The 71,861-nt window shown below is 37.3% G+C and overlaps 4 protein-coding genes across 11 annotated transcripts in view; 2 read left to right on the forward strand and 2 right to left on the reverse strand.

Moving 5' to 3' along the window:
- Positions 1–733: 733 nt before the first annotated feature.
- Positions 734–16,074, reverse strand: MZT1 (mitotic spindle organizing protein 1). The gene is made up of 3 exons (XM_019652148.1): positions 15,904–16,074; positions 5,791–5,936; positions 734–2,502 (listed from the first exon to the last, which is right to left on the reverse strand). Exons 1-3 carry the CDS (start codon positions 15,983–15,985, stop codon positions 2,479–2,481), a joined length of 252 nt encoding a protein of 83 aa, XP_019507693.1. The 5' UTR covers positions 15,986–16,074; the 3' UTR covers positions 734–2,478.
- A 239-nt stretch (positions 16,075–16,313) lies between these two features.
- BORA (BORA aurora kinase A activator) lies at positions 16,314–41,263 on the forward strand. 2 transcript variants are annotated; one of them, XM_019652146.1, is made up of 12 exons: positions 16,314–16,400; positions 17,320–17,487; positions 19,716–19,822; positions 23,155–23,200; positions 26,492–26,573; positions 30,321–30,386; positions 30,937–30,993; positions 31,428–31,654; positions 32,256–32,388; positions 34,836–35,443; positions 40,122–40,253; positions 41,178–41,263. In XM_019652146.1, the coding sequence occupies exons 2-12, from the start codon at positions 17,335–17,337 to the stop codon at positions 41,223–41,225; spliced, it is 1,659 nt and encodes a 552-aa protein (XP_019507691.1). In that variant the 5' UTR covers positions 16,314–16,400; positions 17,320–17,334; the 3' UTR covers positions 41,226–41,263. The 2 variants fall into 2 exon arrangements, with proteins under 2 accessions (XP_019507691.1, XP_019507692.1); XM_019652147.1 differs by lacking the exon at positions 16,314–16,400 and adding an exon at positions 16,415–16,634.
- A 2,042-nt stretch (positions 41,264–43,305) lies between these two features.
- Positions 43,306–71,133, reverse strand: DIS3 (DIS3 exosome endoribonuclease and 3'-5' exoribonuclease). 2 transcript variants are annotated; one of them, XR_002125126.1, is made up of 22 exons: positions 70,781–71,133; positions 70,032–70,189; positions 67,821–68,014; positions 66,762–66,835; positions 60,596–60,763; positions 59,686–59,850; positions 58,160–58,273; positions 57,894–58,031; positions 57,175–57,321; positions 56,685–56,801; positions 56,325–56,426; positions 55,273–55,337; positions 55,096–55,180; positions 53,043–53,170; positions 50,453–50,539; positions 48,066–48,222; positions 46,606–46,820; positions 46,331–46,499; positions 46,045–46,203; positions 45,227–45,349; positions 44,401–44,564; positions 43,306–43,391 (listed from the first exon to the last, which is right to left on the reverse strand). XR_002125126.1 is itself a non-coding variant. In XM_019652145.1 (21 exons), the coding sequence occupies exons 1-21, from the start codon at positions 71,006–71,008 to the stop codon at positions 44,481–44,483; spliced, it is 2,877 nt and encodes a 958-aa protein (XP_019507690.1). In that variant the 5' UTR covers positions 71,009–71,133; the 3' UTR covers positions 44,227–44,480. The 2 variants fall into 2 exon arrangements, 1 of the variants encoding a protein (XP_019507690.1); XM_019652145.1 differs by lacking the exon at positions 43,306–43,391 and having other exon boundaries at positions 44,227–44,564.
- A 156-nt stretch (positions 71,134–71,289) lies between these two features.
- Positions 71,290–71,861, forward strand: part of PIBF1 (progesterone immunomodulatory binding factor 1) — a 203,085-nt gene continuing 202,513 nt past the window's right edge. For 4 of the 6 annotated variants that reach the window (XR_002125127.1, XR_002125130.1, XM_019652149.1 and 1 more), the window contains exon 1: positions 71,290–71,671. The gene's annotated coding sequence lies outside the window, so the exon portion shown is untranslated. The remainder of the gene's footprint in view (positions 71,672–71,861) is intronic. The other 2 variants (XR_002125128.1, XR_002125129.1) reach the window with 2 other exon arrangements.

Below are 71,861 nucleotides of genomic sequence, written 5' to 3' on the forward strand. Positions count from 1 at the left end.
AGATGCAATGTGATTTCACTTATATGTGGAATCTAAAGAACAAAATAAACAAACATAACAGAAACAAACTCAGTGAACATTTAGTTGGTTGCCAGACGGGAGGGGGTTGGGAATGGGTAAAAGGGAATTAAAAAGTTCGACTTGGTTGTTACAAAGTAGTCATGGGGATGTAAGGTATAGCATAAGGAATCTAGTCAATAATATTGTAAACACTATGTGTGGTGTCAGATGGATAAGATTTATTGGGGTGACAGATGGGAAACGGGTTGGGGGGCAGGGTAAAAAAGGTGAAGGGATTAAGCACAAATTAGTAGTTAGAAAATAGTCACAGGGATGTAAAGCATAGGGAATATAGTCAGTAACATGGTAATAACTGTATAGTGCCAGGTGGGTGCTAGTCAGGGGGAATCACTTCTTAAATTATATAAATGTATAACCACTATGCTGTATATCTGAAATTAATATAAAATAATACTGAATGTGAATTGTTGAAAAATTATAAAGCGGGTAAACTTTCAGGTATAAAACAAATAAGTCATGGGGATGTAACATACTGCAAGGGGAATATGGTTGATAACCTGTGACAGTATTGTAGTGTTAGATGGTTGCTGGACTTATGGTGATCACTTCTTTAGATAAACAAATGTTGAATAACTATTGTGTATACCTGAAACTAATATAATATTGTATGTTAGCTATATTTCAATAAAAATCTAAAAAAAAAAAAAGGAAATGCCAATAACCACCAACATGGTTTTATTTGTCGCTGATAACATGCACAACACTGCAATTATATCATTACTTTGTTTGGTTTCCTTAAATATTACTTAATATGCATTAAAAATATATGTTTACATTTAAGAAGTGTAACATATTAAAAGAAGTCCTCTGTAAACATACCTCCTTCTCAATATATTTTCCTGCTTTCATACATAAATAACTTAATCTACCAAGTCATAATAAAACTATTAACTCTTAAGGCCTAAAAGTATATACAATTTTGGAGCTTGACAAGTGTTCTCTTTGATTTTATAAATAACAACATGTAGTATTTGTAGCATTTATCCAATAAATGACTTATTATCACAAGTTCTTAATGTCTCCCAACCAGTTCTCTCAATAGGTCTTCCAGTGCACCTGGTAAATAAAGATGCATGCATTTAAAATGTTAAAATGGTCAAAAGACTGTATTTTTAAAACAGTACAGTAGGTTGCCATTTAAATATTACTAAGCCTCACTAAAATCACTTGTTTGTCTGAAGAACAAAAAAATGCTGCTAAAGAGTAAATACTTGTATTATCATTTAAATGGAAGGTAGCAAAGTCTAAATAAAACCAGATTAAATTTGTATTAGTCTTGGGAAAAATATTCCATTGAGTTTCTCTTACAAAAACAGAATCAATACTATCCTAAATTTTCTAAAATTTATTTTGAACAAAACTTTGGTAAAAATGGTCTTAGAAAGACATTACGGAACATCTGATTATTTAGTTTTTGTTTAATGACTGGAAATCTTTATTCCTTCAGAAAACAGTAACTTATTTGTTAAATGAGATCTCCCATTTAGTGATTAGCCATTAGTTATCTATTTAGTTACTAGATAACCACTCAAGATATAGTAGGTAAGCACTCAAATTATTTTTATGTAATAAAAATAAAGAAATTTATTTTTTTTGCGTGTTGAAAATGCTTCATTATGCATTATTTTTAGGCCATCATTTTCAGAGTATAAAGCCAAAAGAAAACCATTCTCAATTAATTCTCATTAAATTTAAATGATTCAAATGATAAATAATACTAAGCTAAGGACCAAAGTTTCTAAAAGTTTTATTTTTTAATCAATACAAGACTGATCTGGTTCATATTAACTGCCAGACAAACTTTGTTTAAAAAACTAAATATTCTTTGTTAAAGGGCAAATTACAACAAATGCTTTTTGTGTCTTTAAAAACAAACAAAAAAACTACATTCTGATATACATAATGAACCTAAATCAAAATTCAGAACTGGTGGCTGAAATACTGTCAGCTTTCAGCCCAATACAATATAAATCCAGTTACTTTGCATTAACAATTCAAAATTAAGGTTTATAATGAAAATGTCAACAAGTCAGAGCTACATTACTACTGATAGGTTCCACTATGCTTCATCCAGGCAACAGCAGATGTGCACATCTGACAGACTGCTTAGAAAATTAAAGCTATCAGAGTTATAAATAAGGAATACATAAATATGAGCATTTCAATGCCAAAGCATTAGAACTGTTTTAAAAAGATGTGACGTAAACACATCTGATAGTTCTCTCTGTAAGCCACTTTTCATTGATTTATAAAGCTATGGTTCTAGAATTCTTTAAAAAGGAAAAGTGTTTCTTCTACACTGCTGCATGCAGTAATTTCTTTGTACATTCTTGACTACAATGCGGTCTTCAAATCCTCTTGCAGAGCTTGACATCTCATCAGGATCTCACCAGAAAGTCAGCTTGTCATATTTTCAGCCGCCTAGAACAAGAAAGTAAGATTCATTATAATCAAACCATGGAAAAAGAGACACCATAGAAATAAATTTGTCAATAACACACTGATTAATAACTCCTCCTTCCCCACATGTGCTAAACCACTTTTATCAGGATAATGCAGTGCTTTTTACTTTCTGTAGGACATTAAACTACCCTTTGAACTGACTGGTAGGCTAACAGTAAAAAACTGTTATTTAATTTTAAATAATAGTGTAAGAATATACTGCTACTTGAAAAATTAACCTACAGAGGACCTTATCAAGTCAGTCTTTATTTATTAGCCTGTTTCTGCATGTTTCATTATAGTGTGAAAACGGAATTAAGATGGAAAAATACCTTTCTGTTATGTTATAAACTGGACAAAAAAGGGCAAAAGAATAACAAACACATGGCTAATCCTACTTCACCTATACCACTAACGATTACACTTCCCCTGATTATTCTAATTAACATTTCTTCTTTGTTAGAAACTTTTTGGGATTTCCTCCTACCTAGTTTTAATGAGATAATGGTAAGCTGGTTTTAGATTAAAGAAGAAATGCATTTTAAGAGTCTTTATGCATGAGGCTTACCCTTCCATTCAGATGGGCAATAATTTCTGATTTTTGTTCCACTTAATTATTGGTTTTGCCTTCATGTAAGACTATAATTCACTGGATGTGAGATAGTATACGCAAAACTGAAAAAGTCATGTTATTTAGGAAGTTCTGAATCTCTTATCCTAACAGCTTAAATTTTAGTTTGTCTATGAAAATGCTAGGGCAAAATGCTTCTCTGTCAGTCTCTCTTCCACATTCTTTTCAGCTCGGCTATTTCGTCAGGTTCCTTTACAGCACTCAAACTGCAATGCCATACAAAAATCTCTACCTGGAAGCAACCTAATATCCATTTACAGTAAAAAGGATAACTAAGTTATAGTATATTTGTACAATGAAACATAATTATTACAGTGAAAAGGAATATATTACAGCTACACACAACATAAATGAACCTCACAAACATAATGTTAAATGAAACCCAGTAAAAAAAACTGTGCTATAAGATTCCATTTATATCAAGTTCAAAAATTTTACAAAATTAAACTGCAGTGTTTAGAGATCCATGCTTAGTTAAGAAAGCATACCATAAAATCAGAACAGTAGTTCCAGGAGGGGTAAGCAGGAAGAAGTCAGCGATGCGGGGAGCATAAGGGGGCTTCTAGGGTGCTGGCAGTGAGCTGTATGGACATTCTCCTTATAATAAATGTTTGCTCTGTAAATGTTTTATTTACCTTTTTGTGTTATTTTTAATAATCATAAAGTTTTAAAAAGCACAAAACCAACAACCCAAATCACTGGAACTTACTGGAGATGGGTTAGCTACATGTTTTATATAACTCTATTTCCTCAAGAAATAAAGGCTAGAGAGAAGCCACTTAGTCCTCAGAAGTTTTAAGCAGGACTGACTTGAAGTTTTGGTATTTACGGTAAGTTAGTGCTACATAAACATGAAAATAAAATCACCCGAGATTTTAAATCAGGCTGTGTGCAAGCAAGAAAGGAAACAATTCCTGTTCCCAGTCTCAGCAATTACAAGGGGCTGAGTTTAAATCTTACAAAAAGGTGGTCCTCTGGGCCCATGCTGATAGCACAGCCCAAATGTCCTCAGCAGTTCCCTGGTCTCTGAGCCAGAGTCATTCTACCCCTACCCTCATTTTTTTTTCTTTTTGGTTTTGTTTTGAATTTGTACAAGAGCTAATCTGAGCCAAACTGACAGCATATGCTGGAGAGCAAGATCTCACAAGCTCCCAAATCTTCCCCTTTTCTTAAATGAGAAATTCATGTTGACAGCCAGGGAGTTCTTTCCTGTCTGTGGACCCCGCGAAGTCTGACAGCCCCCCTTCATTTTGTACCGTACAGGTACCTCAGTCCAAGCTGGCAGTGTTTTGGGCTGGGGTGGTTGGCTGCATCTGTAAGTCACACACCTAACTAATCTCTTCCCCAGCCACACATCTGGCCTTCTGTCCAGTGTGCTATCTGGGTAGGCTGAGAGTTTTCCAAAGCAAGTGCTGGTTTCTTTCTGCTCACCAGCTCCTTACTCAATCTCATTCCTCTTACATTTTACTAGAAGCAGCAAGGAGAAATCAGGCTGCACTATCAACACTTGGAAATAGCCTTAGCTAACTATCTAAGTACGTCGCTTCCAAGTTTTATTTTCCTTCCAAACAGTGTGACACAATTCAGCCAAGTGCTCCGTCACTTTAGAGCAAGGCTGGCCTTTCATTCAGTGTCCAGTGACATGCTCATTTCCATCTGACACTTCACTCCAAGTACCTTTAACGTCCATATTTCTAGCAAGATTCTATTCATAACATGTATCCTCCAAGATGGCTGAATCTTTCTCTATAGCTCTCCTCTGTCTGAGCCCTCACCAGAATCGCCTTTAATGCCCATAGTTCTACCAACAGTCTCTGTAAGACATCTAGGCTTTTTCTATCAAATGCATTAAAACCTCCCAATCTCTATTAATTGCCCAATTCCAAAGCCACTGCTGTATTTGTATTTCTTACAGCAGCACTCCACTTCCCAGCAGTAAATCGGGATATTTCTAAGGCTGCCATAACAAGTATCATAAACTGGATGGCTTAGAACAGAAATCTATTCTCGCACAGTTCTGGAGGCGGAAGTCCAAAATGAAGGTGTCAGCAGGGCCAGCCGCTCTCTCAAGGCTCAGGCAGAGGATCCTTGCTGGCTTCCTCCTCGCTTCTGGTGGCTGCTGACACCCTTGGCCTTCTTTGGCTTACAGATGCCATCACTCCCACCTCTGCCTCTTTCATCGCCTGGCACGCTCCCCTGTGCCTGTGTCTTCACATGGTACTCTCTCTATGTGTCTAAATTTCCTTTGTCTTATAAAGACATCAGTCATTAAACCCATTATGATCTCATCTTAATTTGATTACACCTGTAGGTACACTATTTCCAAATAAGGTCATATTTACAGGTTAACAGGCTTGAGCATATCTTATTTGGGGCAGACACAATTTTACCTACCATACAAGGAAAATTCTAAACACAGCTGGAGACTTCTGGGCAAAACACAACACAGCCCACGACAGTAGCAATTTTTGTGATCTGATTATATGCTACTAGGCTCCTGGTCTTCAGATTTTCTTCTGATGATGATAAAAGCTACTTTAATCATGTTTAGGGTCTTTCACATAAGGTCATCAATAATCATTATGTAGAATGAACTAGCATCTTTATTTAGAATGAACTAACACCCAAATCTCTACCTTTAGTGCTTCACTGGCCTTGCGAAGTTCCTTAATAACCGATGATAAAGCTTCTGGGTTAATTCCTTGTTCACAAAGCCGTACACAAATAGACAGAGTCTCCATATCTAAGCCAGTATTCAAAATCCTTGAAATCTCAAGCAGAACTGAAAAAAGAGAAAATTTTTTAAAAAATCTTGCATTTCAAAATATTCACACAATACTTTTGTTTTTAATTCACATAACACTGCAAATACCAAAGAACTAGCACAGCATCTTTATATTTGGAAAGAGGCATGTAATGTCTTACCCTTACTTAAGCTCTAGAAACTTCAAAAAAACTTGTAATCTTTCTCCACACAACTGCTTTGTACATCTTAGTTTTTTGTTCTACCACTCATTTAATATCTATCTAAAATTTATATATCACAATCAGGATTTTTCTGAACATTTTCCCACTTTTTAGTATTCTTTTACAACATAATTTAGTCAGTCACATAATATTCCATTTCATTGAAACACCATATATTACCTAACCACTTTTAAGAGTTTTTAAGAGTTCGGTGGATCTCATGTTTCCCCATTAAAATAATACTGTGATAAGCATCTGCATATACTAATTTTATTTTATTAGAATAAATCCCTAGAAGTGGAACTGCTCAGTCAGTAATATACATGTTTAAGGCTTTAAAAATATTTAAAAACTTACAATTTGACAGAGTAATCATGTTTGTTGACTAATAATAAAAATGAAAGCTTATATTTTACTTCATTTTTACACTACTTCATTTTATTATAGTTTATAAAAGTTATCTTTCACATGACAAGCACTAGCATTGAGAATTACAGGATATAAATACATTGGCTACATTAAACTTTGTTATATGGCAGCTGTTTCCCAGTGTGTTTAGAATTGCTTAAGTCATTGGTCAACGTGTTATCTGCTTTTCCTGTATCATTTTTCCCTTGGCATTATGCTTATAAAGCTACCCCCCATGCAAGGATTATGTAATTATTCAACAGCATTCTCTTTCAGCGTTTGAAAGTTAATTTCCCTCCCTTCATAAATATTTAACTGCCTGCAGGTTGGGTGGAAAACAGAATCTCTAACTTTTCCTTCCAAAAATAAGTCAGTTACCCAACGCTTTTTACTGAATGATTTATCCTTTTACCACTCTATTCAGATGCCACCTTTATCACGAAGTAACTTCTCATATACCTATGGATTTGTTGCATGTGTATCTTGAGCCAGAGACACAATTTTAATTATATTAAATTTCTTTTGCACGTAGTGGGTTAAAAATACCTTTGTTACTTTTATTATCAAAAGCCCTTTCATTCTCTCCATGAACATAAAAATATTGATCAATTTCAAAAACAAATTCTATTTGAGTTCTGATTTGAATTGCATAAAAACTACGTATTATTTTGGGATAAATCGACAAGTTAACAATATTAAGTCATCCATTAATATAAGTCCTCCCAAAAACTTTTATAGTATTCATGATGTTCATAAGATGGGACTTTCCCAATTTTTCATATCTGACATTCATTTTCATCTCCAGAAGTTCAATTTGAGTCTTTTACAAAATATATACCTTCCATGCCTCTGCTTAACTTTTGAACATATTGGGTACAATTCTAGTCTTTGTCAGCTAATTCTTAACAACTGTGGCAATTTTGGGTCTGTTTCAGCTGACTTGAATTTTTCTCATCATGAGTCGCACTTCCTGCTTTGCCTACCTAATAATTTTTGATTGGATGCAAGACACTGTGAATTTTATTTTGTTGGGTGCTGGGTAGTTCTCTATTTTTTACATATTCTTGAGCTTTGTAACGAGGTACAGTTATCTGCAAACAGTTCGATCCTTTTGGGTCTTTTAAGATTTATAAGTCAGGAGTAGAACCCTGTTTAAGATAGGGCTAATTATTCCCCATCACTGAGGTAAGAACCTTCTAAGTACTCTACTGAATATCTCACGAATTAGGAAGTTTTCCATTCTGGTTAGTAGATACAGACACTATTCTCAGTCCTCTGCGAGCATGGTTCCCTCTAATCCTTTCAGATGGTTCTTTCCCCAGCTTTTTGGATACTTTCCTCGCACACATGGTGCTATTCAATGCTCTGCTGAATATTTGAGGGAGGCCATTCTGCAGACCTCCAGAATTCCAAGTGTAGCTTTCCTCTCAGGTACTCTTGTCCTGAAACCTGCTATGGTCTCTTCTGGACTCTAAGCTCCTTTTGCTCAATTCAGGGTGTCCACTGGGTGCTGTCTGGGTTCCTCCCCTCCTCCCACTGCACTGTGGTCTGGAAACTCTGAAGGCAGTAAGCTGGGACAACCACCTGGCTCACTTCATTTGCTTCCTTTCTCTCAGGGATCGCTGTCCTTTGCTGTCTGATGTAGTGTCTTGAAAATCATTGTTCTGCACATTTTGCCTGAGTTTTGTTGGTTGTTTCAGGTAGGAGAGTTAACCCAGTCTCTGTCATTTTATCTTAGCTAGAAGGTGACAGCCCTCTCCATTTTCATTTCTTCAGTTCTGATACTCCAACATGCTTCTGATACTCCAACTTTGCTCAGCAGTTTGAATGTAGGCTGTTATTCATGCTCTCTGCTGAATTTATTCCAATAACGCTAAGATTTCTAATTTCCCACCATAATCACTTATCTTGTTTCATAGCTAATTGTTTATTTATAACCACTTCTTATTTTGTTTCTACCTTTATCTATTTGAGGCTCTATTCTTTTCTTAAGCCATTTCTGAGGTTTCTGTTTCAAGTACAAGCAAGCAGCAAAAGCAGTGATTTAAGAGTGTGTTCTCCAGAGCTCAACCTAGGTTGAAATTTACTTTCATTACTTAGTAGGCAAGGTAACCTCTCTGCGCTTTTATTTCAGCATTCTGTAAAATGGGGAAAATCACAGTACTTGTAACATTGATGTGAGGATTAAAGGAGAGAGTTAGAACCGTGTTTAGCATACGGTAGCGCTCATAGAGTTAGCTATCACTTCTGCTATTTTTTTCATTTTTCATGTTAGTTGTTTATGTTTTTCATCTACCTTAGGTACTTTGTGACTTAGGCTGAAAGCTCATCTTCCATTTGAGATTTTTCTTGGATGACCTGGATTGGCGATGTGTTCTTAGATGGGTAGTATCACACTGGTCTTAATTCTCTCGATCAGGTTTTGTAGAAGCATCCTGGCTCCAGACACACAAGACACATGGTCGGTGTTTCTCAATTCCTTGCCGTGGCAGATGGCACATTTCTGGCCCCAGCTCCACTCAGACAGGGTGGCATGCTTCTGTCAGGTTCCACTCCCAGGTCCCTGCTATGATTTCGATCTGCTCCTTTCTTTGGGGAGAACCTCTTTTCTTTCTAATCAATGGAGGTTTCCCTTTCCTGTTTTTAAACATGGATATGCTGATAATTGTATTTTAATATTACTTCTTGTTATTCTTATACATTTAGAGCAGAAAGTTTCAGTCAGTGCTCAATTATCATCGATTTTGATAGTGAATCATCAATTTCTTTAATTTTTAGTTTTGGTTGTTTTCATAAAGGGATTCTACCACATTCTTGCATATTCTAACTGATTAGTGCTGATACTCTAAAAAATCACTTATTTTTATTTTGTAGTCAGCCACCTTAACAAATTCTACTGAAGCTTGTGACAGTTTTCAGTTGATTCTCTTGTGCTTTCTAGTCATTTCACCTACAAATAACTGTTTTGTGTCCTTTTCGATTGTCTTTTTATTTTCTTATCTTGCTCTATTTCCTAAACTTTTCAGATAAATGGTTTTTTAAAAAAGCAGTGAAAGCAGGTACAGTAAAACCTTGGATTGCGAGTAACTTGTTCTGCAAGACGAGCCAACATTTCTAATAAATTTTAACTTAATAAATGAGCGATGTCTTGCAATACAAGTAGTACATGACGCCAAACATCACACGATCACAACTGAGCCAATGGTGCTTCTCTCTCTCTCGCTGTGCAATTGTGGGTGATCATCTCCCCTGCTTGGAGGTTATGGAGGCGATCTTGTAGAGGAGGAGAAAAAGGTGAAGGAATCCCTCACTTCAAATGAGATTAGGGAGATGTGTAAAATGTGGGAAACAGTGCAAAATTTTGCAGAAAAGCACCATCCGAATAAGGCTGTAGCAGTGTGAGCGATGAATCTGTTTAACGACAATGCAATGTCACATTTCCGTGAAATCCTCAAAAGGAGGCAAAAGCAAGTGTCATTGGATAGGTTCCTTGTTAAAGTTGCACGAAAAGAAAAAGGTTCCATTGAGCCAACAGATAGCAGTGATTCCGTTAGTGACAGTGACAGTCGTCCAACACAATAACCCTCCTCTCTCGGCTCCCTCACACCAGCCACGACGGTTTTCAAAGGTAAGTGCAGGTTAATTTGTTTATTTTTCTTTATATTTTGTATTTTCTTTATTAATTTGTATTACAGTATTGTAATGATTTTTATATGAATATTTTTGGGTTGTGGAACAAATCATCTGCGTTTCCATTATTTCTTATGGGGAAATCCGCTTTGATATACAAGTGCTTTGGATTACAAGCATGATTCCAGAACAAATTATGCTCACAAACCAAGGTTTTAGTATATTTCTAATTTTATTTAGAATGAATTAACATTAATATTAAAGGTCATATTGGTTTCATATAGCTATCCTTTAGCATGTTAAAAATATACTGTTTTCTTTTGCTAAGACTTTAAAATCAGGAAAAAATGTTGACATCATCTTATCAGTACCTTTTCATCAACCACTCAAATGACCAGGTAGCTTTTCTTCTTTGACTTAGTGAGGTAGCATATGATATTGACAAACCATATCCACAGCTGAACAACACAGAGCTTGGGAAATCCCTCCTTTTACAGGGAGTGGTTGGCAAGCCTGCTCTTGATCTGGAGGTAGATGCTACCTCATCTCTCACTGCTACTCACTGTAAGCACAACCCTGAGAGACAGCAGGAGGAAGAGCAGCCAGCGTTTTGTATTCTCGGCAAACAGACCAAGAATGTATAGGTACGCTCAGGGCTCAAAGAAGACTGTGTCTCCCAACAGTGACACCGCGTGACTTCTGAAGCTAGGTTAAAAAATGTAATACAGCTTCTCTCTTGCGACACTCGACCTTGGAACCCAGCCTCCAAGTAAGGAAACCCACATGTTCCAGTCCCTAATGAGAAGCCAGCTAGTAGTCTGCATCGATTAATAGTTATGTGAGTGAGGAAGCTTTGAGATGACTCCAGACTCAGCACTAACTGCAATGCATGAGATACACTCAGTGCAACTACCTAGAAAAGCCTGGTCAACACCCAGAACTATGAGAGATAAGTAATTTTTGTTGTTTTATACCACAAGTTTGGGGCGGTTTGTTACGCAGCAACAGATAACCAGAACACATATTTCTGACCCTATTCCAACTCTCTAACATCATCATCGTCGTCATCATTAACAGTTCCTGACAAATTCTCCTCTCCAGTTTTTTCTTCATGGTAGACCATTATCTATAAATGCTATTCTTATTCCTAACTTCATGTCTTTATTCATGGTTTTTCTCCTCTGCCTTTTCTCTTCCCTCCATATAATTCCACCTCAGTATTTGTATTCCTTTAAGTTTTCTTTTACAATTCACACTGATCATTACTTTCTAACTTTACCAACTGTCTGTAATCAATAAGTATTTCTGTAGTGTCTACTGTGTATCTATATGTACGAGGCCTGACAATTAAGTTCACAAACTTGCCAATAGGTGCTTACACTGGCAGCGCTGTACAAACAGCTCAGTAAGGTTTCATAACCTTGGTACATCAGTGTCTCACAGCTGTGTTCATGTCAACGTGTGGCGGTGTCTTGCTGAGTAGCGTTCATTATTGTTGTTGCGTGTTTTGTGTGCTGTGGTAAGAAGGTCTGAGCCTGAATTAGAGTAATGAACTTTAAATTTCTTGTTAAACTTGGCAAGAGTGGAAGTGAAATCAGGGACATGTTAGTCCAAGTTTATGGGGACTATGCCATGAAGAAAACAGTAGTGTACATACAAATGGATTAAACATTTTTCTGAGGGAAGAGAACGCATCACTAATGAAGAGAGGTCAGGGCGGCCAGTAACGAGCAAAACTGATGAAAACATTGTAAAAATTCGTCAAATTGTGTGTCAAAATTGTCAGTTGGCTGTGAGAAGCATAGCAGACTAAGTAAACATTGGTAGAAAAACAGTTAGGAAAATCTTAACTGAAAATCTTGGCATGAGAAAGGTGTGTACAAAAATGGTCCTGAAGAAGCTCACTGAAGAACAAAAGCAAAGTTGTTGAAATTTGCCAAGACCTTTTGGAGAGGCAAGACGATGTTTTGGGCTTTGTTATCACTGGTGATGAAACATGGGTGTACCAACCTGACCCTGAAACAAACTGTCAAAGTGCACAGTGGAAGTCAGCCAATTTTTCACAACCAAAAAACTTCCATCAGTCCAAATCAAGAGTCAAAATGATTGTTGCTAGCCTTTTATGAATATCAGAGGGATTAAAATTATGAATTTGTACCAACTGGATAAACAGAAAACCAAGTTTACTATTTGGAAGTGCCGAAAAGGCTGCATGAAAAAGTTATATGAAAACGACCTGAACTTTCTCCAACAATTCATGGCTCTTGCATCACGACAATGCACCAGCTTACACGGCACTGTCTGTGAGGGAGTTTTTAGCCAGTAAACAAATAACTGTATTGGAACACCCTCCCTACTCACCTGATCTGGCTCCCAATGACTACTTCTTTTACCCAAAGATAAAGGAAATATTAAAAGAAAGACATTTTGATGACATTCAGAACATCAAGGGTAATTTGACGACAGCTCTGATGGCCATTCCAGAAAGAGTTCCAAAATTGCCTTGAAAGGTGGACTAGGTGCTGGCATCAGTGCATAGCTTCCCAAGGGGAGTACTTCGAAGGTGAACGTAGTGATATTCAGCAATGAGGTATGTAGCACTTTTTCTAGGATGAGTTCATGAACTTAATTGTCAGAGCTTACATGAGATAAGGGAGACACAAAAAGTCCTAGTCAAGATTTTAGAACTTTAGGGAGCTATCAGAAGGTGTAAAACAGGACTGTGACAAGATCAGACTTTCATTTTTAAAAGACATTTGTTGCATAATATGGGGTGGAACTTGGATGGGGATAAGAGAACACATGGAGAGAGTCTAGCTAAGTTATTGAAAGACTGGTGGATGGCATTGACAGGAGAGGTTACGACAAGTAATCAAAACTGAGATCAGTGAAGGACTGAGAGGGCTTAGTGAAGAATAGGAGTGAGGGAAGGTGAGAGAAAGCAAGACTGACTCCCATGCTTCTTTCTCACAAAAGTAACTATATTGATGGTGGTAGCATGGACTATACGTTTGTTTCAAACACTACCTTACACGCTGTGGAGTCTCTTAATTTCTTTTGCTAGCTAACCACCTGATATATATTGTAGTGTTACACTGAAGCCTCTAGTAAGGAAGAGGTACATTTTTACCCTAATTATCAAAAATGTAATTACTGGTAGTAAAAAGTTAGAACATAAGGAAAATTCTAGAATGTAAAAAAATAAGACTTAATGCACGAAGCTATTGATAAAGTATCTGAAATTTCAAAACATTGAAAAGCAAAAGAGACAACTGAATACATTGGAGACAGAGAGAGGTAGTTGAAGGGGCCTGACATTTTAAAAAGGGAATGTAGGAAGAGAATGTTGAAGATCTAAGACAGAGAGAGTAGATGATCTTATGCGATAGACCTTATACTAAATCAGGGCTAGGATCAATTAGGTTCTTTTCAGACTGGTATGTGCAGATAAATAACAAAGTCCACTGCTTCCTCCCGTCTGAAGTGTCTACTAAAATCCTTTCATTTCACAACAATATTACAAATATTTATAGCTGAGTTCTAGAATTCTTGCAAACCACTAACATTCATTAAAAGATTAAATCACTGTTAGCTGACTAATACAGATAGGAGGGAGGTAATAAAAGGATAAAGAGAAATACTCTAATCTTGAAGGAAGGTAGTCAGGATCAAAAATCTCTAAACATTAGTTCGACTCTCATGTACAGATTAAATACAAAGGAAACTCATCATTAGAATTACAACTAATAATGATGTTTCAGTAGTGAGCCAAGCCCCTTGGGCATGCTAAAGTTTTATTTCTGGGAATGAGGGCGGAGGAAGGTGGGATAATGAAATGATTGCATTTAGGACTTTTTCAGTTCAGTGTATGGTCAATTATTTACACGCAAGTATCACTATGTTTCCCTTTGCACCTCAACCATTACAGACCACGTGGAAAATATTTCAACGTTTTTCACTGACAGCAATAATTCAACTTCACATTTTACTGTGACTGACTGTGTTGGATGGACCCAATTATGGCACAAGAGCAGGGATTTTATCTAAGTTTAGAGTTCTAATGGACAAGACAGTATCTGTCACACTTAACAAATGTTAATCCATTGCCAACCTGGGTCTTTCTTTTTACCTTCTGGTTTATGGACAAACCATATGTAAAGGAGCAGTGTGCTCTAATCCACACCTTCTCTCCTCCAATTTAAAAAAAAAAAAAGTCTTTTTTTACTTTTTCATGTTCTTACACTCTCTGTAATCTTCATTTTACACAAAGGTCTCCTAGTAAAAATCTTGATGCAACCATTACAAACTATCAGTTCTCATGTCTACATCAATAGTTCCACCGCAGATAAAATGGATGTGTTCTATTCAAATGGGATCCTGTGGCCATATGACTAAGGAACCTATGCACAGATAATACAGCTGTAATACATCAAGGATGGGATAATAGGCCGAATCTGGTGTTAAGAACAAAATTCTATTTTTCAGAAAAATTAAAGGGAGATACTTGGTAAATAAAAAACGAGCTGCAAAGGCTCTAATAATAAAAGTAATTCTTTGAAAAGGAAAGCTGCAGCTAGTTCAGAAAAAGCCAGAAGTCTTGTCGGAAGTCCCATTAGGGAGATGTATTAGCGAAGGAGGCAGATGCAGCATGAAGGCTGACACTGCTTAGTGAGAATTTCAGAGGGTATGTTTTCAGAGAGATAGAGGCCGGTGTGGGTATCCTCTGGAAAACGCAGAAACCAGCGTTTAACATCCATCAAACTCTCTTATATAGATGGATGCGAAGAATAAAATGGAGACCAAAAAAAAGGAGTTTGCAAGGGGGATGACATCTTATATTACACACAAAAAATACAGTATCTTTTAATGATCACCTTCGACATACCTTTACCTGGTTATCTTATTTAAATACGGTATAACCTTAGGCGGTAACCTCATTTTACAGGGAAAAAGAAGCAGGCTCAAAGACGTTTAAGAGTAGCGTGTCCAAGCTCACCACCAGAGGTCTAAAGCGGGGAACGCGCATCAGAGGGGAGAGAGAGGTTTAACTCCCAAGACACTTATTTCGTCTTCTACAGCTTGTGTGCGCTTCAACTTGCATGCCTCGGGGCGCGAAAACAGATTAGTATACCCAGGGCGCCGGGACACCCGCTCCAAGTCGAAAGGGGCAATTCTGATGAAGGGGCGACTTGTTCATTACCGAATATTTTAGAAGCGCCTACTAGAGTGTCAAGGACAAAAAAGGAGCAATGGCCAAACAGGGCCACTGTCCGCACGGGGCTTACAGTCTTGAGGGCGGTACAGTCTGGCGCCCCGCTCTGGACTTAAGAGGAATGGGCGTCCCGCACTGGACCACCGCGCGGGGTCGAAAACGGAAGGGGCTCCGTGGGGAGGGCGCGGCGCACGAGGCTGGCTTCCAAGCGAAGGATGGGAGGACGCGGCACGGGAGAGGGGCGTGGCGGCTGGGAGGGAGCGTGGGATGCGCGCCCGTGGTGGGCCGCGCGCCGCCGGGCTGACGTGGGGGTCGGAACGCCGTGCACGCGACAAACTACGCAGAAGCGAAGAGACAACTCTCCAAGGATGAGGCCACCAGCCCTGTGGCCCTGGCGGATCCCCGGGAAGGCTCTCCAAAGATGCCGTTCGGGGCAGGAAGTGGACCGAAAGCCCTCCTGGGCTCGCCTCCGTCTGGGAGCCTTGGCTCTGGGAAACGGAAGCAAGATAAAAGGGGCGAAACGGGCACTCACCGTCCATGGTCTCTCTCACCGCATTCAGATTCGTCGCCGCTGCCGCCGCCGCCGCCGCCCCTGAACCGCTACTACTCGCCATGGCGGAGGCCGAGAGAGGCGGGAGAAGGGCCTGACCCGGAACTGGAGCGCCTTCCTTTCTCCTGGGCAATCACACCGCGCGTCCCCTGCTCACGCCGGGCAGGCTCCGCCCCTCGCGCTCGTCGCCAGCGTGAGGCTGCGTTGATTTGAATTTGGAGCTTCGTTACTCAGCGCGGAATGTGAAGCGTGGAGTTGCCATTCGAATTTACTAGGCCGCCTCGATGCGATTGGCTGGTTCGCGAACAGCGGTGCGACGCGATTGGCCAATTGTCCACAAGCCCCGTGCCCTGGTTGGCCTAATACAGCGCGGAAGCGGGGAGTTAAAGAGTCTGCCTGTCGTGGGAGCTGTCCTGGCCTCTCCGGAGCGCCCTGGAGTCGTCTTTGGGTGGCTTCCTTTTTTTTTTGCACACTACTAGGTATGTTCTTTGTAGTTCCTGGCTTTTTCTCCTTCTCAAATTGGAAAGCTCACTTTTCCCGGTCCCGGACCCGCCTGCTGGCTCGCCCCATGGTGAATGGGAGCAGCCAGAGAGCGTGTCCCGAAGAGAGGGACACCAAGAATGAGTGATCGAGCAAGGTGGGGGTGACACCAACGTGAATGTCCTCCACTGCTCTTCACCCAAGGAATCCAGCTGCACTTCAGTCTTCCAAGAGTGTGTTCTTCTTTTTCTCTAATTGTAACCTGCTTTGACTTGGAGCAATGCAGTACCGCCTTCTACCTTGGGGGTTTTAGCAAAAGGAGGATGTTTGAGAGGCAACCAAAGGCCGTTTATTTCCTATCCTTAATCAGTAATACTTCTTTGACGGGGGCAAATTTGCAAGAAAGGCACTTGTGCACAAGCTTCCTCTTCTCTTACTTGTTCATCTCTTGCTTGCTGTAAATAATTGTTGTTTAGTAACCGTAGCTTGATAGGGAATTGCTGGGATATCCAAAGGATGTTTAAAGTGTTTAGAGACTTGACATAATGAATTAAAAACTGCAGGTATAAGTCCTGGAGTTGAAAGGAATTTTGATCCGATTGTAACATATAGTTGCCTCGAAAGTGGACCTGAACTCATTTCCATTTGGTTGACTGTTTATAAGCCACTTCTCTGAGCTTGTTAATTCTGCAGGATGATATCACTGATACCCTGCCTCTCTAGCTTTCAAGGTTGTTTCAAAGATCACTTGAGAAAATGTATGTGATGCTTTTTTGTGAACTATATAAAAAAAAATTCCAAAAGCATTAGGTTTTGAGTTAATTTTTGTGAAATGTCTCTTGAAATCATTTTACTTGTCAAAATGAATGTCTATGGAGCTTTGTAGTTTTATTGTATATACTTCTGATTTCTTTTTAGTTTTTGCTCTGTGCTATGGGAGATGTCAGAGAACCAAAAATGCAAATAACACCGGAAACTCCAGGAAGGATCCCTGTTTTAAATCCTTTTGAAAGTCCTGGTGATTATTCTAATCTCCATGAACAAACTCTCTCCAGTCCTTCTGTTTTTAAATCAACAAAATTACCAGTAAGTTATTCTTACTAGTGTTTGCAAATGATTTTAAATATAAATGTCTTTCTTTACAAGGTAAGGGGGAAATTTATCATGGAGAATATATACCTGGAATGTGCTTTTTTAATTGTAATGTTCATTATAATATAGTTGTTAGGCTAAAAGTAAGTTACCTAGAAGATTTTTTTAGTTAGCAATTCTCTTTTTTTTTTATGGATAACATATTAGCTTCCTGCAATTGTGGGTGTAGCTAGACACTATAGTTGATGATATATCTACTACTACCATGTTAGAGAAGAAGCTATGTCATCTAATTATCTTTTTTCTTTTATTCAGCAAATATTTAAATGCTGCTGTGTGTCAGTGCTAGGCATAGAGGTTACACCATGAACAAGTTAGGGTCATCAGACACAAACTCAAGGAACTTATACTCTAATGCAGGGGTCAGCAAACTTTTTCTGTCGAGAGCCAGATGGTAAATATTTCAGACTTTGCTGGTCATCTAGTTGCTGTTACAACTAATCGCCTCTGTCTTGTATCACAAAAGGAGCTATAGGCAATATGTAAACAAATAAACATGGCTGTGTTCCAATAAAGCTTTATTCATGGGCACTGAAACTTGAATTTCATGTAATTTTCACATCATGAAATGCTTATATTCTTTGAGGTTTCTATCAACCATTCATGGCTTGCAGATTGTATAAAAAAAAGTCAACCTCTACTCTAATGAGATAGACACAACAAAAGAAGTTGATGTGTGCTATGTATGACTATAGTTAAGAACAAGGGTGATATACAAGGGAAAGTGCTCTTTAAGAGATTAGCGAAGGCTTCATCACTTGGCATATTTTAACTGTTATTGGCTACACTGGAGAATTTTTGAAGTCTGATCTTTTAATCTAATAAGTATCTAGAAAACTGCCAAAACTGGGTTGCTGTTTATGTTATATGAGATGTAATCTCAAAATATGGTGAATGTTCAAAAAAAAATTTATTACAGTAAAAGACACATTGCCATTAATCCCCCTCAAAATACTCCCCCTTTGCTTCGAACATACTTACCCCATCATTCTTGTCACTTTCTGAAGCAGTTCTGGAAGTCCTCTTTTGTGAGTGTCTTTAGTTGTGCTGTCGTGGCTGCCTCGATGTCCTGAATTGATTCAAAACGTTTCTTTCATGTTTGACTTTGGGGAAGAGCGAGAAGTTGCACGGTGCCAGATCCGGTGAATAAGGTGGATGAGGACACACCGTGTAATGTTTTTATTTGACAGAAATTGCCTTACCAGAAGCGATGTGTGACACAGAGCATTGTCATAATGGAGGATAAAGTCAAGACACTCAGGAAAGAGGACTTCCAGAACTGCTTCAGGAAGTGGCAAGAACGATGGGATAAGTGTGTTAGAAGTGAGGTGGAGTATTTTGAGGGGGGGTTGATGGCTGTGTGTCTTTTACTGTGATAAATGTTTTAAATTTAAACATTCACCTTATTTTTTTATCACACTTCATACTTTCATATCGACTTCAAGCAGGTATGCAGTAGAGGAAAGTCTTGCAGTTATACAGTTTATATTGAGTCATTAACCTGACCTCATTTTTAACTGAATCATACTAAATCTTATCTGTTAGTCTTAATAATGGAATGACTGCAACTTAATCTTCAAAGCCAGAATGTATGGCATCTCAGGTTTTTAATCCTGAATTGATCAAAAATATATTCTGAATTACAGCTGAGGATTTGCATAAGAGTTTGGTTTAGTTGGACAATTGAGTACAGAAAGGCAGCACTGGTTACCATTTGTAATTATTTTAAGGATCAACCATTTTGTGAGTTTTTGTAGGCACTTCTGTAGTCAGGACTTTAATTTTAGTTCATTATTATTGAAAGTAAAGACTTTTGGTAACTAAGAGATTTTTATTTTAATTTGGGCATATTGCATCACTAATGAGTGTTAATTGTAGAATTTCTATACTGTTTAATACCCTTACTGTGATTTTCCTATTATGCAATTTTAAAAATCACCCAGAGGGGAGATTTGGATATTTTAAAATCAAGTCAGTTGATTTAGTGTGATTTGATTACCATTTGCCATTTAATCTAGTGGTAAAGTCAAATTAAAAATATGAGCTGTAAGATATTTTTATATTAATAACCATTCACTTTATTTTTGAAGTTGACATTGGTTAGCATTTTGATGAACTATTTTAGTTTGCTTTTACTCATAAGCTCACTTTCTTTTGTTAAGACTCCAGGGAAATTTAGATGGTCTATTGATCAACTAGCTGTAATAAATCCTGTAGAAATAGACCCGGAAGACATTCATCGTCAAGCTTTATACTTAAGCCATTCTCGGTAAGTTTTCCTTTCTTTGCCCCGAAGCGTGATGACATACTCTCACATGAAGAGAGATAGGAAATTCCGAAGTTGAATATTTTTATATGTAAAAACATCAGGGAGGAAAAATTATGATGCAGATTTGTCTTATCTAAATGAGTGAGGTCAAAGGACCTGAAAGATTCCCCTGCTAACAGTTCCAAGTCTGGGTAGGAGTCCTTTTCTTTTAGAGATGATCTGTTTCCCCTACTTATGGGACAACTCTGCCTCCTCAGCATTTGGAAGAGGGAAGGGCATTTTGAGATTTGTACCTTTCTACATGATTATGGCTTCTGCCATTGAAATTTTTTTTTTTTTAAGATTTTTATTGAGGAATTGGGGGAGGGGAACAGACAAGTTGCTGTCCTTTTGTTCCTCAGTTTAGTTGTGGAGGACAGCGCTTCACTGGCCCATGTCTGTATTATTGTGCTCTTCCCGGCTGAGGTAAATCGGTCACCAGCCATTGGACAGCCGCTAACGGCAGCCCAGCTCCAGGTCGAGCTGTTGTTCACCATCTTAGCTGTAGAGGGCGCAGCGTCATTGGCCCGCATGTGGGATCCGAACTGGGGCCCTGCTGCTCAGAGCTGACGTCCCAAGCCAGCTCTTAACCAATGCTCGCCACTCGGCCGGCCCTGCCATTGAATTTTGTTTTTTTCTTTTTCGGTGGTAATGGGGAAAAGCAAAATGCTGTTTCATTGTACATTTAGGCAAACCTAAAAATCCCCTTACTAAGTTAAGACACATTGAATGGAAGGGTATCCATTAGCAACAGAGGGAGCTTTTATAGACTTCATCCAACTTTGACATAGGACACCTGGGAATCTGAATTACGTTGTCTTGAATTCTGCCTAGTTATAGTGCAGCCTTAACTGCTTTGTTGATGTGTTGTGTAGGTTTCCAAGCACTAGGGTGCCTCTGACTTGTGCTGCTTAATGATGCCTCGTGTAGTGAGAACATTCACTTCCTTGGTGGAACAGACCTAGTTTTGTATTACAAATTGCAATGATCTGTAATTACAAATTACAGATAACAGTTTTCATTAATAGTTTGAGGGACTCTTTTGTTGATGTCCGTTTTATAGTCTGACTTTCTTTATATCTGGAAAAATTGAATACTGGTATGACCAGCTTTTCATTTTTGGACATATGTTGTCAGTCCAAAATAAAGGGTAACCCTTTTCCCTTTAACTTTAGAATTCAGTCACACAAAGATGTACACATGTTGAGATGCTTTTGCAAATATTTGTCTGGCTTTTCTACTCCTCCTCTTGGCTCAGTAACTTGATGGCCATTCACTCATAATTAATTAACGTCTATCCAAAGTGTTGTAGAAAGGGAATAGAATGAGGATGAGCATAAAAGGGTTTTATTGTAAATCTAAATAATGCCTTTGAAAGAGAAGGTGGAAAGAATATCTAAAAGCAAATGAGTCACAAATGAGACAAATGTTTTATTTCACACAAACTTTATTTTGCCTCTACTCTTCAGTATATTCAACCATGGACACCTGTTACCTACCAAGTCAGGAGATAATTACTGAGCACTGAGGCACTATGACGAACACTGAAGAAGTATAGGATATTATTCCTTCCCTCTAGAGTCGACAACACTATTAACCAAAGTTGTGATACATTTCTGTACTTATTAATAAATGATCTGTTGTCCAAGTGGGTTTATGAATCTTGGCGTCTATCAGTAGATAGATTTGTAATATAGGCAAGGAGGAGAGAGTGGGAAAAAACCCTAAATTTAACTTAATTTACTAATGTAATGCAATGAATAGTTACAGCTTCTACCAAGGATAGTGAGTATACAGGTTGATTCATTATTAGCAACAAGCAATGGCTTTCAGTGTCTCTTCCCATCTAACCCAAGTTCCCTATTTCAGTGCTTCCCACCATTTTCAGGCCATGCTACACATAAAAAATAACTGCAAGGCATACCAATGTAAGCAAAAGATCTGTCCATACAGAAGGTGAACAGTCCTGAAACCCCTCTCCCCTCCAAGGATCTGTTCAGGGCATACCGGTACCCTGTATGCATCATGCCAGTGTCGGTGATATACTCGTCAGGATACTGTACCCTATATGCCTTCTTAGAACCTTCCATGATCTGGCCCTACAGTATTTAGCCAAACTGATTTTCACTGCTTCCAGCAGTTACCTGAATATCTCAAGTTCGTAAAGTCCCTCTGATGAAGCAGCAAAAGGGTTTTGAATGAGGTAATGCTAGATCAGAGACTACTATATTAATACTATATGCTATTAATATTATGCATTGCCATTTTTACCTGGTTATGTCCATGATGCAATAAACAGAACTGAGTTATCCTCAAAATGGCTGTTGTTCAAGCTGAGATATGGGGATTATCATTGTAGTCTTTCTCACAATTCCCTTATTTGAAAAACACACTTGATTTTAGTTTCTGAAATGTGTACATTATTATGTAAGCTTTTTTAAGCCACAAACAGATACACATACATATATGCGAAGAAATTTTGAGAATAAAAAAGTGTCTTACCAATTTATTAATGGAGAGCATATATTCTTTCCTGGAACAGATTAAAGAAGTGGTCTTACAAGGCTAACTGCTGAGTCCTTAGCAAGTATATGCCTTGTGCTTGAGACCCAACATTTTATATTATTGAGTTGTTAGAGAAGTCATGACCCATTTTTGCAATGAAAAACAGAAAAAATACGTCATAACTTTTCCGACAACCCAATAAATCTCATAGCTGGCAAATTTGTGTTATTGTAATTGCATATTGTATCAAAGTGAAAAAAATATTTGAACAAAATTTTATATTGTTAGTGTTTTATTTCATAATTAATAATTTTGCTTATTTATTTAGCTGTCTAAGGATGATAGTTTCTTTTCTCTTTTGGAATAAGTTGATTCTAAAATTACAACTATGATAAACTTGTTATAATTGAAGAAAATGAATTTGGACAATTTTTAAGTTTCTGTGGAATGAAATACTTTTAATTTGTTGTGATTAAAGGATAACGTTTATCCAAATTACTTTCTTTATGTTGTTAATAGTAATTTTTAAATTATATCAGTGTAAGCCTTTGAAAAGAAAATATTACTCCCTTTAAAGTAAATGGAAAAGAGGGAGTTAAGACTAACAGCACAATGCTGAATATCTAAATACTATCATTAACTGTGATAAGATTCCAATTTTTCTTTTAAAATGAGCTTAACATTTGCCAGTTTTCAACAGAAAGAAATTATTTCTTTGAAAGGTTATTTTCCATGTTCAATCAGCTGAAGTAATGGCCTGGTTATTTTTCTTCTTTATCTTTGTATAGAATAGATAAAGATGTGGAAGACAAAAGACAAAAAGCCATTGAAGAGGTAACTTAAAACTGTTACTGATCATTAAACCAGTTAAGCGTCAATTCCGCAGGCATGTCACCTCTTTTAGGATGACTTCCTTCAAATCCTTTGCTGTCCTGGCTCCTCACCAGCTTGCCTGTCCCCCGATGTATGAGCGCCCCTCTGTGCTCCCAGAGGACCAATGCCTTTCAGCTATTTCAGCGCCTCTCATAGTACTTACATACTATTGTAATGATCTATTTAGTGCTTTTCTCCCCTAGACTGAATTCTTTTTTGACTAAATTGTGCTTCCTGCATCCTTTCATTCTCAGGGCCTAGCACAGTTTGTCTTCCTTATATTTTCAGAATATCAATTAGCACAAACTCTGTTTCAAGTTGGAGTTTATATAAAGGAAGTTGAATATTTTCGGAACTTGGAAATCCAAATTGGCATTGGTAATGGGTTTTTTGTTGTTGTTAAAACTTTGGAATTTTAAGACATTGTATTTCATGTAATAACATGTTTTACTAATACAGAGAAAAGGTATATCACACATACAGAGTTTTTAAAAAAATAAAAATAGTGAACTAAGTTTTTCACTTTTGCTTCTTTGTTTGCTAAACTCTTCTTAGAGCTCAAGTAAGGGTTATCTACCTAGTTATCTCCTGAGAAAGTCTTTATGTCATGACAACATTTCTTATTTTTTCTTTTTCCTTCACTAGCCCCCACTACCCGCCTGTATTCCTTAGCTATACTTGTCTCTTCTGCATCCCAAAAGACTTCAGCTATGTCGTGGTGAGAGATCAGGTGATACCTCTGGCCCCTTCACCTATTTTTCTAGTGTCGGTGTTGTTACCTTGTATTTCAGATATAGCCTATTTCTTCAAAAATAGTTTTACGTAAAAATGTGCTTTACTCTAAACATTATCTACTTCTTAGTCTACCTAGTAATTCCAAATTTTCATTCTGGTCCAATCACTTGATTCCCCACCCCAAGTTGAATATTCTCCGATTCTTTCCCATTTCCTAACATTTCAGAAAACATGCTTTCTTTTTAGAACCCTCAACATTAAATGGATGTTCAGAAGACAACTTAAGAAAATGAAGTCAGTGAATAGTAGAGTCAATGTATCAGAAACAAATTAAATTTTTTCATATACATATATATGTATATGTGTGTGTGTATATATGTATATGTGTGTGTGTATATATATCTAAAAATAAAATAAATACACATAGCAAAAAAAAGTTCAAATTGCAAAAAATAAAATCAAATGAAACGAGGAGCCTCTTGTTCACCCATCTCACTTCCTTAAAGTAACTCCTGCAACATTTTATACTTCTGGATTAATTTTATGTATGTCATACCTTGTGTCCTTTAAATATTTTACCCAAACAGGATCATCATTCTCATACTGTTTTGCATCTTGCTTTTTTGCTTCATAATTTTTCTTAGATATTTTTTTATTATCAGCACATACGAGTACCAAATGTATCATAACCTAACCCAGCCCCTACTGATAGATGTTTAGGTTGTGTTTGGTGTTTTTCTATCACAAAAAAATGCTGCAGTGAACACACTTGAATGTATATCTCTGTGTAATTGAATTGTCTTGCTAAGTCAGAGGCTTTGTGTTTTCAGTTTTGGTAAATTTTACCATCTTACCCCCACCAAAAAAAAGTTTGTACCAATTTTTACCCTTAGCTACATTATGATACTTACTGTTTTCTCATAGCTGCACTATTGGTTATTAACAAACTTAATTTGTGCCACTTTTATTACCTAAAAATTTTTTTTTGTAATTAAAGTTTATTGGGATGACAGTGGTTAGTCAAGTTACATAGATTTCAGGTGTACACCATCTACATATCACATTGTGTGTTCATCCAGAGTCAGTTTTTCTTCCATCCCCATATATTTTTTATCCTTTTACCCTTATCTACCACCCCTCCTTCCCTCTTATCCTCTGGTAGCCATTAAACTATTGTCTGTGTCTATGAATTTGTGTTTCTTTATTTGTTTGTCTTGTTCCTTTGTTGTTTTGTTTTATATCCCACGTATGAGTGAAATCGTATGGTTCTCAACTTTTTCTGTCTGATTTATTTCGCTTAGCATAATAATCTCAAGATCCATCCATGTCGCAAATGGCACTGTTTCATCTTTTCTTATGGCTGAGTAGTATTCCATTGTGTATATTTACCACAACTTTATCCAATCATGTATCGAAGGACACTTTGATTGTTTAACTTGTTATTTGGATTTGTATGTCTTTCATTTTGAGTGAACTTGTGCATAGCTTCATAAGTATATGGGTACTTTATATTTCTTTTTTTCTGGGAATTATCTATATCATAATCTCTACCACCCCTCCCTTTTACATCTTTTCTTCATGCATTCATAGGTAGTTTAGTCAAGGAAATTAGTTCTTTGTTATGTTATAGCAAAATACAAAGGAAATGTTATGAATTGCCTCAAAACCATAGAGATGGAAGGGAAGAATACTATTTTAGGCTTAATTTCATATCTATAGGGAAGAGGATAGACATGTAACCAAATACTCTATCTCCATTTGAATATACTGGCCAGTGGTGTGCTGGTAAATCTTTAACAGTTGGCCCTCTGGTTGTGGGAAGAGTATGAGTCTTAGTGATTGCTGCTATCCATGATGTAAATATTCCAACTACGGCCAATTTCAGGGTACTAACATAGTTATCACTAAATAGGAAGAGAAGTGTGGTGGAACACCATTATATGGAGGTATTCTCCCATACAGATACAAAAGATGTACTTTACCTCAGGAGCATGTTATTAGCAAGTGATGATTTTGAGTATTCATTACCTTTATTTTTAATATAATTTATTTAATTGTAACTTAATATAATTTTACTTTTAGTATTGGCTTTGCACAAAATTTTTGAAAATTTAATAGAGCTTGAGACCCAGTACAAGCCAGTTCCAGCACACCATTGATACTGGCTTACTGTCTCCATTTATTCCTTGCTTTTTCATGCTCCCTTTTGTCACCCCCCCCCAAAAAAAATAGTTGGGGATAAATTAAAAGAATTTTCTTTATGATTAATGCCCTTAGTTTAATATGCAAGTTTCAAATTTAAGTGGTTGATTTGCAGCATTAAGATTTCTCTTTATATAGATTTTAAATTTCTTCCATTTTACCTTTGGTCATTTGTGCCTTTAAAGTATTAAAATGTTTAAATATAACTACAAAGTCAATATGTAATGTGTTTGGTGGTTATTTAAAAATAACGTAAGTACCCGTTCATATTTTGGGGGGAATTGATGCCTAATTGTGTGACTTTAATTTTCCTAGTTTTTCACTAAGGATGTCATCGTACCCTCTCCTTGGACTGATCATGAAGGGAAACAGCTTTCAGAGTATCATTCCAGTAAATGTGAGTGTACTGAAAATCATCTGATTAAAAGTGGTAAAACTAAAAAAATCGGTGAATGTAAAGCAACATATAGTGAACTGTCAGTTTATAAAAAGTGCTTTGGTAAGGAACTTACTGTAAATTAAATTTCTAGGTACCAAAGGAGTTAACTATTTAAGGGTTAGGATTCAAAATTTGACTAAAATGTACTGAATTCGGTTTTTTGCCCATTCTATTCTGATTTTAGCTTTTTCTTCATGGCCATTGTGAATATCATTTATCGTGATGGTTACAAAGGATCCATAGATGCAGAAATTGTTAGGATTGAACATAGAGCTGAGTTGTTAGTGATTTTGAAGGTTAACTTTTTAAATGAAATCCTTAAATTGCTTTGCTTTTGTTGCTTTTTAAGTTCTGTTTTCTTTTCTTTTTTAAATTGCTTTGCTTTTTGATAATTTGCTGAGTTCTTATAAAGGTAGAGGAAGGATGGACACTTGGCCTCTAGGACAGTGTAATACAACTGATTATCTGCAAAACTAATAAGGAAATTAAGGGCAAGCCAGTGATCTTTTCAGGGGTTTTTCTACCTCCAGGAAGTTGGTTCTTACATTTGCTCTCACTGTCCTTTGGGTTGTGAGCAGTGTTCAAATATTACTTGTATATATGCATCCCTCATTTCAGTGAAATTACCCACTCTTCTGTGTAGCATACACTAATTATGCTTGCAGCATAAGAGAGTATTTGTTCCATTCTTTATCAAAAACACAATAGTAGGGAAATGGATTGAGTACTTTCCATGGCCAGAAGACTGCTAAGTACTTTTAGTAATTCCTTTCAATAGCTCATATATGAGGTAGGTGCTATTATTATTGGACCATTTCATAGGTGAGAAAACATAGTTTTAGAAAGGTTAGAGCACTTGCTCAGTATTACAGAGATGATAAAAGTGGTAGAACCTGGATTCAAAGCTAGGCATTCTAAGTTCAATTCTGTATTCTCAGCCCTCACAACCTGAAGGTAGCTGCAACAGTGGATGGAGGACCTGGATTGTAGACCTGCTACTATAAACCGGAAAGGGTGACATAATCAAATTATTTAACCTCTTTAGACTTCAATTTTTTATTTATAAATTAAAGCAGTTGAACTACATGGCTGCCTATTAATGACACTTGCAGCTCTAAAATTCTATATCCAACACAACATTTTCATAGACACTGCTTTTTTCCCCAAAATCCTTTAATTTTTGATTTTTGGACAGATGAACTAACCTTTTTAATGTAATCCTTTTTATAAAATAATTTCATATACTAAGTATCCAGTTTTGGTTACAGTGATACAGGATCAGGAAGATGCTAAAATTAAGACAGGTTCTTTTTTTTTTTTTTTTTTTTTAAGATTTTATTAGGGAATTGGAAAAGGGGAACATTGTGTTTTTCCAGGACCCATCAGCTCCAAATCAAACGTGTTGTCCTTCAATCTTAGTTGTGGAGGGCGCAAGCTCAGCTCCAAGTCCAGTTGCCGCTTTCAATCTAGTTGCAGGAGTCCATCTGACAACCTTGTACAGATGAGCCATCCGGCCACCTGTTGGCAGCTCAGCAGCAGCTCAGTTTGGGCGCAGCTCACTGGCCCGTGTGGGAATCAAACCAGTGACCCAGTTGCTCAGAGCTCACGCTTTGCAGCTGGCCCCAAAGACAGGTTCTTTGGTGTGCTAATCCAGCCCATGATGACAGAGAGCAGCACTTAATAGGGTGGGCTCCAGGGCTGTGCTGTCCAATAAGATGTGAGGAGACAGTTCTCCATGGTCTTGAATTTCAGCACATCAAGTGAGGAGTGGTGCTGAGTGGTTTTTTTCCCAAACTGTCTTTTCAAGGATGTTTGTATTGTGAACATCCTTGGAAGACAGAGAGAGTGTGTTCCTGCAGAGCAGAGTTTAGGTTTTGTGTTTTCCTCTGGAGCAGGTTTGCTTGCAGCCTCCTACAAAGAATGGGATTTCCTAAGCTCAGGGTTCCTCAACTGTGATGAAAACCCACTGTGTGTGCCTCATCCACCTGTGCTGTTTCATGTCACCTCCTTGGGTCTTAGGGGGAAAGGAAACTGATGTGAGCATGAACCTCCTGCTGCCTGCTGTGCTGGGAATTGTGAAGTCTTTTGTCTTTGACCCAGAAGCCCAGTGTCTTCAACCAGCATCCGTGGGATGTTGACACGCTAAATTGTCAGCTTGCAAGTAGGGTAAAATCTCAGACTTTTCACAGGTCTTACATATGGTAGCCACTAGCGAAACGTGGCCTTTTAAAATTAAATAAATTAAAATTAAAAATTGAGATTCCTAGTCCCACTATTCACATTTCACGTTTAAGGTGTTTGGACTCCAGTCTAAAGACCAAGGACATGAGGGTTTTCCGCCAGGGGTGGGGGTGAGGGTGCCTTGATTACATTTGCCTCATAGTAGGTCACCCTGCCTACAGCAAAGAAGGCGTTTGATTCTCGAATTTTATTTCTTTACGCATTCTGATAGTATTTAATAGGAGACTAACTCATTCACCCACCCCACCCACTTTCCATTCACCCGTTTACTTATTTAAGTTTATTAGATTACTGGTCTTTATTCTGTTATTTTAAGTTTTCTAGGTTTTTGGGTGTCCTTGCTTTTTCCTTCCTTTTATTTTGCTTATATTAGTAATTTTTGTTATTGTATGTTTTAGTTTTTTATCTAGTGATTTTCAAGTTATGAAGCTTAATATTTAGTCATTAACTTTCTGTTTTTTAAAGAATTCTTTGTAACCATATTTTTGACCCCTGTTGTGAAAAAAACTGAGCATGGTTTTATTTATCAAATTTTAGATTTTGTCAAGATGATTTGGTATTTTAATTCAAACAATTTATGTAAACCCATTTTGCAAAAATGTTAAGCGACAGGATTTGATTAAGGGCATTGAGTATGGCTAACATACATCTTCACCTTTTAAGGTTGACAGCATGGAGAGCAACCATGCTTTCCTTAAAAAGGATTACTTGGTGCCTCCTAATTTGCTTTACAGCAGTAATCCTTCAAGTTTTATCTTTGCGCTCCCTCAAAATTAAAAATAAATAAATAAATGTAACAGAAATATGGCAAATTATACACTTAGATATGCAGACATTTATTTTTTAAATGTAAAATAAAAGTTTCCACAGAAATAGTCTCAGAGATAGAGAGGAAAAACTGATGGTGGCTAGTAGGGAGGGGGTGGATATGAGGGAGAAGGGGAAGGAATTAGATAGCATAAATAGGTAACTATTGCCACAGGGATATGAAAGACAGTTTGGGGAATATAATTAATAATGTTGTAAATATTTTGTAGGGTGTCAGATGGTCACATGTCTTGTTAGGGAGACCACTTCATGGATGGGGTAGAGGCTTGATCGCTGCACTGTACACCTGAAGCTGATGTTGTATAATATTGTATGACAACTATAATTGAATATATATATATAGTCATGAGATATGGAGTATAGTGTGGGAGTGGAGTCAATGGATTTGTAATAGATATGTATGATATCAGGGGCGGGGGGAGTGGGGTGGTGGATTCGGGGAGGGGGGTTGTCACTTTGAGGGGTAAAAAGTATAACTATTGCACTGTGCTGTACACCTGAAACTAATTTTTTTTAAATTTAAAAATAAAATAAAAAGTTTCCACTTTCTTCATTTTCTTACTCTGGAAAAAGTAACCCTAAAGTAAATTAAAAATATAAAATGTGAGTTTTTTTTCACGTAAAATGTTTTTACAGGTATTAACATAAATAATGAATCTCTTATTGGAAGACAGCCGACCAGTGATTCTGAGAAAAGCAATGGTGAGTATGAATACAATCTGAAAAGAAGTATGTTCCACTGTAAGCTACATTTAAGTTTAAATTCAGTTCATGTGGTAACACTTTAGAATTGAAATTGTTTACTTTTTATGAATGCGTTCGTCATATGAGAGCTGACTTTTAAAAACCATTAGACTAAATACATCCAGCCATGTTTTAGAAATAGCAATATTGTGTTGTTTTCTTATTCAGAGCATGGGAATTGATTTCTGGTTTTGGAAAGCATATTTTTTTAAATTTGTTAATATTGGGAAATCAATCCCCAGATATGGACTGGCTTATTTTTTTGATTCAGGTGCCAGCAAAACAATCATGAGTTCACTTTAACCATTGACAGGTTTACATCAGTGCTAGAAAATGTGGGAAACATCTTATATAGGAGAATGGCTTGTTATGTAAGAGATGCACAAATGAAACAGTTCGGTCAGCGGAACACCACGGGGCGATGGTTGATTGGGAAGCACATGCTACATGGGATGTGCTCGGATTGATTTATCCATGTTTGTATTTTTTTTTATCTGCTTGTTTCTAGCTGCTTGTCAGACTTTGCTGTCTCTTCCTGTGGATTTTAATTTAGAAAATATATTAGGTGAGTATTGTATTTATTTAAGTCTTCAATAACTTAAAAGATTTTGTTTTGATGGCTTTTTGTAAGTGTGTGGCAATGCCTTTTTCTAAAAAAGGGAAACCATCCTGAAATTTCTACTTTTTTTTTTTTTTTCAATCTGGCTTGAATTAGTCTTTTTATCATAATGAACTTTACTTTAGACATAAACTACTTATAGACACATCTTATACTAATAATGGAGCATATACTATTAGTGTATACTAATAATGGAGCACTGAAAAAGAAGAAATAATTCCATATTTCAAACATCACATACACCATTAAGCTTTGCCCTCTATTTCAAAACAATTCAAACATATAGTACATGGTGGTTTTTTAAAATATCAGGTAACTGAAGTATAATTGTTCTTCAAAATAACTAGCTTTGCCTTTTATTCTGTTAACATTAAATATAGGTGACTATTTTAGAGCTGATGAATTTGCAGATCAGTCTCCTGGCAACCTCAGTTCTTCATCCCTCAGAAGAAAACTATTTTTAGATGGCAGCGGAAGTATCTCTGAGTCCTTACCTCCATCGTCTCCCAGAAGTCCTCGCAGTGGTGCTCAAGCATCACTTGAGGTTTTCTGTTCGATAGATTTATCTCCTGTACAGTGTAGGAGCCCAGTGCAGACACCAAGTTCGGTAAGAAGTGTATTAGAAGTGGCTGGTTAGTTTGCTGTATATATACCTGGACCTTGATGCTCATACTGCACTCAAGAGAAATAGTCGCTTTTTGGGTTTTATATCTCATGAGGATTAGATTAGTTCACATTTTGTCATTTGTCAGGAATATTTTGGGTCAGACTTTTCAGTTTTGCATTTAGAGGTAAATGGGATAACCAAATTTGTCATGTGTCTCAAGGAATTTCAATATATTTACTGAATTACAATGTAAGATTTTCACTGTAACACAATTGGATTGACATTAATGGAGTAATTATTTAACAGTTTTTCATAAACAGCTGCTTAGTATAAAATACAATGGTTTGTTTAAATCCAGTGCATTTATATTTTATTTTGACTGACATATTCTCTTTCAAAGCTTTTGTAATAATCTTAGTTGTCCTTGTTACAAGATGCCTTGACTTTCGGCATCTTTCTTTTGGGGGAATGACCAGAGTTTATATGATCTACTTTATAAATGTGTTTTGAAGATGAAGATAAATAGCATATGGTATAATGAGTTGAGGAAGGAACCATATAGTTTTATTTATTTATCTTTATTTATTTATTTTTATCATAGGGGCAGTTTTCTTCCAGCCCTATTCAGGGTAGTGCAAAAAAATACAGTTTGGGAAGTATAAACAGTCCTTCACCTATTTCTTCACCCACTTTCTCACCAATTGCATTTAAAATAGGAAAGACACCACTCTCAGGTATGTCTCATAATAAAATACCTAAATTTAAATTTTTATATCATGAATATTTGATATTAAAGAGGCTCTTTTTAGCTTGTTCTAACTGTAGAGCTCTAAATGACCATTAACCTTTTAAAATTTAGAAACTTTGGGTTCTTTGTTTTTTACAAGAGGAGCAATTTACCTTCATAAACTGAGATTCTTGGCAAAGTTCTACTCTAGTGTTAAATACAGGTAATTTGATATCAAATTTTTTTATAAAGGGAATCAAAGATATCAGTTTTAGAGGTAAGTTGGTTTTGGTATGCTTTGTTTTTGCTTCTGACCTGTAGATCCACACTTTGGTTTTGGATATTCAAATTTTGAAAAGATATATTTGTTTGAGTAAGGTTTTTAAAGCAAATAGAGCATGTGGTATTTCTCTTTGCAGTATGTCAGTTTCTCTGAAAAAAATTATAGCACTTTTTAAAAATTATTCACAAAAAAAACCCTATTCATAGTAAATAAAATTGGAAGACTGAAACAGTATTTTTTGTTAGTTTTTCATGTGTGTATTTATCTCCATATACATAGATACACACACACACACACACACACACACACACACACACACACACACACACACAGAGTTTTATATCCTTTTTTTCACAAAGCATTTTATTATGAGTATTTTCATAGGTCATTCAAGTCTTTTATTATTGTCTGAAACCATGATTTTGAATTACTGTATATTATTCCATTTCATGGATGTATCATTTGTTTTCAACCATTGATAAATATTTAAATTATTTCTAACTTTTTAAATCACATACCTAATGATTATCCTTGTATATACATTGTGTTATACATATTTATATCTTTGGTTAAATTCTCAGAAGTAGATTTATTTGGTCAAAAGGGGTGAATGTATTTAAGGCTTGATGAAATTTGTCAAATTTTCTTCATAAAAGGTTGTACCAATTGAAATTTTCATCAATAGTATATAAGAAAGTCAGTTTCTCCCCATACAGAAACACTGGTTTTATCACTCCTTTTGAAATTTGTTAATTTGGTACATTACAGAAAGGTCTCTTACTGTTTTAATTTTTGTATCTTTGATTATTATGACGTTCAATTCTTTCTAAATTTTTATTAGTCATTTATGTTGGGGTGGGAGGTTATTCAGACTTGAGCATTTTTGTTAAACAAATGGTCTCTTATTGCTTTAACTTCCATATTTTTTATACTTCTGTGACTTAACACTTCATGTGTTTATTTACCATTGGGAAGATTGTTTCTGCTTTTACCCAGCTTTTTAAAACTTTTTTTAAGCCAATGATATTACAAAAACTATTACATTTTAAAGCATTTTTATCATTTTAATTATCATTGTTAAGCTCTTTATTATTGCAAATATTTTAGTTTTTTGTTTGCATTTTAATGTTGCTTATAGTATTTTGCATAAACACATAGATTTTTATATACAGAAGTTCCCCTTATCCACAGAAATACGTTCCAGAACCTCCAGTGGATACCTGAAACTATGCATAGTACTGAACCCTATCTATACTGTGTTTTTTCTTATACATACATACTGTGATAAAGTGTAATTTATAAATTAGGCACAGTAAGAGAATAACAATAATTACATAATAAAATAGAGCAATTATACCAATAGACATCAATAAAAGCTAGGTGAATGTGGTGACTCTCTCTCGTAACTGATCTGATACCTGAGCCAGCTGCGAAGTGGCTAACAGGTGGGCAGCATATACAGTGTAGAGATGCTGGGCAACGGGACCATCTTTGTCCCGGGTGTGATGGAGCGGGATAGCATGAGATTTCATCAGGCTGCTCAGAACGGCGAGAAATTTAAAACTTACTGTTTATTTCTGGAATTTCCCATTTAATGTTTTTGGACTGTAATTGACCTGCAGGTAACTGAAACCACAGAAAATGAAAGCAAAGATAAGGGGGACTACTGTATTTCATTTCTCCGGTACAGCTATTAATTTGTAGCTGTCAGCTCATTTACTCATTCTTTGTATTCAAATATTATTATAGTAGCAATATGCTTGTGAGGAACTAATTCTCAGCAAGTATTTTAATTTAAAAAAGGGAAAGTGGGGCCGGCCAAGTGGCTCAGTTAGGTAAGAGCTTGCTCAAGAGCTTGAGCTCTGAGCAACAGCGGCTCGATTCCCAGCCCGAGCTGAGCAGCCACTGAGCTGGCAACAGGTAGCAGGATGGCTCAGCTTAAAAAAAAAAAAGGGAAAGTGCCAGGGGAATGATTTTTTAAGAGCCTCATTTTACTTACTGAGACACATTCATTTGTGCTATTGCTTTTAACTCCAAAGTTTTACTTGAGTAAAGAGCACAACTATTAATAGAAACCCATTTTTTTTCTGGCATGAAACATGATTACCATTTCGTAAGGCTTTTCCATTTTTGTGTTCTTATGATGTAATTTTTCCCTCCCAATCTTTTAGAACAAAGGAGGTTTACTTTGCACTCTCCTGATGCTTCGTCTGGAATACATTCTAATGGAATTTCTAATCAGTGTATCAGGAGTCCTTATATAGATGGCTGCTCACCAATTAAAAATTGGTCTCCTATGAGACTTGAGATGTACAGCGGTGGTACTCAGTATCGGACCTCGCTGATTCGGATACCTTTTACTCTGGGGGCTCCCAGTGAAGACGAAGAAGATAAAGCGAGTATGCCTTCCACGGCTGCCTCGTCACCCGCCATGGAAACTGCTGGAGGCCACCCGAGGCAGCTGAGAGGTGACGCTTCTCCATGTGGCACACATGTGCTAGTGACCGCCATGTCTGTGACACAGAATCAGTCCGGTGCAGCTGCGAAAGGCTTAGCACTGCTGCAGGAGGCTGAGAGTGAGGAGAATAACACTGTGGATATGGTGGATCCTATAGAGACAGCAGATGAGAACACCTGGACTAAGGAGCCACTTGACAATGGCAGTTTACCCATGACTGACTCTGTGAGTGGGATTGCCTTCAGCATTGAGAGCTCTCATATGTGCATGTCGCCTCTGGCAGAGAGCAGTGTCATTCCTTGTGAGAACAGTAACGTTCAGGTAAAGTACTGTAATGCTCTGTAGTCCTTGACTCGCTGCCTTGGTGTTCTTTATCCTTTCTTCTCGAAGATTATGGTAAGAGAAAATGCATTACATGTGAGGACTATAGCGTATTTTTTTTAATATCAATACTAGTTGACATCAAGAGGGTTAGTTTCTTGTAATTTGGACTGGTAATGCATATTTAATATTCACATTAACTGGTACTATTTGGAGTGGGAAAAGATGAGAACAGAAAAGAAATCAAGCTGCTCTGTTTTACAGACTGCTAGAGTCAGACAACTTGTTAGGATTCATCTTTCTGTGGAGCTAGTGCCAAAGGAATTCAGTTTCTGGTATACTATTTATATTCTAAAAACACAGTAATTTTTTTTTTCCTTTATATGATTTAGGAAGAAAAAAACTTGAGTTTAGAGCACTTTTATGTATTTTTTTGTTCTTTTAAAAATGTGATTTTATAACCAACAGTGTCCATGTAATCAAACATTTCCAATTTGGCAATATCTGGCAACAGGAAAGCATGATTCATTTGACAGACGTACTTCATAGCCAGCACTTACTTTCAGAAAGACATTTTTTCCATTAATTGCAATATTCTTTGATCTGAGAATTTTGAAAGAACTTTAAAATATTGAGCAAGACAATTCTTACCTGCCGTTTCATAGTAAAAATATCTGACACTTTGTAGCTTTACTACATGCCAGATGTTATTCTGAGTACTTTGCATGTGTTAATTTGTTTAATCTTCACAACAGTCGTGTGAAAGAGGTATACTATTATCCCCATTTTACAGATGAGGAAACTGAGGGTCAGAGAGGTTAAGTAAATTGCCCATATGGCTAGTAAGTAAGTGATGAAGCCAAGATTTGAACCCTGGTCATCTGGCTTTAGAATCCATGTTCTTTAATCCAAGTGAGTACTGACTCGTAGTAATAGCTAATACTTACACAGTGTTTCAGTGTGCCAGGCACCACTCTTCTAACCGCTTTTTGTATCTATGAATTCATTTAATTCTCACAACAACCCCATAATACTTTAGTGCTGTCAGTTTGGGCATGCTACAGTGTAAAACTCATAGAGGGACTGTAAGTGACCCAAAATTACATATAATCTTTTTCTTTTTTTTTTTTTAAGATTTTTATTGGGGAATTGGGGGAAGGGGAACAGACAAGTCACTGTCGTTTTGCTCTTCAGTCCAGTTGTGGAGGACATCGCCTCACTGGCCCAAGTTGGCACCATCATTGCACTCTTCCCGGGCGAGGCACATCAGTCGCCGGCTTCTGGACGGCCGCTCACGGCGGCTGCTGGCCCATGGCAACCCACTGCCACAGGGGCTGCAGCCTACATCGTCGCCGGTGACTCACAGCAGCCCAGCTCCAGGTTGAGCTGTTGTTCAGCATCTTAGCTGTAGAGGGCAGTGTCACTGGCCCTCATATGTGGGATCCGAACCTGGGCCCTCTGGGGTCCCAAGCCAACTCTTAACCATCGCACCACTTGGCCGGCCCTACATATAATCTTTTGCTCTTATTTTTATGCCTATATTATGTATCCTCACTTCTAGGATCATTGCAAAAAAATGAACAAACAAGAAACCACTAGAATCCCTTGTACCTACATTAGCTTCTAAATTTGGTTCCTAAGTTAAAAAGCACATACAGTCTAACTTAGCTTTAAAGGTATAGTGAACTTCTTTTTCCCTTTCCGTTTTTCTCATTACCTCTTTTTTCAGAGCATCTATAGAAGAATAAAACACTTTAATTGAAATACACCTTAATCATCCAATCCAACTACCCATTGGAAGCCTATATCATTACTAAGTTGTCATCGCTCCATCTGTAGTGGAGTACCTGAAGAGACATTCCAGTCCATTTTGGGACTTCTCTTACTATTATAAGCCTCTTCCTTGCATTGAGCTAAAATATGGTTCTGTCTGTGATATCTACCAATCAGTTTCAGTTTTACCCTTTGGACCATATAGTTTAAAAATATTTTTATACATTCTTATTTTCCTACCACAGAGGTAGCTTTCAAGCATTCCAAGACAGCCCTATTTTCCCAGGACCTTTTGAGTTGCTTTTTTGTGCATGGGTTGCCGTCCCAACCCCGTACATGGGTGTATTGTACTCAGCTATCATCCTTGAATATCTTTTCATCATATGGCGAATTCTCCTGTGTTCTGTAGCTGGGGGGTCCTGGGGTGAGGGGAGGGCAGGCAGCTAGCGCATCTCTAAAGGACATGAGGCACATAGGCTCGGAAAACAAATGGCAGATTTTAGTTTCTTTCCTAGCTGTTAGTTTTATAAATTTCAGCAAGTCACTTCTTTGAGCTTGTTTCCTCTTATTTAAAAAATGGGAATGATAATAGCATTGTAGGATAATGGTATGATCATCGTGATTTGAGTTGATATAACTAACAGTGCCTGAACACTGTTTTCAATATGTAATGGGCGACCGGGTCCTCTGTGAAAGGTAGCAAGAGGGACAGACAATGAGGATGAAGATGAGGGAAGAGCTAAAGTGCCGAGGCCAGATGTCAAGGAACGCACTGTAAGGCACAGTGGTTGTCAGTAGTGAATCTTGAAGGTTTTTAAAAGACCACATCTGATTTATGTGGGAGAAAAATAAATTTAGTAGCAGTGTGTAGGGTGACTGGCAGTAGAAACATCATTTTTAGTCAGCATAGTCCAACTGGAAGAATGGAAACACTGCAATCAGAACTAAGTTTAGTTATTTATGGGCTGTGGGATCTTAAGGCAAGATCCACTTAAGAGTGAACAGAGCATGACTTTCGTTTAAACATCTCATCCTGAAACACCTCATGTAAAATGATGCTGATGCCTTTCTGCCTTTGGGGAGTCTGCGTGGTACACGCTAAGCATCGTCATGGGTCGGGGTCTAGATGAGAGCCAGTGGGATCAGGCACCATCCTATGGGGTGCCCATTGCTCCTTCTCTTCCTACAAAGCGGGACAAACTCCTGTGTGCCTTACTTACTCCCTACTGTACTATTAACTTCCCTTGATATAGTCGGTTATATATTTAGTTTGATTTATATAAGCCAGTGGTTTGGCACTGGTGAATAACAAAAGGAAGAGTACGTAATTGGCAGATTCTCTGAAAGCAATCCTCTGATTACACTTTTGACCAAATAGCTGTTGAATGATAGCCAAACAAGATGTTTCCCCTGGGATGGTAATACTTCTTTTTTACACGTTACAAGGGTTTTGTTCAAATGGAATGTGACTCTCTGTAGTGAACAAATACGCATCCATCCCTGAAAACTGCAAACTTTTAAGATGATGATGAAATGCACTTTTTAGGCTACTGTTGGTATGGGGTCAAAAGTATATCTTTCCCTTCCCTCTGATCCTAATCTGAAGAAAAAGGCGTAAGTGCAAGGCGAATCCTTGTGGGGTTTTGTGTTGTTTGTGCTCATGCTACGCAGGTAAATGCAGTGTGTAGTGGACAGGATGGGCTTTGGAGCCTCAGGTCTTCGTCACCTCATGCTGACATTGAGTTAGCCTTTCTGAGCCCTACCTTCCTCACATGTGAAGTTACGAGTGTTGTAGTTAGGAGAAATAAGAATGGTATTTACAGTGCCAGAGAGGGCCTGGCACATTTTTAGGCACTCAATCATTATTTATTATATATGTACCAACACTGAAGTTTGCTAGAATCCGTTTTGTCTTGCTCTCTTGGGAGGTAACAGTGTATCATAGAATGCTACAATTTCAATTAAATGAAAGGTGAACTAACACCTAGAGCCATTTATATGTTATTATGAAGCTAAGATTGTTATTTCAACACTGGGTGTGAATTAAATTGAGCCCACCTTTTTAAAAATGTGTAGTTTTGAGTACTCTTAAAGGTGGCACGCCTTTTAAATTATTTAGAGATGTAACCAAAGCCATTTAAAGGTAAGCTTGGCAAATGAGTTGGAAGGTGAAGTTGAATGTAATCCTCACTTTCTTCTTAGTGTGATCACAAAGTAACAGGAGAGCATGTTCATGACTTGTTCACTGATTCTGAAGTACAAGATGTATTAGAAGGAATTACTGTATTTCCCCATGTATAAGACGTACTTTTTCAAAAAAAAATTTGGGGTCTAAAAACTGGGTGTGTCTTATACAGTGGTTGTAGATTTCAAATGCCACAGATGGAACTGAGGATGAGACAATATATGAAGACAGTGATTCGTCATCAGACACAGAAGAGGACAAGCTAACGGTTGAGAGTTTTGACAGTGATGAGGAGTTGTATGAATTTTATGATTAATAAAACTTGAGTTCAATACCTTTATGTAATATTTTTTTTCAAATTTTGGGCCCCAAAATTAAGGTGCGTCTTATACATGGGAGCATCTTATACATGGGGAAATACGGTATAAAGTGACTACTTTGAAGAACCAGTTCTACATAGAACTACCTTTTATGTTTATACATTACTTTTAAATTTTATTCAATATATTGTTACATTGTATTCAATTGTAATAGTATATATTCCCTTATTTTAAAATTTTACAATTTATATAATTACATAAAATTGTATTTGTGTATATATAAATGTTTTATTTTAAATAAATTTACTTAAGCACAAAAGTTCCTCAAAATAAATTGTGGATTAAGTGAATTGGCTTGCAGTGTTATCCTTAGTCTTTTTTTTCTCCTCACTCTTGTCAGATGGATAGTGGCTATAATACACAGAGCTGTGGAAGCAACATTATGGATACGGTTGGGGCAGAAAGTTACTGCAGAGAGAGTGATGCACAAACCCTGGAAGTCGAGAGTAAATCTCACGTTTTCAATAGACAGGTATGGAAAAAACTTGATATGGTTGTAGGTTATAAGTGTTTATAAATGTGACTTTTTTGGTCCATTTTTTTCTGCATTTTGCCTAAATGTTTATCATTTGTTTATGCCTCATCCTATCATCAGGTGATTTAACGGCAGAAGGTGGTTTTTAAGTGGAAGCACTTCGTTTTCCTAACTCCTCTGCTCTTAGTATAAGAGGAGAGGTTGGGGAGGGAGAGCCAGCCCTGCTTTGGAATTAGTGCTTGAAATCAGTTCCTTAAAACTAAGGAAGAGTTGATGGTGCCAAAGAGGCGAGTCAGAGGTTTTTGCTTCCTATTGTCTCACAGCTAAACATAAAGAATTTTTATTATTAGAGAGGGAAATAGTACAGTTGAGAGGCTATACATCTAATTAAGAACACTCAAAGGTACAGGCTCTTTTCTAAAATCCAAGTCTTGATAGATTTTGGATGCGGAATGAGATAACACATAGGTATCATATACTATTTATACAAATATATCTAGGTGAGGGGACATCTACTGAACCTTCTAGACAGGATGGTTGTAATTTTATTTCATATTTGAAGAAACCCGTAACTTTAGGCACTAATCAAGAGAAACTTTCATAAATATTCCAATTTACTAATACACAGAATAAGCATCAAGTGTACTACTGAACCTAGCTCTCCAAATGAATATTAAGTTTTAATATGGAGGCCACTTATTTTCCGTCCTTCATTTTATCATGAGGTTGGCTCATAGTTGTCCATTTAAAAGTAAGTGAGCATTAAGATACAGGAAGTACTCTTTTGTGACATAAAATATTGATCTGTAAAAAAAACTTATTTCACTGTCCCTTCAGGTTTTAAAAACAGTTTTCATTATAGTTGCACCCTGGAGTGGTCCTATTTAACCTGAAAATAAGGTATTTTCTTCTCTTTCACAGCAAAACCATACAACGCAGAGGTGTTGGATGAAAACAGCAAATCCTTAATGGAGCAGTCCACGGAGTTCCTTTCAGAACCAGACTTGCTGAATAGCTCCTCGCATATGTGATTGTGATTGGGAAAAAATGCTTCAGTGAACATGCTTAGCTTTTTCTCTTTCCCTACTTAATGTGAAAAATCAAGGGCTTAATTTAGTGACATAGGAACAACGAAAAATCTCCTGAAACTTTCAACAAGTTGCTGAAGTACAAGTTTATTTTTTATCAATAAATATTTTTGTACTTACCTTGAGTGATGTGTTTAACAATAAAAAATTTGAGAGCAATGACTTGGTCCTATCCTACAGGGTCAGTAAGCTGCTTGTTAGTAAGGCTCACGGATAGCACTGAATTTAGCAGTTCTGAGAACGTGGAACTGTGGAAGCACTGTTTTTATAAAAATGTGAATATACGGATAAATTTAAATGTATAACCTATGTGAAAGAAGTAAATCTGATGTAGGTATAAAACAAATTTAACTTAATTGAAGAGGTAGAAAGGTTCCCAGAAATTATTATTCTTGAACTATCTGTGCATTTCTGTGTAGAAATTCCTAGTTCCAGTGATAACTGGGCCTAGTTACTACTTAAAAAAGGGTAAATACTACAACGGTAGAACTCAGCATCTTAATATTATCTATTGTTTGTGGTGGTGGGGTAAATGTGGGATGCCCAGAAGAATGTCTCCCCATCCCTAAGGTAGGAACACCATTTCCAGCTCAGATTTGGCTGGGAAGAGGAGGAAGAGCTCGGGAGAACCCGGACAAACCGAGGGCCTGCATGACAGGAGCTCCTGTAGGGCTTGAGCCCTGTGAAGCGATGCTTAGCAGACATGTAACTAATTTTTTAAAGTTATATTCATGCTGGGAGTAGAATTGGGTATATGAATTTGAGGAGATATTCTTGACCTTTGGAGAACGTATATTCCTGTTTACAAATCACCTTTTAAAAACTGTCTGATTCATATGGCAGTAATAATTCATGTCACTCCCGGAAATAAAGACATGATCTTTGCATTTTTTTCCTTACTTTTTTTTTGCACCTTATAAGCTTATTACTAATTTCCAAAAGATGTTTCTTACTATGTACCCAGCTCATCCTCGCTCCCAGCGCACTGCCCATGAAAGCCATTGGCCATTAGCTCCACTGCTCAAGATACCGCATTAAGAAGTTGAGGCCTTAATCACATAGGCTTTAGAATCAATATAAACTTAAGACGATTGTTCTAAATAAGAGTTCTAGATCCTAGAGGTAGGAGATTCCCTGGCTGTTTTTTGATAGCACAAGTCAAGAAACAAAGTAGTGACTAACTGGATTCAAACACCTGCTCTGTCAATTACTACTTGATCTCGGTCTTCTCATCTGCTAAATGGGGGTAACAGTCCTACCCAACAGAACTTTTGAAGTGAAATATTCCATGTAAGCTGCTTAGCATAAAGACTGGCAGTAGAAACATTTTAGATTTACTAAGGTAGAGGCTTTAAAAGGGCGAAAGCAAGGTTTTTGGTCATATTGAACTACTAATGCCAGAACTGGGCCTTCCTCATAAAGGAGGCAGAAGAAAACAAACTTGGATATGTAGATACAAGGTCAGTCATAGCCGCCTTTTACCAAGAAGCCTTCCTCTACTGCAAGTAAACTACGGCCCAAGGGGGTGGGGGGGGGGAGTGGTGTAAATCAGATGTGTAATATTTATGACACATGAAATTGACGAAGCTTACATTTTCATGTCCAAAAAGGTCTTGCTGGGATGTCCTCACACCCAATTGTTCACGTACTGCCTATGGCTGCTTTCCCACTGTAAGAGGACAGTACTCAAGACAGCGAGTACTGAGGTTGTGACAGAGAATACGGTCGGCCGAGCCGCACGTGTCTGGCCCTTGACAGAAGAGGCTTGCTGACTCCTGCTCTTAATGTGTCGCCCCATTACGTGGACCCAAGACGACTCAAAGCCATCTTCCTTCAACTGAAGCACTTTCTGCCTCAATGTATGGATGTTTTCCTCCGTAACAGGGAACTGGAACGAGCCTTTAACCATCACTGAGTGCCCAGAAGTACACACTGGAAATGACTCTCACTTCGAATGCCTGGCGATGCCACTCTTCTCATGTGCCACAGGCTCCTTCAAGGCAGAGACAGTTTACTTGACTGCTGATAAGCTGGTACACTGTAGGCACTTTAGAAATTGAATAAGCAAAGTAAAATGTTTTAAGGTAACTATCTCAGAATATTTGAAAACAATTTAATCATTACTAATCTTTGTGGTTAAGGGAGTTAGTCACTCTGGTACACCAAACTGTAATACTTCAATCTGTGCCCTTTCATATGTACTTATACAACCCTCCCTGTCCTATATATTGGGTTGTCGGAAAAATGATGACATTTTTTCCGTTTTTCGTTGCAAAAATGCGTCATGACTTTTCAACCCAATAATTTGATACACGTATGTGCAATTTAAAAGCCATTAATCATTGCTTTCATAAGTAACATGTTGTGACATTTAAAGTGCCATCCATCTCTATTTGAATCCTAACACCTCATTCTGGGGGAGATAGTTGATGTTTAGGTCCCAGATGGTGATCACGCTACCTGGTAAAATAACTATTTTCCAGTCAGATCAAAATATCCTACATCGTGCCTTCCTACCACATCCAATTCTCAAACATTCACAGCTGTTCAAGGACCACTAAAAAAATGCAAGAGGCTCTTTAACAGAAAGAGAACACGTACAATGTAAGATAATTAACTTAAAGATGGCAAAGATGAAATACTCAATTCCCCGACGGGCCTTGACTTCACTGTCTTGAAATCTAAAAACTGACACACCAAACACAGCTTTCAAGATTTAGAGAGCAGCATAGACTGCTCCTTCTAAAAATGTTCTGTTTTTCTCCATAGGAAAATGGTCGGTTTTTTTGTATCATTATTAATCAAATTATGCAAAATTAATCTGCTCTTCAATGAACAGATGAATGCTCCCTTCAAATGATCTTTAGAGATCCCTAAATTTACTATCCTGTCACTACTTAAGTGATGGATATGCAATTGAGTTTTTCTGCATAAATAGTTCTGTGCAATCCAGAATGAAGTAGTGTGATGGGACAAACACAGTCAACAGTTCAATAAAAATGCAAATTTTTTAAATTATTAAAATGTACTTAAAAGTAACAAACTGTTTCACACACTTCTTAGCTTTAGAAGTGTTCTCTCAAGTTTTTTTTTTTTTTTAAGGAAACCAATCCTTGAAGATTTCTGTTGACTGTAGCTATTTTTCAAGTTTCTTCTTCTTTCTCTCTGGTTCATTAAAGGCCACATTTGATGTATCAGTAGGAATGCTTATTCCTGGTATCTAAAATAATGCAAATGGGGAAAATTAAGGTGAGTAAAAGCATAAAATAAGGAATAAGTGTCATTCTTATCTTCCCCTTCCCCACTGACACTTTCAAGTTCAAAAGGATGTAGGGGTAGATAGGGAAAACGGGTTTAGAAAAGGTTCTCTACACAAAGCATACACTTCAAACACAAAGTAACAGCGGTTCCACATGTAAAAGGCAGACGTGATCTCAACAGGTGAGACACAGGTCACTTGGGAAGTGTGTTTAACTATAACACGTCCAGTAATCCTAGCCCAGCCACTGGCTGTCAGCATCACACGCCTCAGCTGTCTTGGGGCAGAGTAAGGTTAAGAACCAATGTCTTAGGTGAAACACACTATCTTAATCTTCAGAAGTGTAGCTTACAAAATCGATAAAAGTAAAAAAGGACTAGGCAGAAGTTTCAAAGAGCTCTGCTCTTGGTACCAATGACCTCAGAAGAATCCTAGGGATCTGGGGTCCCCTGGCCTAGGGCCATCAGTGAGAAAGTAAGAATTGTTGTGCATGTATTTGTCCTCCACACTACTTACAGGATTCCCTCTCATAAAACGGGTAACATGACGATATCTGTCTTTCACGAAATTCCCTCTCATAAAACGGGTAACATGACGAGCAGACAGTGTAAGTCTGGACTTACCTGTGGTTCTACCAGGGACATTCGAATTTTCTGATGCTGAAGGTTAGACGAGTCTAACATGATTTTCACTTTAACTTTATCAAATACATGGAACACAGTATCTTCTACTTTAAGTGAAGGTATCTAAACAAAATACATTTTACTATTTTTAATTACTCTCATACACTTGAGGCCTTAATTCTTGATAATCTACCTTTCATATTAATTTAAAAGCCTAAATTTAAAAATCACTTCAATATTTAATAAGCACATCTAGGGGTTCAATACAACAAAACCACTAATCTAGGAGCCTCCCATAAATATGAGCTATTTATGTGTATGCTTCCTCCTTTCATTAAGATGGTCCCAAAATGTATTCCCTCATCTCAGGATTTGCACCTCATTGGTCTAGCAGAGGAGCACGAAGGTACTGCGGGCAGAGCTTACTGTTTCGCAGTTCTAAGGTTAGGAAAGTAGGAAGCATGTCAGATAAGAGGCACCGAAAGCAGGGAAATCCCCTTCCCTGAGCTTTAAGCAGCCATTTATTCCTTTACTTTAATCCATCTCTCCACCTAGGGCAAAATGTAATTCAAGTTCTCCTTAGGGGGGGGAACTTTACATGGTCTAAAACAAAGAAATCAAGGTCAACATTTGTATGTGAGAAGATATACGGAGGTAAGAAACTGAACAACGGTAAGCCTAATTGGCGTAACTAAATTCTGTAGGATACAAAAAACAATTTTACCCTTTATAGGTACCATTTGTAACCTATCAAAGAAAAAGTACCTCTCCCCCTGCCAAAAATCAATCAATCAACAAAAACATTAGACATACCGTACCTCATCGTCATAAGCAAGCTGTGGTTTTGGTTTGTCCTTTTCTTCAAAAAAGACTGTACCTTCTAAACCATACTTCGGAATTAACACCACAATAGCATTCTTTCTTACAAACAGAATATAGGCCTCTTCACTTACTATCCCTTTGCTTTTGAAGAACAACTGTAAAATAACATACAACCTTATTAAAAACTGTCTTAAATATTTTGAAATTAACAAAAATCTGAAATCAAATTTAAAAATGAACAAAACATCATCTCTCCTAACATTATCAACAGAAGGCAAATACCTGTGTATGAAAAGCAACTGATGCCCGTTGGGCATATTGAGCCATTTTGTGCCGGAAATTGAGATTTTTACATATATCTGAAAGTTTGTGTTTGTCTGTCAGCTCTGGATAAGTACAATCAGCCCTGATGGCCACAGCCAACAACCGATGAACAATGATGTCTGCATATCTAGATAGATAAAGGAGAAATAAGACTCATGCCATGTCAGCACTAAAATGTCTTTTTAAAATTCAAAATTAACTATTTTCTATTTCATTTCACAAGGAAAAAATACCTTCTGATGGGTGACGTGAAATGCGTGTATATTGGGGATGCTAAGCCATAGTGATGAAAATCATTATCCATTCCAGAGCAGAAATACACAGCTTGCATCATGCAGCGAGTGGCTAATATTCTCAACAGTGTGTTCAGGTACGGGAAAGCAGGAGAATCAGCCCGATCCAAAGAGTCAGCCAAAGACTTGGCCGTATCGGTTTTAATTTCCAAATTCTGTGAATAAAGAGGAGGAAAAAAGCACCATATTAAGCATTTTAAAATCAGTACCATCATGTCTTCAAAATAATCTGATTCAACAAACATGGTGTTTTTGGCCAGATAATAAGTGTTTTTATCTTTATCCTTAACCTAGGAGAACTAAAACTACATTTATAAAAAGCAGTGAGCGTTTTGTGCAAATCAAAGTTTAACATTTTCTGAATGCGTTTCAAAGTACTGAGGCATCCACACTATGACGCAAGGAGGGTGGAACAGAAGCACTCTTTCTCCAAGTCCACTCTGTATTTGCCTAACCTTCGCTGGGGCAGAAAAAAAATCAGAGCTGGATCCTTTCTGGAAAACGTCTGGATTTTCTCTGCAGATATTTTCATTCCATTCAAAATAGAAGTAAAAGCCAGAGACAAAATAAAACTGTATTGGTCATTACAGCTTAATGCTGTGATGTATCAAACTTACTTAGCTGCTTTATTCTGCTTTGGAAGGTGATGCAAAAATACTTAAAAATACTACCCAGGTCTTGGGAAGAAATAAGACAAAATCCCCTATAAGCATTATTAGGGCAGAAAAGAAGTTAATTCTGTTCTGAAAAATCAGAAACCAACGCCATCCTGTTAGAATAATGCCCTGAGACCCAAAACTAGTCCTCGTAGCTCTCTTCTGGACAGGAAAGATGGAACTTGAACAAGTGACCCAAAGAAAACCAAGGTAAGCCACAGTCACCCCAAAGGTAGGGGTAATCATGCCTACATGAAAGGCTACTGCCCCGGGGTAGGGAGGTATACGGAACTGAAGAAACGGTGCCCTTTCTAGAATTTTTCTTGTTTCCATGTATGCAATAAATGGACTTGCATCTTAGGAACATGATACACAGAGGGCTTAGTTGAAGATAAAGAGGAAAAAATATTTGTAAGTCTCTGAAGTTAGGCAGTTCAGAGGGCATAAAATAACACAGGCATAAAGAACATATGTGAAGGCAGAGACATGGAAGAGCTTAGTATATCCAGGAGAATGTAAGTAACTTAAGTCTATATAAATGTATCAAATTAACATGTACACCTTAAATTTACACAATGTTATACATAAAATATATTTCAGTAATAAAAAGGAAGAACTACTGGCAAATTTTTGCATCAAGAAACAGGAAAACTTTTATGGAGATGTGAATACAGATTGATTATTCAGTGCAGTGGCTAGGTCACAACACAAACACAGGTATCACTTCAAACTGTAGGGCCTTGCCTTCGATTTAGCTGCTTTAACGAGAATTTCATAATTTGATGGAGGAGGAGCAGGATGTTTTCGAAGTAGAGCATGTTCAGAAAATTCTTCATGAATTTTTTTTGCAACAGAGATATTGGCGAGTAACATAAATTCTTCCACCATGGAATTTGTTTCTCTGCCAAAGAAAAAAACCATTAAGGAAAGAAAATCAGACTTCTATATATATTTATTTACAGGTTACCTTTTCTACCTACAAGGTAATGGGAATACTTCCTACGTAAACATTCATATGTGTGTGAATGAGTAACTTAGGGCTCTCTTTCTCAGCTATGTTAACAATCTTACTATGCATCTACTGCGTTGAGTAAATCTTGTGCTAGGGAGACGACAAATTGTATTTAAAAAAAGCTTCACTGACTACTAATATATAGAATCTAAATGATAAACATTTTTACCTTTTACTGAGTCCAAATAAAAAGATATTTAACTATGAATCCATAAAAATTAAGTTTACTAAGAAAAGTTTAGGTCATACAAATTTTGGTTTAAAAATTAAAACTTTCACCAATAAATCACCAAAATAAAGAAAACATATTTACAATACTCTGGTGATTATGGGCCAGGCATTGTGCTATAAGTGAGACACACACACACACACACACAGATATATTTGCCCTGCTTTGCAGATGAGAAAACCGAGTATGTGCACCATTTTTCTCTGCTGAAGCTCAGAGTTATTAGTAGTAACAGGATCCAAGTCCACACATAACCTGACTTCAAAACTCTTAACCAATCTGATATTTAAAAAAAAATTTTTTTTTTTAAAGATTTTATTGGGGAATTGGGGGAGGGAACAGCGTTTGGGAATCAGGGAAGGGGAACAGACAAGTTGCTGTCCTATTGTTCTTCAGTCTAGTTTGGAGGACACCACTTCACTGGCCCATGTTGGTATTATCATTGCGCTCTTCCTGGGTGAGGCAGATCGGTCGCCGGCCTCTAGACAGCCGCTCACGGCAGCTGCCGGCCAGCCCCACTGCAACCTATGCCATCACCGGTGACTCACGGCAGCCCAGCTCTAGGTTGAGCTGTTGTTCACCATCTTAGCTGCAGAGGGCGCAGCGTCACTGGCCTTCATGTGGAATCCGAACTGGGGTCCTGCTGCTCAGAGCTCGTGTTTCGAAGCCAGTTCTTAACCAATGAGCCACTCGGCCGGACCTAATATTGCTTTTTATCCTAAATAGTTAATGTATGTCCACTTAAAACTTCATTTAATAAATGATCTACTTTCTGTTTACATAGTGCTTTCTTTCTCTCAAGTCACTGAACATGTATTATTAATCTTTCAATGTTTCCATTTTACATAATATAACTTGACAAGATTCCTAAAGTATATTAATTTTTTTAAATATTAGCAACACCTCCTATCATACCCTTGGGGACAATCTCTTACAACTGTTTTTCTCCTAATTGGTAGGAAGACATGGGTGATGTTCAATTTTGCAAAGCTGGATTCAACTGTTTCCTCCTAGTGTTAGGTTGATTGTTCAGATTAATATTAGACTTATTTGCACAGAAGTTCTCCCCAACCAAGGTATTTTTTTAAAATTTTATTTTAGCTCTAATGCTATAAAGCTCATACTGGTCCTCAATAACAAACGAGTATATTCTCATTTTTAATCCTTGGTCATCTACTAGAAAAGTACAAATGCAGATTTAATTTCAGAGTTACCTTCCATATGACACATGGAAAAAAGGCCTAGCTCTGATTTAACTCCAAATTTCCTCACTTCCTAAATCGTGACTAAATCCATAAAATAACAGCTGAGTACAACAAGTGAATACTCTTCACAACACCCTATAAGGTAGGCACCATGATCAGTCATAAAGAAACCAACCTGAAACTAACAATAAAAAAATAAATAAAAAAAAAAGAAAAAAAAAGAAACCAAGACCCAGAGAGGTCAAATAATGTGCCCACAGTCACATAGGCAGTAGTGGCAGAAGCAGGATCCAAGCCTGGGCAGTCTGGCTTCAAAGCTCTGTGATCACTGTTCATCCTACCACAGTACATTCCATGTTAAATACTTAAGTGATTACCAGGGCAATCTTCTTTTCCTTACCCTAACTATTAGTAGTCAAGCTCTAATACACCACACATATCAAGACAAACCAACTCAAATTAGAAATTTTTCTATCTTAATACAAATGTTTTACATAAGAAAAACTTAAATGTGAGATATTTACTTTTCTATATATATAGTATATAAGTAAAAAAAAACCCCACAGAAATCATAACTCTACTAGAAATATATATTTGAGGTATAAATATGTTTTGTTTACTAACAAACAAGACATTACATTTAAAATCAAAATCTTATCGAATGCCCATAAAAAAAACTGCATACCTAAGTTCCTTGGTCTGTAGATCTATAGGATCATGAGTTTCACTGTCCATGTGAAATCGAACTTCTGGAGAAGAAAGCGTCAAAGCCCTAAACAAAAATTAAAGAGGTGAATTACTCAAATGAACCAGTAACAAACATAATTCCAGAAGTTATTCTTTTAAAATGGAAAAATGATTATAGCAAACGTGTAAGTTATTTTTCTGAAGGCTTTATGACCATCTGCTAAGTTTTATGTTCTATTTCCATGGATATTTGCAGATCTAGAAAGCTTAACATTTTACAGATCTAAAATGCACTTAACAAGAGAGCATAACAGCAACACAACAAAATATGAGTCCTTGTGTTTCTGACGGTTTTAGTATCTTCTATACCCAAGATATGAGTTTTTACTGAGTTACATGGGTTTTACAAATAAAGGTGACTGGCTGCATTTTATTTACCACAGAAAACTACACAGTGGGGTGAAGAATGATGGAGAGACAAAAAGGAAGCTGCTACCGGTAGATGAGTGACATTAGAGGATCCACAGTTCAAAAGTATCTTCCACACAAACTCAAACAACACGGAGACTGATAAACTACAGCTATTGATATGTTACAAATACTGGTGGCTATTAGTACTTGGGTGCTATGTGTCAGATAACATACTATGCTAAGTGCTTTACATGCACGGTTCATTCATGACTTAGCAAGTTCTCCTTTGAAAAGTAAACTCCCAAAAGGCAAAGTAAGGCTAATGTGTCTTTACACCTTGCCGTTACTTTCATCAGATCAGCTACAAATTAACCTAAACCTCAAAATTTTAATGAGGCTGGTAACCTTGTACAGTCATGGAAAGGGGGAAAAAATAATGAGATGAGGCAAGTTCAATGAGATCCAAGTCTTTTACTTCTTTAACCCCTTGCCTGTATTAGAAGAGCAACAGAAGAAACGCTACAGAGGAAAATCTCAAGAATCCTTTTTTGCTATGCAGTATTCACAAGGTTCTACATCAGATCTAATGTGTGTTTATTAATACATCTTGACTTAAAAACAAGGAATACTAATCACATTGTGATCATTTTTACTTCATAGAACACATCCAGGACAAAACATTGATCCTTTAAGATAGACATAATTTAAGCTAAAACAGAACATACCCTTTAAGAAGGCAAAAGATGTCATTTTCTTTTTACCAATTGCTTTTTCAATTCTCCCTAAGACTGAGAAGATTCAATGATAACTTATACGAGTAGATGACCTTCTATTTACAAAATTAAAGACCATTTTTGAAGTCAGAAAACATCTTTTCTATCCTAATTATGAAAAGCTATGTTACAAATGCAAGTGTACATGTCTTATTTTAAAACCACCAAAATGTATTATAGTTCCAGTTTGTGTTTTGTTGAGTTGCTTTTAAAACAACTTTCTATAAATTATCTTTACACAAACTTTCTTCTGATGCCTGGCATATTGTAAACCTTCATTAAACAAATATTTGCTGAACAATGTTTCCTTTTGTTTCATGAAAATAATCTAACTACAGTCCTTTTGCTTACATCTAAATGAGAAGCTTCAGGAATAGTTTCACTAGGTTTTACTGCATCCAAATTATCCTTACAGTTTTGAGTTTCATACTTAGGATCATATAAAAAATTCCCAGGAAACTGAGGTGTGAGAAGACATAGGAGTGGCTCAGCAGTAACTACCAAGAGCAACACTGTCCCATGGAACTTTCTGCAGGAATGGAAATGTTTCCTAACCACGCTGTCCAATATGGTAGTCATTGGCCACATGTGGCTACTGAGCCTTTGAAATGTGGCTAGTGCAACTCAGGAACTAAATTTTTAATTTTAATAGGCACATCTGATGAAACAGAGCAAATCTAGGGTTTGCATTCCCCAAGCGAAACACTCAGTAACTGCTTGTGACCCTCCTCTGGACGGACAGGAACCCAGACACCAACATCAGAAAGGATCGTGGACTTGCTTTATTTGGATAGTTGAAGATGTCTTTCAAGAACCAAATTTATTTTAACTACTTTACTTCAACAAGTTTGTGTACCTAGACACTCCTTGTACCTTCTGCAGTTAGGCAAATGCCATGATCTAGTAGGTAAGAGACATGAATTTGCCACTAGCTATCAGATCTATGTAAAGACTGCTTCTATGTAACTCTTAATCATTTTAAAACTAAACGTGTTGGATTAAACAATCTGTAAAATCTCTCCCAACTCTAAAGTGAAAGAACTTGCTCTACATTTATTGAAACTGAAAACCAATGTTCAGTCTGAAAACCCATTTTTAATTAAAATGAGAAATGATCCATACAGAAGTCTTAAGGAGCTCTTGCTTTCCTAGATTTAAGATCTTTAACTCAAGCATATCAATTTTAGGACAACTAATTACAAGCATAGAACTCCTGAACAAACATGAGTCCAGAATCAAGTTGCTAATACTTAAGAGATAGCTGGAAGAAACAGGATGTGTCCATTCAGCCTACTAAATAATTCATCATTGTCCACTACAAAACACTTTAAAGAGCTCACAAGTTATCTTAATACCAAGATAAATGAATTAAGAAATATCTTAATAGATATTTTTGAAATGTACCCTTTTTCAATTCTTCTTTTTTTCAAAATTTTAGCTAATTTATTTAGTCCGCGGAGACTAATGGTAATATCATCATTCATGGTTGCTGAATCAATTCTCATCTGAGCTTCGGCATATGTAAGGGAAGCCTAAAAAAGAAACCATGTATTAATATAACTTTTACAAATTATAAAAACTCATTCACTGGGCCGGCCGAGTGGCGCGATGGTTGAGAACTGGCTTGGGACGCCAGAGGGCCCCGGTTCGGATCCCACATGTGAGAGCCAGTGACACTGCCCTCTACAGCTAAGATGCTGAACAACAGCTCAACCTGGAGCTGGGCTGCTGTGAGTCGCTGGCGACGGCGTAGGCTGCAGCCCCTGCTGCAGTGGGTTGCCATGGGCTACCGTGGCGGCCAGCAGCCGCAGTGAGCGGCCGTCCAGAAGCCGGCGACTGATCTGCCTCGCCCGGGAAGAGCGCAATGATGGTGCCAACTTGGGTCGGTGAGGCAACGTCCTCCACAACTAGACTGAAGAACAAAACAACAGCAACTTGTCTGTTCCCCTTCTCCCAGTTACCCAGCACTGTTCCCATCCCAATTCCCCAATAAAAATCTTTAAAAAAAAAACAAAAAACCCCCTCATTCACTACATTCTCCTATTTCCACTACATAAAATATATTATTTCAGAAAACATAAAAAATCATTAACAGAAGAAAAATTCCTAGCTATAATATAGTATACTCCACACGTATGATTTCTGGTTCATTAACTCTTATTTGATGCATTTGACAACATAAGCAAACGTATGTTAAAGTAATTTGGTGGTGCTGTTAGTAAATAAACTGTTTAAACTTTAATTACTTTCATATTTAAGTTAATGTATAGATACTTAGGTAATGTTAAAATAAAAAGGTTAGATTATTCTCTGATAATGATTATAAAGTGAAATCCTTTCCAGAAGATCATTATTCTCCTACTCAGTGGCAAATAATTAAGAAAATTGTATAATAGAAGTCTAGTCATCATGCTTTGCAGCAAATCTACTCAATAACCAAAATTGGTGGGACAAATCTTAGTAGAAAAAGATTTAAAGTAATTTCCAATTTCAATCCAAATAAACAAATGGCTGCTTCTGTTCCTATTTCATTCATCTGGGAAAACTTTTTCAGCTGATTAAAAGAAACAAAAAAAGGAACTTCACAAGTAAAAACTGGGAACAGCCTGAGAGTCAGATGATGCAAGATGCCAGGTCAGATTACTGGGACAGTCAACTTCTCTACTAGGAGCAAAGAGTTCCCCTCCTAAAAACATTTTCTGTTGTATGTTCACTGAATATTTTTTTTCATATAATTTAGTTATATTGATGAAGTCTGAGAGAATTATAAGTTCATTCCTATTTAAAAATACAAATCTAAGAAGGCTTAAATCATTCACCCATCACTATTTGTTAGTCTAATGCCGCTTTCTTTCCAAGTACTAGTTGATCAGTATAGAAAGAATGGTGTTAAAGAGAGAGAAAAAGTGGGTAAATGTGGAAATAGGATCCCTGGAAGAAAAGAAGTTTGGCAAATCTCACAGGGAAGATTCAGGGCAAAAGGGGAACATGAGGGAATCTGTGGAGAAACACAAAAACAGGAAAAGGATGAGCACAACCCTGCCCCGTTCTGTCTGCACACACATCTCGGGCTAGGCCTGCTGGAGTCCAACTATGATTTATAACATCATTTCTATAAATAAACATGAGAAACAAGATGATGGTGCACATGCCTGCTTTTAAAATGCTAACCAGTCACAAGCTGGGATAACTTCACATATTCAGTTAGGACAAAAGTCACCTATTTGGTCTTCTCAAATATATACGTTGTATAAGTTTCTGAATACAGGAGAACTGCTACATTAAATTCATTTCTAAATAACATCAAGAATTAAGCAGATAACTGCAAAAAACTAGATTTTGTTGCAACACTGGGGAAAAATTTCTTAACTTCATTAGGCTTTTTCAAAACCATCCTCCTTCAAAACTGTTAAAAGTTTCAAAGAGTTTAACATTAAATGTTAACCATGACACTAACCTTTGAATTAATGGCACTTTTAGTAAACCTGGTTTTTAAGATTTCAGCATTGTGATTCATTTCCCAAATACATGAAAATGCCAGCCTATGGGGGGAAATAGACAGTATTTGTTAATGGGAAACAGTTAAAGTAGTAACTACTATGTTCTTACAAAAAAACATGCCATGCATAAATACCTGTCGACGTTACATCTTAAGGAACATAAGTTAGAGCTAAGCAGCTCTGGAACCATGTCAATCCTCTGGAACAGATAAAAATAGAGTTGCAAGTTACTGAGCTATATCCATACATTTATTTGAGGTTCTATTCTCAAACAGCATTAATTTAACAAGGCAAAATAAAAAAGAGTATTCTAGTCTTTGTGAATAGAGCTGAGAAAACATGAAATAGAAAGTCTCTTTCTAGAAAAGTCCTTACACAAAACTGTTACAAAAGGGAAGCAATGAAAGAACACTGGATCCCCTTCATTTCAGAGGATCGAAGTTGAAGTCCTCTACGCTAACCACCTAGCTGTCCTCTGGAAGTCCGAAATCTCTGGTCTGGATAATAAGTCTGTACTAGGTAACGGACACAAGCACTACTAGTTCTGTGACTGGCCCTTTCTCTAAGGCTTAATCCAAACCATATGGTGCTTTTAAAATACTAAAAAAGATACTAAATTTTTATGGAAAAAAGCTACATAGAACTTTGACAATGAATTCATAACAGACTAAGCTTAACTTTCCCCTCTACTGTCACAATTTTTCTCTTACAATTTATGGGACCATACTTGAAGAAGAAGAATAAACAGTTAACTGACAGATTAGACTCATGATTTAACTTTATAAAAAACCGAAACTACATTTTAGTTAGTTGCCCATAAATAATAAGTTAAATGCTACACAACAATTTGTAACAACTACACCTACTTGTTATTTGGGACACTCAACAACAAAAACACTTCCATATTTTCACTGACTTAAGGCCGCCTTATTCTATGGATCATTAGTCTCTTAGTTAACTCACGTACTATTCCAAACCGTGACTCTTCAAGAATCCAAAAGTGCCCATGATTTTTACAAACTGACTATGCACAATTAACATAATACTTATTGATCAAATTTCACTGAATACTGAGGCTGTCCCTTCCTCAGGAAAACACTGGAGATGAATTTATTATTAAGAATAAAACATGATGAAAAAATTACAAGTATGCATCAAAATTCCATTTTACATCTCACACATTTACCTTTTCACAAAGATACACAGTTGTTCCCCTTCTGGCTGATTCTTGATCCAAAGCATTTCCTGGCCTAATAAAATGGCTAACATCAGCAATATGAACACCAACCTTAAAAAGATAAAAATAAAAGAATGTCAACATGCTAAACTGGGTAAACAGAGTTTTCATGAGAAAAACTTTAGATTAAACTGAAAAAGGATTTAGTCGCATTTACCATTTCAATTTTTGATACATGCCCATTAGCCTCTGTAGCTACAACTGACTATATTTGCCACGACTAACTCACAAATTCTACAATGGATCAAAAGAAAACGACCTCAAGAACGAAACTATATTGGAATAAGAATGTAGGTACAATACGAATACCTCCAAATTTCCATTTGCAAGTTCTCTACAGTGCAGAGCATCATCTATATCAGTACATCCCGGTGGGTCCACACTACAGACACAGAGATGCCTCAGGTCCTCTCGGTTTTTCATGTCCTAGAAGACGCCACATGATTAAGAAATAAAAAACTATTCTTGGTACAAATGTAACACAGCTGTTATGAAATCACCAATATCTATATTTAAGAAATAAAAACACTTTGTCTTAATGATAATCAGACATTATGAATTGTTAACTTGTGGTTTCCTCGCCTTTGAAAAATGTGACATAAGCTAATGTCGGTCCTCTAGAGAAAAATTATCTTTCAGTAAAGCAAATAATTTCTGTAATACCTAAAAGTTCTGCACCTAACTAAATGTGGGGAGGAGGCGGCTATGGTTTCTACATATTCAAAAACATACCGAAAGCAAACAAAATTTGATCAGATGTAACCATTGCCAAAGTTACTAAGAGTTCTTTTCAGCTTACCTTTTCAGTAATGCTCCAGGGCATCTGTGGCAGGAAGCTAAGAACAGCCTGTGAAAAGGCCTGATGGGGAACATCATGCTCAAGTAACAAAACTTCCGTTTCGGTCTCTTTATCTCCAACTTGACCCAAATTTTTCACAAAGTGTCCCTAAAACCAAAAGGTATTATTAGAAAGGTGTATTTTATAGCTTTTTATTTGGTGATGGATATTTTATCACATTAAGTTCTTGAGCATTTATATGCCACTTTAGTATTTCTAATGTACCCATAACTACTTCTTAAAAACGACCCGTTGGTAAACTAAAGTTGATAATTATGAGACTTCTCAAGTGTTCATGATGGAGATTTCGTGAAGGCTTCGTCTTTAATATAACAAAGTGTCTGTTTATTTCCTATTGTCGTTCAAGTTTAAAACGTGCTTCAAATACAGTAGCTTCAAAATTTGTTTATCAGCATCTACTTAGGTCTCAAACACCATGTTTGTAGTCACTATCAATAAAATTTATTTGTAATTCTGAGTAAAAGTAACCAAGTGATTTACACTGGAATTTCATAAGTTTAATTTTCAAATTGGATGCACTACTTATCAGGTAGTGAAATATCCTTAAATTTTGGTATGAGTTTTATACACAAGCAGATTCTAGTTTCACTAAAAGAAGCAATTTTATTCCCAAATTTTAAATGAAATATTCTAAAATGAGATTAATAATTCAAGCTTACATTTGGGTATCTGGAACTTCTGGGCCATCCATCAATAGCAACGATAATTCTTTGTCCTTCTAATGTAGAAGCCTGTCTGGTTTCTATCCGAATTCGAGGAATTCTCTTATCAGCAGGCGTAAAGAGATGTCTTCTTGACTATAGAGAAAATTAGGAAAAAAGATTTCACATACACACAAAAATTGGGATGGGGGCAAGGGGGTAGGCTGTATGTTCTTATAAATGTGTATCAGTTTTTATTACATAGCAACACGCTCTCTACTCACCTCCTTAATGTCAGACTTGGAAAGCATGCCACAATATGGCCTCCAATTCCTTTTTATTATTCCTACAACTCTACCTGTAGGCTTTAACATTTTTTCATTTACAGCAGTCTTAAGCTGAGATTAAAAAAAAAAGTAAAAAATCTTCAGTTATTTTTCCTCTAAGTAGAATGACACAATTCTCCTTCCTAATTAGAATATGAATAATACGGATACTAATATTTTCAGGGATTAAATTATGACATAAATGTACAAAATCTTGATGCTTCAGAATTCTAAGCAAGAGCATGCCAAACCATATCATGGTAATAGTTTCATAATAAAGGACTGTAAAATCAGTTACTTGAAAAATATATAATTATAATTAGTACGTATGTCAGAATTCAACTCTTTTCAGTTTTAATATGAGGTTTTACTAACACACACACACACACACACACACACACACACACACACACAGGTCTGGAAATTAACAGACTAGGATTTTAGTACTGGGATTTAGGTTGCACTAATTAACTGTGCGGCATTTATTAATTCATTTTTAAAAAGAGCTGTATCTTTAAAGTTTTTTCTTCATCCAAAATAAAAAATCCACATAAAGTGTTTCTTACAGAAATAGCAGAAGGATCTTTCGGTATTTCACCTCTAACACTCTCCTATGGCCTACACCAGAGGTTGGCAAACTGCGGCTCGCGAGCCACGTGCGGCTCTTTGGGTACATACATGTGGCTCTGAAGTAAAATTGAAAATGAAAATAAAACTTATCACAGTTTCATTTATAAAATTTTTAAAGGATATTATTCACATAATGGTGATTTCATTTGTTTTATGGCTCTCGAATAATTTTTAAATTGTAGTGAGGGACAGGATTGGCTCTTCCATCTCAAAAGTTTGCCAACCCCTGGCCTACACTCTGCACTGATAATGTCACAGTAAGATTCCGGAGTAGTGAATATATTCATGGTAAAAGAACTGCTGTTGTATGAATTCCAACTCTTTGTAATTCTTTTAATTCTAAAATAGGGAAATAAATAGGTCTTATCAGGTAGACTTTGGCTCATACATGAAAAATAAATGAAAGCATTCTCTTCATAATAAATATGGTAATAGAGAAGGAATTATTAAACAGACCCAAATGTAAGCACCCAGAAGTGTATCTATTATGCTAAGAAAATTTTAACATTACATAAAAACATTTCAGAAAATTTTCATTTGTCTTTACTTGAACCTCATTAATTCAGACAGATCATGTACCTTGTGTCATAGAGTTCAAGTTTCATACTCAAGTTAGCAGTTTTTTGTATTTAAAACCATTTATTTGAGCAAAATAAGACATTAATTTAAAAGACTACAAACTTAAATACTTAGAAAAAATCAGCTATGTGTATGACATGTATTAAACCTAGAGAACTATTAACATAATTTTGTTCAATAGCTCTAAAAGCAATGAAACTTGTTTCATTTTCTCCAAAACTAACACAGAAATTACACAAAGCTACACAGACAAAAATTAAAACCTGGTTTCATACAATGCATTCTCTTTCTTCTTCTTTCTCCACATCATCTTCATTTTGACCGTCATCATGTAAAACCACAGAAGATGGTGCGACCCACTGATTTTTGGGGAGAAGCTCCACACACACAATGTCTTCATGAATAGCTCGGTTTAAATTTTTAAGTCCTTGTAAGATTATCTGGGTAAAACAGCCAATGACATGTGCTCAGATAGTTTTAGTGGCAATATAATATTGTCAAGGTTCCCTAACAGCGGTTTAGCTATATCCTGAATGTCTCAATGGATCTGTTTTTCCTCCTTTATGTATTTTCTTCCTTTACACTGTCCCTTTACTCCACTCTCTTAGCTTCTCAATATCAAATAGAAAAACATGCTCAGAAAGTATGGGCTGTGTTCATGCCTCTGCTGTAACAGGAGTACAGAGAGACCTTGGGAAAATTTCTTAACCTCTCTGAATCTCAGAGTCTTAACTGGTAAAACGAAAAAGGAGCACCTACTTGTATAGTCTGGGTTGAAGATTAAATGAAATGCAGCATGCCAGTTAGAAGAGCTCCTGCCAAATAGTGAGCTCCTGCCAATTCACTTTAAAGAGTGTGAAGCCCTCTAGAGCAAATACATGCTATGCAAATAGTATTTCCCACAACTGGTCATAATATATAAAATAGAGGCATCCCACTTAGTATTACTTGATTGACTAGATTTTTATTCCTTAAAAGTAGGTTAACAGAAAGTTCTTTACTTCAATAAGCAGTTTTCTAAAAAAGTGGTTAATTTTAGTATCTATATTCCCACATATGAGCCTTCAAGCTGGTAAACTGGGAGGATAAGTCAAATTTGAATTTGCATACAAAATTTTAAACACTTATCAAAGAAAATAATAAACAGAAAGTATTTTAGTGTATAAGGAATATTTATACACTTGCCTCTTTATTTTCTTCAGCATCTCCATGAACCCATACTGTAGCTTCTAAGTAATTCTCCCTGCTGGCTCTAAATGTTCCTTGAAGGTATGTACCAGATTTTATGCCTTGTTGTAGTTTACTTAAGGGAAGATGCTCTGAAAATATTATTTTCCCACTTTCTATTCCATTCTGTGAAATAAGCAAACCAAAAGATGCAGTTAGGATGCATTCAGTATATAACTACTATCAATATCAAATGTCTTTAAAAAACTATCCACATCATGGTATATATAACTCCATGAATGAAAGAATACAGCACAGTGAGGAAAAAATGCTTTCTATTTTTAGGGCAACTTACACAAATATTTCAATTTCATTACATTTAGGTGTTTAACCACAGATGTATATCACTAAGAAACTCTGCATACCCTCGCCCCCCACCGCAGGCCTCCCAAAATGAAAGTGTGTATTTAAATGGGCAGGTAGTTACATAAGGCTAAGTTGAAGCCTCAATTCCATGAAAGGACTGTGGCTACTGAAAGCACAAGACATGCTCTTTTTAATTTGGCTATTTTAAATAGCTACAGATATAAGATAGAGGTAGGCTGGGAACAGCCGTAGATCTACCACAACACCTATCAGAACTGTGTGACCTCAACATATAAAATCCTGACTGCTTGGAGCCTTTCGTTTCCTCCTCCATGTCCCACAATTCCCAACTTTCTAAGCAGAATGCTGTGTATCTTCTTATTTTGCTTAACTCGCTAACGTCCCTGTCTTTCTTCCTCACTCAGATGGGTGACCTCAGTGTCCATACTGAGACTCAGAAGCGACGAGCAGAGACCTGCTCGCACTTCATCCTCCTGCCACCGAATCTGTCCACCCACCTGCATCTACACCGAAACCTCAGCTTTCTCTCCTGCAACGATGAACGGAATACTTCTGTTCTTTCACTTGGGCACTACAAACCATCTCTTCTCTCTTCAAGAGCTTTTCATGTAATAATCTTCATATTTCTCTCTCTCTCTCTGTACTGTAACATTCTTACCATCATATAAACATAATATGATCTACTAAGAATAAACAAATAAATAAAATTTGGGTTCCCCTTCCAGACAGTGGCTGGATCCTTTGTCCGACTTGACACCAGAATACAAAAGTGTTCTCTAGAATAGCTGTATATCTACTTCTTCACCTGCACTCTCACGAATCTACTACAGTCAAGTGTCATACTTCGCCAAGAATGGAACCGTTACTGAAACCATCACTGCCAAGGTCACAGGTACTATATTATCTTAGCAAATGCAATGCTCCATTCTCAGTCTTGCCACGATTTTAAAAAATGATCTTTCCTTCCCTGAAACACATCAGCATCCAAATCATTATTCCTTTGGTTTCTGTCCTACTTCACTGATTAGTTTCCTCTGTCAATTTTCCTGTTCCTGATCTCTAACTGTTGTATTATAGTATCCCAAGGTTCAATGACAGGCCATTTCCCTTGCTTTACATTTATTCCCTTGTTGTTTCTTCCCATTTTAAAGGAAAAAAACAAAAACAAAAACAAAAACAAAAAAACCACCTCTTGATGCTACTTGCTCTGCAAATACCACTCATTTCTCTCTGTCCATTACAATATTCAAAGTGTTACAATGCTGTAATTTCTCTCTTCCCATTTTTCCACCTATTCTAGTCACACTTCCACTCCCCACTCTGGATAGGTCCCCTAATGCTAAAATCAATCATGAGTCCTCATTAATTTATCAGCAATATTTGACACAGATGAGCACCCCCTTGTCCTTGAAACACTTTTTTGTACTTGGCTTCCAACAGTCTCACACTCACATAGTTTTCCTCTTGTATCTCTTTTGCTGGTTCCCCTCATGTTTCTGACTTCTAATCACTGGCATGCTTAGCCTTTGGACCTCCTGTTTTCTAACTATACTCATTCCCATAGACCAGGGCTCGGCAAGCTAAGTTCCAAGTCTGACCCACTGCCTGTATTTGATAAACAAAAGTTTTATTGGAACACATCCACACTCATTTATCTACTATTGATGGCTGCTTTCACACTACAGCAGCAGAGGCTGAGTACTTGCAACAGAAACCATATAGCCTGCAAAGCTGAAAGAATGTACTATTTGATTCTTTACAAAAAAAAGTTTGCCTGGGAGAACATAGTTGCAAATCCATGTTATCTGGTAAGGGACTTGTACCCAGAATACATAAAGAACCCTTACAACTCAATAAAAAGCCAAATGCAACCAAAAAGTAGGCAAAGGATTTGAATAAACATTTCTCCAAAGACAGACAGACACACACACACATGTGTATGTGTATACATATGTGTATGTGTGTGTGTGCGCATGTGTGTGTATCTAAAAAGTTCATGAAAAAAATGCTCAACACCACTAGTCATTAGGGAAATGCAAATCAAAACCACAGTTATATACATTTGATACCCATTCAAATGGCTATAATAAAAAAGACAGACAACAAATGTATTGTCTGATGTCACTAACACCATATATTGTTGATGATATGGAGAAATTGGAACCCTCATACACTGCTGATGGGAATGTAAACTTGTGCAGCCTCCTTGGAAAACAGTTTGGCAGTTCCTCCAAAAGTTAAACATAAAATTACCATATAACCCAGCAAATCCATCTGTACATACCTAGGTACATGCTGATAAGAAATGAAAACATACATCTACACAAAAACTTGTAGGAAAATGTTCACAGCAGCATTTTTCATACTAGCCCAAAAGTGGAAACTAAAATGCCCATCAACTAGTGAATGAATAAATAAAATGTGACATACCACATACTAGAATATCATTCAGCAATAAAACAAACGAAGTATTGGTGTATGCTATAACAAGGAAAAACTGTGAAAATATTATGCTAAGTGAAAAAAGTCAGTCACAAAGGACCACATATTGCATTATTCCATTTATATGAAATGTCCAGAAAGATAAATTTATATACAGAAATAGCGACGGTAGCTTAAGGCTGAGCAAGGGCATTTCAGCGGGAGCCTGGGATCAAGTGGTTACAGATATGGAATTTCTTTGACAGGGGAAGGAAACATTCTAAAATTAGATCATGGTGACAGTTGCAGAATTCTGTGAATATACTAAAAATTGTACATTTTCAATGGATGGATTCTATGGTATATGAATTACAACTCAAAAAAAGCTATTTTTAAAAAATCTGCCAATTCCTGCCGCAGATAATCTCACTTGGTCTTATGGCTTTACATACTACTTATATGTTGATGATTTCCAAATTTATGTCTCGTCCTAACCTCCCTCGTGAGCTACAGATTTGTATCCCCAACTACTCACACCATAAAGCTACTTAGAGCTCTAATGGGTATTTCCAACTTAAAATCTCTAAAATTATACTTGTGATTTTCCACCTAATCCTGCTTCCCCCTTCATCTTGTATAAATAAAGCGATACTATACCCAGTTAGGTAAAACACCTGGAGTCATCCATATTCCCTCATAGTGCCATCCAACCCATCATCAACTCCTAAAACATCTATCTACAGAATACACCCAATCTCTGAGTTCTCACTACCTCAGCTGCTACTACCATAGCCCAATTTTCTACCTTCTCTCCATTAAAGCACTAAAATCTCCTTCTACCTGGACTGGAGGATCTTGCTTCTAATCTATTCTGAGAGCAGCCAGATGTATATTATTCCCTCGCTCAATAGCTGTCCAGCACTAGGGCACTAAACTCCAGTATTTTCTCAGGATTGACCACATACTCACTGTGTACGACACGACCTGGACCTCCCTGCATTTCTAACTTCATGACTAACATTTTCTCCCTTGCTCACTCTATTCCAACACTTGCAGCTGTCCATCTCACCAGCTTATTCTAAACTCAGCAACTTTAAACTTTCTATTTCCTCTGCTTGAAATAACTCCTTTACATAATTCAGCTAAAGCAAACCTGTTTAGTTATCATCCTTCACATCTCAGCATAGGCTTCACCTTTATCATGAAGCCTTGACATCCCAAATCTGGGTTAGGTGCCCTTGCTAAGTATAGTCAGTTCCATTATAATGCTTGCTTTGAAAACACGAATTGGTCCAATGCAACTAATATATTAGAAAATAGTAGGTGAATGGAGAAAACTGCACCAGCTGAACCAAGCCACACAGAGATCCACAGAACACATTCATAGCCTCCCAAACACCTCTCAGTTACCTCAGCACCATGTGTCATGAGCCACACCATCTTCATCTGGTTAACACCTTTCTGTCCAAATTTAGGTAACTGTCTTTCCACCACTTCATAAAGTTTCTGAGTGTCTGCCCCAATCACATTTCCCCAGAAGCTCTGTGGTTTTTATTAAATGATACTGCATGGCACAGGGAATATGATGGACACACATGTTTTATTACAGCAAAACTCATTGTCAATTCACCATATCCTACACTTACCCTACCACAGTACTTAAATCAGATACTGAGTATTACCAATGTTAAAGTACTTCTTGTTTCTTTTTCTAGATCAATGCTATTTAAAACCACCTTGTGATGAAGGGAATATTCTTTTTGTGATGTCCAATATAGTAGCCACTAGGCACAAGTGGCTACTGAGCACCTGAAAAGTGGGTAGTGCAACTGAGAAACTGAATTTTTAACTTGAACTAAATTTAAACATGCAACTAACTAGTGGCCACACATTAGACGGGGCAAGCCTAAATCTGTATTCCAAAAATCAAGCCCAGCTTTTATTTTCTCACTTCCATTTAGTTTTGTAAGGTAGCTGGTTGAAAGCAAGCAGAGTTGGGAAAAATGGTAAAGACTGGATTTTTGCAATATGTCCTATTGTATAAAACCTATTTCTATAATAACAATAGCTACCATTTGGAATGGTACATTTACCCTGGCTATGGGCCAGGCACTGAGATTAGATTTTATTGATACTACTGTTGCTCAATCCTCGTAACAACACTATAAAGTCGTTATTGCTAAACACTCTTGACACATAAGGAAATGAGGGCTCACAACGTTTAATGATTCCCACAGCGCGCCCTCTCGCGTCTATTGCAGTGATCCCTTTACTCATCCGTCAGCCTCTAATCTTGCACTTGACACAGTGTATCATCCTACATATCGATATTAGAGTGCTCTTTCAAATAAATAACACTTCTGATCATTTTACCCACCCTCCCAGGCACACTTTAATTAGCCTGCCATTGTAAGGTAGGGGACCCAGAATCCTGTCTACTGTCATCTCTCCATAGCAGCCCTTTAGGGAGATCTTTATAAGATAGTTTAAAAATGAGTGACTTATTGGGCCGGCCGAGTGGCGCGATGGTTAAGAGCTGGCTTGGGATGCTAGAGGGCCCTGGTTCGGATTCCACATATGAGGGCCAGTGACACTGCCCTCCACAGCTAAGATGCTGAACAACAGCTCAACCTGGAACTGGGCTGCCCTGAGTCACCAGCGATGGCGAAGGCTGCAACCCCTGCTGCAGTGTGTTGCCATGGGCTACCATATGTAGCCAGCAGCCAGTGTGAGCGGCCAGCAGCCGCCATGAGCGGCCGTCCAGAAGCCAGCGACTGATCTGCCTCACCCGGGAAGAGCGCAATGATGGTGCCAACTTGGGCCAGTGAAGCCACATCCTCCACAACTAGACTGAAGAACAAAACGACAGCAACTTGTCTGTTCCCATCCTCCCAATTCCCCAATAAAAATCTTTAAAAAATAAATAAAAGAATGAGTGACTTACTGTATAAGTTCTAGGTCCTCATTATCTGGCCTCTCCCCTTCTTGTCTACCTCTTATGACTTCCTTTCTCTTCCTTCAGGATTAAATCTACAGCTGTAAACTCTCTCTGCAGTGCCCGTCACTTCTTTATTTGTCAAATGCCTACTCCTATTCACAAACTAGTCATGGATTCCTTTATTTATTCATAAAACATATAATGCCACGAAGTGCCAGGCCCTACTTGGTGCGAGGATATATCGGGACAGAGCGCTATTTTAGAAAGTCTTTCAGGAATGGCATTTTGATAAGCCTATTACAGCCACTCTTATTGTCTATAACCCAACTCTTATTCAAATTCCAGCTTATCCATCGACATTCCAATTTTTATATGATAACCCAAAGTGGCTATTTTAATATTTTCACTTTTAAGAAACAAAATAAAACTCAAACATACCCCTTCTTCAGACAAACAAGCAAGACGATCTATGAGTTCAGGGTTAGCAGTTAGGCTCTTAACATATTCTTCACCTGAAAAATAAGTTGTATTATTGTTTTTGTTAAATGCAAGTTTTCTTTTTTTTTTTTTTTAAGATATGGAAGAACATCAATAATTGTGTTTGTGATGATATATGTCAATTTTTTTTGGAAAAGAAAATATCCATTGAAGTAGTCATGTCCAAGCAGACAGTGGATCAAACATATGAGGTATGACAATTAAGTTCGCAAACTTGTTGCAACAATGTTGCTAACATTTTTTGCTATCAGAGGGATTAGTCATTATGAATTTGTACGAACTGGACAAAATGTTAACCATGTTTACTATTTGGAAGTGCTGAAAAGGCTGCATGAAAAAGTTAGATGAAAACGACCTGAACTTTTCAGCAACAATTCATGGCTCTTGCATCACGACAATGCACCAGCTCACACAGCACTGTCTGTGAGGGAGTTTTTAGCCAGTAAACAAATACCTGTATTGGAACACCTTCCCAACTCACCTGATCTGGCCTCCAATGACTTCTTTCTTTACCCCAAGACAAAGGAAATATTGAAAGGAAGGCATTTTGATGACATTCAGGACATCAAGGGTAATATGACAACACCTCTGATGGCCATTTCAGAAAATGAGTTCCAAAATTGCTTTGAAGGGTAGACTAGGCACTGACATCGGTGCATAGCTTCCCAATGGGAGTACTTCAAAGGTGACTATAGTGATATTCAGCAATGAGGTATGTAGCACTTTTTCTAGGATGAGTTTGCAAACTTAATTGTCCAATCTTGTATTTGTGAACTTTAATTGCTAAGCCAATTCCAAATGGTGATGGGGAAATTAGCCATTCGGCACTACAAGACACTGACCTTAGAAATGCAGAGAAATTTAAAAATGCAAAAATATCACACGAAGTAATATAGGACTATGAAAACATTAAATAGTTACGTGAACTTCTGACCATGGCCTGATAATTTTTACACGCATTTGCAAACATAAACTAACAGCTTCTATATTTAGACTTACAAGTGAAAGCTGGTATTCCTTCTTCTATGGCTTTCTCTTTGTTTTTCCTGTCATTTGTTATGAAGATAACTTGCAGCTGATTCTCTGCTGATAATTTCTTCAAATGTTCATTGTACCATTTTGCTGCTACTCTAATGGCTCTATCATTCCTGTCATTAGAATTTTCTCCCTGTTTTTGTTCTACATAAGTTTCTCTAAATATAAAGAAAAAAATTAAAAAGAAAAAAAAAGAAATAAATAAAAATCAATAGAAAGAAGAACATGTAAAAAGTCTTAGGACATAAATGCTTAATAACCACTAAACTTAAAGGTCAAGTCAATGGTATCTTTATCTCTTGAGTGTATTCAGATTTATATCTTAGAGCGCAAATAAATAGGATTCTTATAGTTTTAAGACAACCATTTGCTTGAAAAAAAAAAGAAAATCATGTTAATAATGGAACAATAAAAAAGCTAAAATAATTTTATGTCACCAAAGAACAAATTCAAGAACAAAATTTATACTTCGGTTGGCACATAAGTAACGGTTTGTTGGAAAAAAAACTATAATAAACCTTTGCAGGTCTAATAATGAGTTATCTTCTGAACTATAGATTAAAGTAATTCCTAAAGGCTATAAATAGTATTACTGATGATTTATGATCATATGATTCTAGTCATTAAATACATAATGCATATAAATTATCCATGGTAAACACAAAATAATGCCAGGGGATATCTAGAGACTGAAAGACCAGATATAGATACTACTCCTAAGCCTACTCTGAACTCCCAAATACAGCATAGTCATTTCTTTAAAACTTTCCCAGTCAAATTTAAGTACAATAACAAAACTCAGTATAATAACATCTAGTGTTTAAAGACAACAGATTCAACTTTAAATTTTAGACTTATTATATTAAGTGTTTAGAATCATTTTATTATTCACCATTGTATGCACCTGCTAATGCTTTAGGCTTACCAATCAAAAGCAGTCATACATTTTTAAATTGGTTTTAGCATGACTTGAGGAACAGAATCTTAGATGAGATTTGCCCAAGTGTCTAACATCTAAGATGTTTCCTGTCAATCCCAGTATTGCTAAACTCTATTCACTGCACTTAAGCTAACAATATAACCTCTGATTAGTGATCTGATGATCATAATCCACGAAAACCTGGTCTTTCTGCACTGAGAAACAAGTGATGTTTCTGCGTCTAAATTTCAAGAAGCTAGCAATAAGAAGTCGACAAGAGTTTTATTCATGTTCTTTACAAGAACAATTTTTTTTTGTTAAAGTTTTGGATACAAGAAAAAAGAAAAGAAAATTGAATAATTAAATTTTAATTTGCATATTCCAAAGGGATTTCATTACCAGATCTACCATTTAATCCAGTGGTTCTCAAGGGAGGTGATTTTGCCCCCCTGGGAACACTTGACAATGTCTGGAAACATTTTGGGTTGTTACAACTCTGTGGATGGGGGGAAGGGTTGCTACTGTCATCTAGTGGGTAGAAGCTAGGATGCTGCTAAACAACTAAACATCCTATGATGTATAAGACAGCCTGTCCACAACAAAGAATTATCCATTCCAAAATGTCAGCAGGGCAAGGTTTGCGAAGCCCTGCTCTAATCTATAAAAGTATACTAAGACTCATCAGAGGTTTATGTAACATAAGAAATCACGATATCTATTTACTAAGACCACACATTATGTTCAAAGATCTTGAATTTGAAACGTAACAAAGAATTCTATTCTTTAACTTTATCTTCCTCATCAGTTATATTAGTTTAACTTTTAAAAGCCCATAAAGAATAAACCTGTTTTATATTTTTAAACCCCCTTGAACTCTCACATTTTATTAATCTATGCTGGCTATTCCTATAATATGGTATTCCAGGAACCCAGGCGTATCTCATCTGTCGAGAATCTATTGCTCAACTCATACTAAAAAGCAATTCAAAATGAAAACATTTGGGAAATAAAAGTACCTACTGTAGCCTAGGAGTCAGGAGACCTTGGTTCTAGGTTTGATCCAATCAATGTCTACGTGACCTTAATGAGATCTACTTAGTGTCCTCTTCTGCACAACTGTGTAAGAACCAAATAATACACCTCTAAGTATGAAACCTATCAGTTATCTTCTGACGTCACAAATCAGTGACAGAAGGTCTCCCCCAAGTTTAGCTCATTCTATGGTTTTCTGATAATTAATGTAATTTCCCCCCTACCTATGGTGCTCATTAGTGAACGTATAGAAATGCTTCTCCAGGTTATTAGTCACATCTCGGATTCGTTTATACACCGGTGCGCTCCGATTTCTCACTTCTTGCAGAACTGTTTGTAGCACAATTACATTCCTGATGGCAGGGTCCTCAAGAACATCAATCTTAAAAAGAAAAAAAGAAAGAAAAAAAATTAATTTTTTCTATGTTCACTTATAAATTGTTTGTTTCTATCGAAGATAAACCCTGTCGGTTTAAAAAACACTGAATATACATGAAGATAAGGTGCTATTTTGCTATAGAAAAACCCTTCAGGTCTAGCGGAGAAAAGCACATATAAACAGATTAACTCCAAAACTTCGCAAAATTAAGTTCATAAAAAAAGAAATACGTTGGCCCACATAGTTTTAGTTAGTAGGCACTTACAAGCTGCCTGGAGGTCGCAGGCTGGAGGCCACAGAAGCCCAAGTCCCCGGCCTCCAAACATTTACAATCTAAGGCAAAAGAAACACCAGGAGTTAGAAAATTAACGTGTCTAAAATTCTTAAGGCTCTGAGAACTCAAAAACAATGCGTACAAAAAAAAAAGAACTTCCACCTGGGGGCCAGGGGAGATGAGCCCGCTGGGGTTTGCTTCTCCCTAAGTGCGTGATGCTGCCCAAGATGCGCCTCCTTGGGCCTCAGTTTCCCTACCTGTCACACCCTCTTTTCCTGGTGAGGGCGCGTTGCCCGTGGTTCGCCCGCTCGCCAACTCACCTGGTGCAGCAGCACGTTGGTATCAGGCAGCAAGTAGTGCGGCTGCGGGCAGAGGCTGCTCCCCGGATCCAGGGGCTGCGACTCGAGGACGGGCCCCTCGTGCGCAGCGCCGCACGCCGCGCACCCGGGCGCGCCGCAGCCGATGTCGTCCCGCAGGTAGTGCTCACGCACGATCTTCATCACGCCGCCCGCCCGCGTCTTTTTTAAGAAAGTCTTGGACTTCAGCATCTTGCCTCGCGGTGCGGGATCCCGACTCCGACAGCGTTCTTCCGGTGAGAAGTAGCCAGCGGAGCTCTGTCGCACAACTATATTTTACCCCGACGTTCGCTCCTTCTCACTCCAAGGATATTAGTGAACGCCTCGCGCGGGAAAACGTCGAGACAGACGTTGGTTGGCTCTTTGAGGGCTGCGAGGATTGGCGGATGGGCGGAGCCCGGAGGCATTTCCGCCCATGAAGTGAGCGGGCCCTGTCTCTGGACTCCAGCTCCCGACATGCCTTGCTTCCCGCGCCAGGTCGGCGGTGGGCTGAGTTCCGGCGGCGTGGGCGTCTGTAGGCTGCCGCTTCCACCGTCCTTCTCTGGGCGTAGCAATTGTTGTCCTGGTTACGGGTCCTAACGGTCTGCGGCCTGAGATTTATTTTTTCATTTTTTATTTTTGGAGGGGCTGCAACCGGAGCTGCTGTCTGAAGACGCCTTCCGCTCCTTCAAGTGGCAGAAGTGGTGACAGTGGCGGTAGCCCACCCTTCGACGTGGGGTAATTGAAGCTTTCGAGGTAGCGCTCGGCTATGCCTTCCTATCCCGCGGGGGGCGAGCAATTCTCCCATGCTGCCAAGCTTGGATTTTAATTCTTCACCTCGCCCGTGTAGGCAGTCCCATATCCTTTGTGATCCAGGTGATGTTGCCTGTCTTTGATTTCTCCTTCCTTTACCCTTTTCTCTTTAAAAAGGAGGGATGCCGATCCAACTAAAGTTCTTACGTTTCCCCCTTCACACCCATTGTTTAGTTTAGAAAACCTGATTTATGCAATACCGTAAATCATTATTATATCGTGTGGTATTAAAACACAGGAGTTGCTAAAATTC

The sequence above is a fragment of the Hipposideros armiger genome, unplaced genomic scaffold, assembly GCF_001890085.2.
Source record: "Hipposideros armiger isolate ML-2016 unplaced genomic scaffold, ASM189008v1 scaffold_174, whole genome shotgun sequence".
In the NCBI taxonomy this organism is placed as follows: Eukaryota; Metazoa; Chordata; class Mammalia; order Chiroptera; family Hipposideridae; genus Hipposideros; species Hipposideros armiger.

Bases quoted from the DNA above. Each gene is read 5' to 3' on its own strand.
- BORA (XM_019652146.1), top strand. From the start codon at position 17,335: ATGGGAGATGTCAGAGAACCAAAAATGCAAATAACACCGGAAACTCCA. The intron at 17,488-19,715 runs GTAAGTTATTCT...TCTTTTGTTAAG, and splicing joins TTAAATCAACAAAATTACCA to ACTCCAGGGAAATTTAGATG. The intron at 30,387-30,936 runs GTGAGTATGAAT...GCTTGTTTCTAG, and splicing joins TGATTCTGAGAAAAGCAATG to CTGCTTGTCAGACTTTGCTG.
- DIS3 (XM_019652145.1), bottom strand. From the start codon at position 71,008: ATGCTGAAGTCCAAGACTTTCTTAAAAAAGACGCGGGCGGGCGGCGTG. The intron at 53,171-55,095 runs GTTAGTGTCATG...TTTCTTTTTTAG, and splicing joins AAAGTGCCATTAATTCAAAG to GCTTCCCTTACATATGCCGA. The intron at 46,204-46,330 runs GTATTTGCCTTC...GTTATTTTACAG, and splicing joins CAGTTGCTTTTCATACACAG to TTGTTCTTCAAAAGCAAAGG.
- MZT1 (XM_019652148.1), bottom strand. From the start codon at position 15,985: ATGGCGAGTAGTAGCGGTTCAGGGGCGGCGGCGGCGGCGGCAGCGGCG. The intron at 5,937-15,903 runs GTGAGTGCCCGT...CTCTTTTTTCAG, and splicing joins GGTGAGAGAGACCATGGACG to TTCTGCTTGAGATTTCAAGG. The intron at 2,503-5,790 runs GTAGAGATTTGG...TTCTTGTTCTAG, and splicing joins AGGCCAGTGAAGCACTAAAG to GCGGCTGAAAATATGACAAG.